Source organism: Bos indicus, chromosome 13 (genome assembly GCF_029378745.1).
Source record: "Bos indicus isolate NIAB-ARS_2022 breed Sahiwal x Tharparkar chromosome 13, NIAB-ARS_B.indTharparkar_mat_pri_1.0, whole genome shotgun sequence".
NCBI lineage: Eukaryota > Metazoa > Chordata > Mammalia > Artiodactyla > Bovidae > Bos > Bos indicus.
In genome coordinates, this window is record NC_091772.1 from 57,363,126 (window position 1) to 57,431,946 (window position 68,821).

General features: G+C 47.0%; 5 protein-coding genes and 1 long non-coding RNA gene across 12 annotated transcripts in view; 3 read left to right on the forward strand and 3 right to left on the reverse strand.

Annotated features, from left to right (window-relative positions):
* The first annotated feature begins 21,461 nt into the window (after nt 1-21,461).
* Nucleotides 21,462-31,310, forward strand: PRELID3B (PRELI domain containing 3B). Of its 3 annotated transcripts, XR_011570132.1 has the most exons (8): nt 21,466-21,617; nt 21,940-22,008; nt 25,642-25,810; nt 26,927-27,016; nt 27,571-27,641; nt 27,754-27,856; nt 28,649-28,776; nt 29,346-31,310. XR_011570132.1 is itself a non-coding variant. In XM_070801371.1 (7 exons), the coding sequence occupies exons 1-7, from the start codon at nt 21,586-21,588 to the stop codon at nt 29,463-29,465; spliced, it is 654 nt and encodes a 217-aa protein (XP_070657472.1). In that variant the 5' UTR covers nt 21,470-21,585; the 3' UTR covers nt 29,466-31,310. The 3 variants fall into 3 exon arrangements, 2 of the variants coding, with proteins under 2 accessions (XP_070657473.1, XP_070657472.1); XM_070801371.1 differs by lacking the exon at nt 28,649-28,776 and having other exon boundaries at nt 21,470-21,617; XM_070801372.1 differs by lacking the exons at nt 21,940-22,008; nt 28,649-28,776 and having other exon boundaries at nt 21,462-21,617.
* A 556-nt stretch (nt 31,311-31,866) lies between these two features.
* Nucleotides 31,867-35,426, forward strand: ATP5F1E (ATP synthase F1 subunit epsilon). Its single transcript, XM_019972108.2, has 3 exons — nt 31,867-32,025; nt 33,726-33,852; nt 35,269-35,426. The coding sequence occupies exons 1-2, from the start codon at nt 31,994-31,996 to the stop codon at nt 33,847-33,849; spliced, it is 156 nt and encodes a 51-aa protein (XP_019827667.1). The 5' UTR covers nt 31,867-31,993; the 3' UTR covers nt 33,850-33,852; nt 35,269-35,426.
* A 4,096-nt stretch (nt 35,427-39,522) lies between these two features.
* Nucleotides 39,523-44,768, reverse strand: TUBB1 (tubulin beta 1 class VI). Its single transcript, XM_019972110.2, has 4 exons — nt 44,578-44,768; nt 41,655-41,763; nt 40,882-40,992; nt 39,523-40,745 (listed from the first exon to the last, which is right to left on the reverse strand). Exons 1-4 carry the CDS (start codon nt 44,632-44,634, stop codon nt 39,670-39,672), a joined length of 1,353 nt encoding a protein of 450 aa, XP_019827669.1. The 5' UTR covers nt 44,635-44,768; the 3' UTR covers nt 39,523-39,669.
* Nucleotides 44,769-47,264: 2,496 nt separating this feature from the next.
* On the reverse strand, nt 47,265-52,222 carry LOC139186538 (uncharacterized). 4 transcript variants are annotated; one of them, XR_011570134.1, is made up of 4 exons: nt 52,007-52,222; nt 51,397-51,589; nt 50,027-50,167; nt 47,265-49,720 (listed from the first exon to the last, which is right to left on the reverse strand). It is a non-coding gene; the product is annotated as an uncharacterized lncRNA (long non-coding RNA). The 4 variants fall into 4 exon arrangements; XR_011570135.1 differs by lacking the exons at nt 51,397-51,589; nt 52,007-52,222 and adding an exon at nt 50,857-50,988; XR_011570136.1 differs by lacking the exons at nt 51,397-51,589; nt 52,007-52,222 and adding an exon at nt 50,663-50,799.
* Nucleotides 52,223-55,223: 3,001 nt separating this feature from the next.
* CTSZ (cathepsin Z) lies at nt 55,224-64,785 on the forward strand. Its single transcript, XM_019972113.2, has 6 exons — nt 55,224-55,489; nt 55,946-56,109; nt 60,197-60,376; nt 62,107-62,257; nt 62,854-63,016; nt 64,231-64,785. The coding sequence occupies exons 1-6, from the start codon at nt 55,344-55,346 to the stop codon at nt 64,339-64,341; spliced, it is 915 nt and encodes a 304-aa protein (XP_019827672.2). The 5' UTR covers nt 55,224-55,343; the 3' UTR covers nt 64,342-64,785.
* A 1-nt stretch (nt 64,786) lies between these two features.
* Nucleotides 64,787-68,821, reverse strand: part of NELFCD (negative elongation factor complex member C/D) — a 10,825-nt gene continuing 6,790 nt past the window's right edge. The window contains exons 8-15 of one of the 2 annotated variants that reach the window (XM_019972112.2): nt 68,149-68,314; nt 67,729-67,863; nt 67,183-67,322; nt 66,419-66,533; nt 66,000-66,095; nt 65,786-65,926; nt 65,402-65,531; nt 64,787-65,313 (exon numbers count right to left, since the gene is read on the reverse strand). In XM_019972112.2, coding sequence (XP_019827671.1) covers nt 65,279-65,313; nt 65,402-65,531; nt 65,786-65,926; nt 66,000-66,095; nt 66,419-66,533; nt 67,183-67,322; nt 67,729-67,863; nt 68,149-68,314 — 958 coding nt within the window. In that variant the 3' untranslated portion in view covers nt 64,787-65,278. Of the gene's footprint in view, nt 65,314-65,401; nt 65,547-65,785; nt 65,927-65,999; nt 66,096-66,418; nt 66,534-67,182; nt 67,323-67,728; nt 67,864-68,148; nt 68,315-68,821 lie in introns of both variants that reach the window. The other variant, XM_070801373.1, reaches the window with a different exon arrangement.

Genomic DNA, 68,821 nt, shown 5'->3' on the forward strand with positions numbered 1-68,821 from the left:
TTTTATGAATAGAACATGTTTATTCTGTAGGTAAATCCTATTTTTGCATTTAGTACCACAGGCTTGTGAATCACTAAAAGAAAACAAAAAACCTAATTCTCACAGGTGATTGCTTTTATTATTAATGTCACAGAATAGATTTTTAAATTTAGAACCACTGATATGGTCTGACTCGTTATTTGTGATTTATTAAATGCCAGCTTTGTGTCAAAAATATTGTTTTTGTGATTAAACGCTTGTACAGAATCATTCACTAAAGAACTTAACCACCTCATGATAGAGAATTCACAAAGACTTTCCAGGGAGGGGGGTAATTTGAAACAATTACTAATACATTTCTATTTACCATCAAAAGAGGAAAATCAAATTGATTTTGGTCCTTCTTCAGGTTGAATCTGGCAGAGTAGGTAGATGAAAGTGAAGTGAAAGTATCAGTCGCTCAGTCCTGTCTGAGGCCTTGCGACCCCATGGACCCTATAGCCTGTCAGACTCCTCTGTCCATGGGATTCTCCAGGCAAGAATACTGGAGGGGGTTGCCATGCCCTCCTCCAGGGGATCATCCCAACCCAAGGATCGAACCTGGGTCTCCTGCATTGTAGGCGGACTCCTTACCATCTGAGCCACCCGGGAAGCTTATAGGTAGATACCAAGTAAGCAGCCTGGACTATTCAAGTCTGGGTGTCTTATGTAACCCTAAAACAGACTCAGGTCCTTTCCTCTTTGGGGTTAACTTCAGCAATTAAGGCTTGTCATCCACACTCACTGATAACCCCATCCTGAATTCTCTCTCTTAAGGACCCAACAGAGGCATGCTATTTGTCCTAAAGCAGAAGCCAGTCATTCCACCCAAGCAGGTGACCCCAGGGGAAGGGGGAGTGAGAACAGAGTCAGGTATCTCTCTCTTCAAGACTCTCCAATCACCTTCACTTGTACAGAACACAGTAAGTTCACTCCAACTCTTTTTGTTAAGTTTCTGAATACTTAAAGCATTTCTGAATCTACTTTGATGGGTAACTTTTGCTTGTCTGGAGGTCAAGCACAAATTACTTTCACGAAGCCACAAAACCTTGCATCGTCCATTTAGTTTTTGTTGTTGTTTTTCTTTTCCCCCATAGAATCATTTTGATTCACAGTGAATTTTCACTATTTTTAAAGCCCGGCTTCGGGCCTGACGTCAGGATTCCTGACCTGCGTTCATCCCCCGCGGTGCCAGAGCCCTTTTCATCCTCGCCCTCCTCCACACTCCCCCTACTCTCGGTGACTCACGCTGCCATCACGCAGCATCACTCAGCGCCCACGCGGACGCGGGGCCTTGCTCCGTCCCGCGCAGAGCTGCGCGCCTGTCTCCCGTCTCCTGGGAGGTTAGGATCTGCTCAAGCAATTTCAGAGGCCGTGCAGGGAGAGGAAGATAAAGCAGCCAAGCAACACTTCAGATAAATTACCCACCGAAAAGAAAACACTGTGAAATTACAGAAGGCGTCAGTGTTTGCGGTTGGGGAGTTAGGATGGCTGTGAGAGGAATATAGAAATGAGTATTCTCATCTTGCAAGGACGCGCCAGGGGAGGATGGGGGCAGAAAACAGGACAGGTTTAGGCTTCCGGTTTCCAACTTCCTTCTCAGTCTCTCCTCTTTTCCCAGTCCCCAGTTTGGGGCCGGGGGTTGGGCTATAGCATTTGAGGGTCATATTTCCAGTTGGATTTTCTGTGTGGCTTTGTTTATCCTGCTGGAAGGAAAACCTAGATTCTGCATCTGTTTTGAGGGAGTCAGATGCAGTACATAAGATAATATGTACTTATGCATATTGTAGGCAATCATTCTAAAGGGATCTTCCTCCATTTGGGCCATTTAGTGTAAAAGGGAAGTCTGCTCACATTGTTTTACCTTGGAAAAACTGTCAGCTTCTGACCTCCATCTGAAAATGGGCTTGAGAGTCTGTGCTCAGTTCACTCATTCTCACAGTTCATCTCCACATTAGGATAGTTTCTGCAAAATAATATCAACCACTAGTTTTCTGTCCACCCCACAGTACACACAAAAAAACATTTTCTCCTTTTTATGCCACCCACTGTTAGTGTTCTGTAAATGACCTGGGTGGAGATTAAACAGCTGTATACGTATGTAAAATAATACATATGTAAAAACACTTAAAAGCACTTTACTCTTTGTAAGTTTATACCTCAACCAAAAATTAAGTAAAAACACCCATTTTTTTCCCTCTCTGCACAGCAGCCGTTTTCTTTCTCAATGTTAGTAATTCTATTGCTAAAATAATATTTTCAAATAATTAAAAAAGAATTTTTAAAATCCACCAGTATCTCCTGACTATAATAGAAATGTTTGTTTTTCAGTATCTGCTCTCATTTTGGACCTATAGTTGTGACTGGGAAGTAGATGTTATTTTGTATTCTGTTTTTGTTTCCTCTGTAATATTACATCAAATATTTTCCTGTCTTTCATGACCCTCATAATTTTCCATTTTAATGGCTGCAAACTCTTCTGCTAAGTGATTACAACATCATTTGCTTATCCACTTCTCTTGTTTTGGACATCTAGGTGACTCCAGATTATTCATTAAAACAAATTACCCTCCTGTAAACACATGCATGCATGCATGCATGCATACATCCTCCCAATGGATGGAATATTAAGTGAAGCCCCTGTTCTTTTCAGAGGGTGCAAAAACGGAATGCAAATGTGAAATCCCCTCTAAGGAACCCTGAGTGTGGTCTGCACCTTGAAGCCAGAACTGCTAATTAATTACAGTGTGGTCGTGTCTGTTGAGAACTGCAGCATGGGGCAAAACTATCCCTGAACTCAGCTCCAGCTGGACACGGAATGGCCGATTGGGTATACTTGGTCCACCCCAGTGTGGACAGCACGAGTCAGCGCCCTGTAACTACTCAAGCCTGGCGGCTAAATGAATTAATGCATTTATCTGACCTCACTATCCCAACAAGCTTGTTGAGATAGGCATCATTACTCAACAGATAAGATAAGGAAACTGAGTCTCGTGGACAGAGGTACAAATTGTCACAAGAACACAGGGCTTTTAGCTGACGCGCACGATTGCATCGCTCAAACCCTTGGAAGAAATGGAGCATCAGAGAGAAATTAAACAGCTTTCCCAGGGTCACTCAGCCTTCAAGTATTAGAATCAGAAATCAGACCTAGAATTTCCAGCTCAAAATTCTGCATTCTCTTCTGATACTATGCTTTTTCTCAGATGTGGGATCATGGAGTTAGAAGGTAGAAGCATTTTTATTATTCTATTTTTAATATTGCAAATATTCCTTTTATTTCTGTTCAAAAGTATCACCTGTAACATATACAGTTTTCAGTATACTAGCAATAGGTATCACCTTTTTAAATATTTTTGCTAATATAAACTGTTTAAATAGCACCTATTGTACATTATTTAACATTTAATTCACATGGAAGCCCAGCACTTTTTCATATATCTGTTCTTCTGTACATTGTCTCCCTATGAACTTTGTCTTTTTGTTTATTGGACTCATCATTTCACTGATGTGTATTGAAGTGGCTTCTGTAGGTATTAACCCTTTGTCATATTTGTCTCCTACATTTTTTCCCAAATAGTTGTTTCCTTTTTTATTTGGTTAATTTTTATTTTATAAAAGTGGTCTAGCAGACTTTGTTGGTGGTCCAGTGATTGGGACTTTGCGCTTCCACTGCAGAGGGCATAGGTTCAATCTCTGGTTAGAGAGAATTATCATTCTTAGGAAATTTATTATTTTCCGGAACAGATTGCTCTATCTTCCATCATATCCCTTTATGTGCTGTGCAGTGCTAAGTCACTTCAGTCGTGTCTGACTCTTTGCGACCCTTTGGACTGTAGCCCATCAGACTCCTCTGTCCATGGGATTTTTCAGGCAAGAATACTGGAGTGGATTGCCATTTCCTCCTCCAGGGGATCTTCCTGACCCAAGGATTGAACCCACGTCTCCTGAACCCACGTCTCCTGTGTTGCAAGTGGATTCTTTACCCATTGAGCCATCAGGGAAACCCTTATCTCCCTTTATACTTTCCAGTACATTATTATTTTCATACATCTATCCCTTATTAAATGTATCCCTGAGTAATAGACTTGTAATTAATTTTCTTTTTATAATTTATTTCTTGTTATAATTAAAGAGCTGTTAATGCTACTACACAAGAATATTATTGACTTTACACATTTCTTCTACATCTGGCAACTTTTTGCAGATTTATTTACATTTCTAGTCACCTGAAATTGAATATTTTGTTTTTATGGGCCCAATATGTATTATTCTTATGTTTTAATTTTATTGAAGAGAATAAAACAATATTAAACCAAGGCAGCACCTTAATTTAATTCTGCTTTTAAAGAACTATCTCTAGGATTGTCCATTGATTTAACATGGTGGCTCAGCTGGTAAAGACTCTGCCTGCAATGCAGGAGACCTGAGTTCGATCCCTGGGTTGGGAAGATCCTCTGGAGAAGGCAAAGGCTACCCACTCCAGTATTCTGGCCTGGAGAATTCCATGGACTGTATAGTCCATGGGGTTGCAAAGAGTCGAACACGACTGGAAGACTTTCACTTCACTTCACTTGATTTAAAAAAAAAAAAAAAGTTTCATAATATGTTTAGTCCTTTTAACAAAATATGTGCTTGGAATGTGTATTGGATTTTTTCAGATTATTTTTTAACTTCTATGGAAATGACCATATGTGAATTTTCATTTAACTCACTGATGTCTTCGATTTTGCAATTGAACCATCCTTGAATTCCAGGAGTACATTTTACTTTCTAATGCAATCCCCTTTTAAAGGGCTTTGTTTTTGACTTCCTCATCTATATTTATGACATTGGCTATTTGTTTGGAGTGCTTATCCTTATCAGTATTGTACTAAGTATTTCTAGTCAAGAGCACACTTAGTAACATAGTGTTATCTATTTTCTAAACATTTTAAAAATTCAGTCATATTCAGAGACTTTTTTATGAAATTGTAATTCTTCTTTGATGACTTCTGTGGTTTTCTCTTCTCTTATCAATCTGTAGAGGTTATCTTTGTCTTGCATCAACTTTAGAAATTTTTATTGTATATGGAATTTCTTTGAAAACTACAAATACAATAGCATACTTTCAATATTTATTTCTTATGGTTTTTATTTCAATAGTTTCTTTTTCCTTTCTAATTTCTACTTTTCAGAGATTTTTCCATTTTCCTTAATTAGAGTTATCAGAATTTTTTTTTAGAATTTTTTTTTTTATATTATTAGACTTTCAAGGAATCAGCTCTTGTATCTGTTCACTCTGTCTTTTGCTTTCCAATTTATGACTTTATCTTTCATTTCTTTCATTGTGTGTTTTCTTCTCTGAGATATTAAGCTGAATAATTTATTTGCTTTATCTTTTTAATTTTAAAAGATAAACATTTAAAACAATAAAACATTTAAAACTATTATTGATGTTTTCTCTAAGCACTGATCTTGGTATGCAGGATATTATCACTATATTTTCTAAATTGTCTTTTATTGAGTTCTTGATTTTCCCATTGTCCCAGTTGTTCTTTAAGAGATTATTTTAAAATATCAAAGTAATTTACGATTTTGTTTTTTTTATTCTTAGGGCTTCTGATTTTAAGTTTTAGTTGTATTTTGGTTAGAATGTAGCCTATAAAACCTCTGGTGAATTTTATTCATTTAATTTTATGTAAACCACCAAGAGGTAAGATTGATAAGTGTTCTTTGAGTAATTCTTTAAAGAATTATATCTTATTTATATACGACAGAAGTTTGCTTACTTATTATAGTTTTGGTTATAAGGAATTTAATTCTTCCCTATAACTGAATTTTTGTTTCTACATGAAATTCTTACACTTCTTGCTTTGTGTGTTTTGTTGCTATGTTAGTTGGTGCATATGAATTCATAATAATTATACCTTTAAGTATGTACTATGTTTATCTCTGTATAACCACCCACTTATTTCACTTAATATATCTTATCTTAAATTATTTGAAATTATTATTCCAAGCTTTACTGTACTTATTATCATTGCTATATCTTTGCAGACACTTTTAATTTTAGGTTGTCTGCATTATTTTTTATATGTATGCTATTTGTGAGCAGGACAATGCCAAACTATTTTTTAGAATTCCTTCTGAGCATCTTTGCCTTTTAGTGAGGGTTCCACTTGATGTTTTTCTTTTTCTTTTAGTTTCATACTTTTTCCTTCTAGAAAAGTTTTTAAACCTTTAATTGAATTTGATTCATCTGAGTGATCATTTTCATAGCTAATATTTTTCTTTGTTTTAAGTCACTTTATAAACATTTTGAAGGAACTGAAGGAGAGAAAATCCCTAGTGTTCCTTATATCATCATTTCAAAAGAGCACAGCATTGACTAATGAAATGTAGACATCTCCAAGTTTCCAAACTCCCCACCACCACAAGTAGCTCTCTTTTTGTACTGAGTTGTGCTTTCTTAAATTCTATAATTGCTCATTTGTCTTCAAATGCTGATTCTTATTTCTTATGTTTTGATTTTGAGATGTATTATTCTGGTCCGATGGTTTTAGCTATCATCTTCAAATTTTAAATATGTCATTCGAGTTCCTTTCTGTACTAAAAATACTGTATATAAACCTCATTTTACTTTCTTCTTAACTCTTCTACACAACAGTTTCCTTTTTTTGTTTTTAAATTTCAGTATAAACCATAAAATTTTATTGTTTCATGAAAAACTTTGAGAAAAAAATGTCTCAAAAGCCAATTCCTTCTTTTTTAATGAATGCTTTATGAAATATTCTTTCTTTAGTGGTCACTATTATTCTTGTTCCAATTATAGTAATATTGTTCACATGGACCATTAAAATACCACCTCCATTTTTTCCTAGTACCTTCCCACCTATTCTTATGGAAAATTTGTCCTGAGTAAATGATAAACATAATTTAAACTCTTCTCCTTATGGCACTAATTTTTTTAAATCTTCCACTTACCTGTAACAACTATAATAAATAGCAATATTAACTTAGCTCTTTTTAAAACCCAGTTTTGTAACTGGTGGTTTTGACGCATTATTTATCTAATAGTTATGTACGTATGCGATAGAAAAATTGAGGGACACAGAGGGACACAGAGGAAATAGAGTGTAACCAGGATAAAGACCATAAGATTAACAAATAAGCGTCTGTATTAATATTAGAATTTCCAGCATTGGTGCACCCCCTACTGACTGAAGTTCAAATAATTAATTTTAAAATATCACTTAGTGCATGTCATAAAAAAAAATCAATAGTTACTTAGGAGGAGTTTATCAATTTTCTTCCTAAGAAACTTTGCGGTATCTTTACTGTTGGTAGAGTAACACCACAACTCAATAACATGGAACTCAAAGTCACTCATCATCTGAAAGAAATTTATTTATAAATTAACAGACATTTCAGATCAGATCAGATCAGATCAGTCGCTCGGTCGTGTCCGACTCTTTGCGACCCCATGAATCGCAGCACACCAGGCCTCCCTGTCCATCACCAACTCCCGCAGTTCACTCAGACTCACGTCCATCGAGTCAGTGATGCCATCCAGCCATCTCATCCTCTGTTGTCCCCTTCTCCTCTTGCCCCTAATCCCTCCCAACATCAGAGTCTTTTCCAATGAGTCAACTCTTGGCATGAGGTGGCCAAAGTACTAGAGTTTCAGCTTTAGCATCTTTCCTTCCAAAGAAATCCCAGGGCTGATCTCTTTCAGAATGAACTTGTTGGATCTCCTTGCAGTCCAAGGGACTCTGAAGAGTCTTCTCTAACACCACAGTTCAAAGGCATCAATTCTTCGGCTCTTAGCCTTCTTCACAGTCCAACTCTCACATCCGTACATGACCACAGGAAAAACCATAGCCTTGACTAGACGAAACTTTGTTGGCAAAGTAATGTCTCTGCTTTTGAATATGCTATCTAGGTTGGTCATAATTTCCTTCCAAGGAGTAACTGTCTTTTAATTTCATGGCTGCAATCACCATCTGCAGTGATTTTGGAGCCCCCAAAAAATAAAGTCTGACACGGTTTCCACTGTTTCCCCGTCTATTTCCCATGAAGTGATGGGACTGGATGCCATGATCTTCATTTTCTGAATGTTGAGCTTTAAGCCAGCTTTTTCACTCTCCATTTTCACTTTCATCAAGAGGCTTTTTAGTTCTTCTTCACTTCTGCCATAAGGGTGGTGTTATCTGCATATCTGAGGTTATTGATATTTCTTCTGGTAATCTTGATTCCAGCTTGTGTTTCTTCCAGTCCAGCGTTTCTCATGATGTACTCTGCATATAAATTAAATAAACAGGGTGACAATATACAGCCTTGACGTACTCCTTTTCCTATTTGGAACCAGTCTGTTGTTCCATGTCCAGTTCTAACTGTTGCTTCCTGACCTGCAAATAAATTTCTCAAGAGGCAGATCAGGTGGTCTGGTATTCCCATCTCTTTCAGAATTTTCCACAGTTTATTGTGATCCACACAGTCAAAGGCTTTGGCACAGTCAATAAAGCAGAAATAGATGTTTTTCTGGAACTCTGTTGCTTTTTCAATGATCCAGCGGATGTTGGCAATTTGATCTCTGGTTCCTCTGCCTTTTTAAAACCAGCTTGAACATCAGGAAGTTCGCGGTTCACATATTGCTGAAGCCTGGCTTGGAGAATTTTGAGCATTACTTTACTAGCATGTGAGATGAGTGCAATTGTGCAGTAGTTTAAGCATTCTTTGGCATTGCCTTTCTTTGGGATTGGAATGAAAACTGACCTTTTCCAGTCCTGTGGCCACTGCTGAGTTTTCCAAATTTGCTGGCATATTGAGTGCGGCACTTTCACAGCATCATCTTCCAGGATTTGGAATAGCTCAACTGGAATTCTGTCACCTCCACTAGCTTTGTTCGTAGTGATGCTTTCATTTATTAAGCACCTAATAGGAACTTGGGAGGACAGAAAGATGACTAACATAAAAAAAGAAAAAACGCTGGAAAGAAAAGGATGACCGACAGGGAATCCCTACATCTTAAGTTCTCGCAGGTAAGAGAATACTGGAATGAGTAGTCATTTCCTTCTCCAGGGGAATCTTCCTGAACCAGGGACTGAACTCAGGTCTTCTGCATTATAGGCAGATTCTTTACCACCTGAGCCACCAGGGAAACCCATGAGAGAGATAGGCAACTGCATAAGAGCTTCTGAACGTCACCCCTTCCTACCCCTCCACATGCCCCATGTGCGCCAGGACAGAGCCCATGACAGTCTCAAATTAACCATGCACTGAATTTTCACACACCCCTGACACCTCTTTTTTCTCCCTAGAATTCCACCCCTTCTCCTTCTTCCCTCCCCTTGAAAAGCTTGTGTTCTTTCCCAATCCAACCACGGAATAATTGCATGAACATTTAAGTTTTTCCAAATTTACATTATCACAAATAATTCTGTGATCTAGATAGATCTTTGTGCAGTCTTGGAATACTTCATCACAGTAGGTTCCTGCATTAGGAATCACGAAGAACAAAGAAGAACGTTTAAGTCTCTGAAGAGATGTTGCCAAATTGCTCTCCAGAGAGACTGTACCAATTTATACATTCAACAGAAGCAGATAAAAGTGCCTGCTTTGCTTCACACTCATTCACTTTCATGCATTGGAGAAGGAACTGGCAACCCACTCCAGTGTTCTTGCCTGGGGAATCCCAGGGACGGGGGCGCCTGGTGGGCTGCCGTCTATGGGGTCGCACAGAGTCAGACACGACTGAAGCAACTTAGCAGCAGCAGCAGCAGCATCACCTCTGAATAAGAGCTATATTTTCATCATTGTTCATTTCATAGGCAAAAATCATAATAATAATAAAATTGTATACTGTCTTGGTTGCTATTTCTTCGATCACCAGTACAGTTGAGCATTTCTTCACATCTCATCACTATTTTATTTTTCTACCAAGTGTCTGTTTGTGGTGTTTTTATTTTCCAAAAGATTTTAGTGGAGCTTTAATAGTTTATGTGAGTTTTTTGCATATTAAGAAAATTAATACTTAACCCACCATATTTGTAGTAAATATTTCCATACAATATTTTCCTTTCAGTTTTGTTTTTGATGATTTCTACTTTTATGAGTCTGTGCTGTTTGTACAGTTGAATAATTAGATTTTTAACATTTATCTCTTTAGTTAATTAAGAACTGATTTAGGTGTGTAGCCTGAGATAATATAACTTATTTTTCTGAATACTTAATTAACTGTCCCAGCACCATTTATGTACTAAGCTGTCCTTTCCCCTTGGGTTTGAAATGCTGATTTTAATCAAATGTTAGTACTTGCCAGCAGTTCAGTGGTTAGGACTCCATGCTTCTACTGCAAGAGGCACGGGTTCAATCCCTGGATCTCTGGTCAAGGAATTAAGATCTCACGTGCCACAGAGTTCAGCAAAAAAAAAAAAAAAAAAAAAAATCAAATGTTAAAATATCATATATACTAAGGTTAATTTCAAAGCTCTCCATTACTTCCCACCCATTTTTGCCCAGTATCATACTGTTTTGGCTTCTGTAACTAGATAAGATGTTGTACATCAAATTTTCCTGTTTGTATTTTCAAAATTTTCTTGGCAATTTTCAACTCTTTCTTCTTCCAAATGAGCATTAGAATCACTCTGTCAGGTTTCAAAAGCTTCCTGTTGGGCTTTTGATTGGAATTTCATTAAACTAATTTTGGGAGAATTGACTGTATCAAAACATTCAATCTTCCTGCCCAGAAGCATGGTAGCTGTTCCTCTATGCAAGTTTCCTATTATATTATTCTGAAAAACTTCATGATTCTCTCTATATACATCCTATACATCTCATTAGGATTTCTTCCTAGGTATTTCATATTTGGTGTTATTTTGAATGGAAATTTTTCATTATTCCTTATACGTAATCATTACTGGTATAAAAGAAAGCTATTAATTTTTCTATTTTTTTTGATTAGTTATAAGTTAAATGTAAACAATTCCATATTAGCTTTTCAAATAAATCACAGTTACCTAAAGTACAATTTTAGGGGACCTACAACCAATTCTATGTGCTGATTGACACTGGTAAAAATGTAAACATCTGTATGTATTTGTACTGAGCACCAGGTCGGCTGATGGGAATAACTAAAGCTATATGAGGATCTTGCCTTATTCAGAGTTAGTCAATAAAGAAATGAGAAATCACTGAAATGACTTCATACAGCAGGCTTTTTCTGCATTATTCTTTAGTGAACAGACACGTCAGGAAAGGAAGAAGCCTGGACATGCCGATATGGTCTTACTCGAGTGCATTCCAAAGATTCTCAACACAGGGGCTCTGGTGCCTCTGTTTCCCCGTCTGTTAGGTGTCTGATGCATCTGGAAGGAAGATCTATGTAAATGTAAGATTCCATCATGATTTATCAGTCTGCAGGCACTCATAAACATTTTAATCTTAACGTCAAGACACAATCCGTAAAAGGGCATGTTTTCTGCTGGAGTTGATGGTTCCTTCCTGCACCCCACCCAGCCCTTCAGAAACTGAGTTTCCCCTCTTCCCTGGTGGTTACAGTATGTGCATTTCTCAGACATTTCTTTGATGAAAACTGGAAGTGGATGGAGTTGAGTAGGTTTTGGTGCAGTTTGACATTAAACTACCTCACAGCACACGAGTAAAGTAATTCACAGGGGCCAGCTGATTATTTTCTAATCAATCATTTGGGCACTTTTTCTGAGTGGCCTGGCACTGACTTAATAAGGACACATGGCTCAGCATTTTTCACCAACAGCTGTTCTCAAAAGACAGCAGATTGGGCTCCAGGCACATGCTTCCCTCCAGGCCTGCTTTGAGCACTGCCCCTGCTCCTCTCTGCTCCAGCCTCCAAGATCATGCTCCCGCAACTGACCCATCATAGAGCACTGGGGAGCACTGCTCAGACTCAGGCACCTGCTGGTTCTCTCCCAGTTCCCTTGTGTTCTTTCCAGCTTTTTGCCTTCATACTGTGCCTTGCAAGTTCCAAATTCTTGTAATTACCCAACTTCATAAAGCTGTCAACACTGTTACTGACATCCATTAATACAAGGGGCTTCCCTGGTGGCTCAGAGAGTAAAGCGTCTGGCTGCAATGTGGGAGACCCAAGTTCAATTCCCCAGGAAGGAAATGGCAACCCACTCCAGTACTCTTGCCTGGAAAATTCCAAGGACAGGGGAGACATTAATACATGAGGCATAGTGTCACCAAGGCAAGGGCTTGGCTTGCTTTCCATTAATTCTTCTATTCATTCAACCAATGCTTATTCAGCAGCTACTGTGTGCCTAGCACTGTGGGTAGGCACTGGGGACTTGGCTGTCAACAAGACAGACCACCTCTCTGGACTGTTCCATCTGTCCAAGTGGGTCCCTTGGAACTAAGAAGATCAAAACCCTGGTTCTTATAGGCTGCCAAGTCCCTCTGAGCCTAAATGCTGAGGTCTGGTTTGCCTCATAATCTAGAATACTATGAGTTTATCCTCCATAGAAAGATCTCTTGGCAAATTTCCCACATCATGCCGGAGCATCCAGATGTGAATAGACCCATTTTCTCAGTGGAGAAGCTCACATGAAGATAGGAAGGATACACTGTTTTGCTTTGTTTGGGAGGAGGCATGAGAACACAGTGTGGGAAGGGAAGCTGACATCTCGGTGCACTGTCTCTTCCTAGAGGTTTTCCAACCTGATGCCGGGGGCAGCAGGCTGAGCCCACACACTGCCAGGGAGGATGACCACCCAGTATCCTGGTTTCCATCTTGGCTGCCAATAATCCAACTTTGTTTTCCTTTCACTAACCAATTGAATCACCTAGTTTAAGGATCGTGTCAACATGAAAGCAACTGACTCCCACAGGTACCGGTTAGTATTCCTGATTCAGGGCCTTGGAAAAGAATCATCAAATAACTCCTCCTGGACCCATATTCCAGAACCTTCTACCCACATGCTGTGAAGCACCTCAGTGTGGCCCACAGTATCATGTGGTCCTTCTGTACTAGGGAGTTGAGTCTTGATGATAAAGTTATGTTTTTGTTTTTTTTTTTCAAAAGACCCAGGGACTTCCCTAGAGGTCCAGTGGTTAAGAATCCAACTTGCAATGCAGGGGATGCAGGTTCAATCCCTGGTCAGGGAACAAAGATCCACATGCTATAGAGTGACTGAGCCTGCACACCACAACTAGAGAGTCCATGTGAGACAACAAAAGATGCCACATGACATGAGGAAGATCTCATATGCCACAACTAGGACCCAACACAGTCAAATAAATAAATCTTGAAAAAAAGATCCACATCAGTCATTTCAAGATGTTTCATGACAATCCACTGACTTTCCTCTCATACTTCTGTGCTTGTTTTTCACACAATTTCTTGAGCATACATAAGATGTCACCTTTCTGCAGAAGGGACCTCTCAGGAAGACCATAAGAGCTGGCTCTACCCAAAATTCTGTGAATAGAATCCAGCCAATATTTATTGGACTTCCACTTATGTTCAGAACATTATAACACACCCACCTCCTCACCAAATGAACAGCAGTCACCAAGCAGGTCAGATTCTGGGATTTCACACCATCCAGCTCTGGGTGGCTGATCTTGCCACCTCCAACCTGGGAAACAAGGCAAGTACGTTGCACAAGTTCTGTGTTGAGTCGCCCCCTTGCCCTGCCCCCTTGGTCCCCACAACACAATCCGGTGAGAGGACAAGGCTGGCCAGTGGAAGGCACGTGTGATGGAAAAGGCACTGCCAACTCTTTTCTGGCTGTAAAGCAGGGAAAAGTCCCTACCTCCTTTCTTTACAAGATGTCACACTGACCAATGAGAGGATGTATGGGATGGCTCGAGCTGCCTTGGAGAAAGGCAAGGTATTTATTCAACCTAGAATTCTGCCCAAACACTCGTTACTGAATGGGTTGGACCCCAAAGGGTTGAAAGAGGTGTCAGCTTGATCCTTTGAAACTGTAGTCAGCTGGATCTCTTTCAGGAAGAGTATCGTGGCAGTAATTGCTTGCTCCCTCGGTGTTCATGCTGTCAACCACTGAAATGTTAGATCCAAAAGGTCATCCAGATAAAGTCAAGAGAGAATAGGCCACACAAAAAGAAGCTCTCTGAATCCCGGGGCCAGTATGTGGCTGCATTTGTAATTCCGTTTCCAAGGTCCCCTGTGGATGAGGAAAGGGAGTCCTGAACAAGGACCCTCTGCTTCTGACTTGCTTGGTCCATATGCCTCCAGCAAAGGTGAAGTGAAGTGTTAGTCGTTCAGTGGTATCCAACTCTGTAGCCTGCCAGGCTCCTCTGTCCATGGAATTCTCTAGGCAAGGGTACTGGAGTGGATCGCCATTCCCTTCCCAATCCAAAGATCGAACCCAGGTCTTCCACACTGCAGGGGAGTTCTTTACTGTCTGAGCCACCAGGGAAGCCCACCAGCAAAGAGGAAGAACTAATTTGCCTCCAGCAAAATGGAAGAGACTGCCAAGTTCGACAGCCAGCAAAGAAAACGCTCAGTCCTCTTTTTATTTTTTTAAATTGAGGTATAGCTGACCCCTTTTTTGTAAATCTAGTGACTCTTCTCACTAAGAGGTTGGATCTCAGTGCAGACTGTCACCCCCCACTCTTTAAAAGAATTTATTTATTTATTTTTGGCTGCACTGGATCTTCATTGCTTCTCACAGGCTTTCTCTAGTTGTAGCAAGCGTGGGCTACTCTCTGGTTGCAGTGCTCAGGTTTCTCATTGCAGTGGCTTCTCTTGCTGCAGAGTTTGGGCTCTAGGGCACACAGGCTCAGTAGCTATGGTGCACGGCCTTAGTTGCTCTGCAGCATTTGAGATCTTCCTGAAGCAGGGATCGAACCTGTGTCCCCTGTACTGGCAGGCAGGTTCTTAACCACTGGACCACCAGGAAAGTCCCACCCCCACCTCTTGATGGCACAGAGCTGAGTTATGTTGGCCATGGTCTTGCCATGTTGACCATGATCACCAAACAGCAGGTCATGGTCTGGGTGACTTCAAATAAGAATGTCCTTTATAAGAGACAAGAAAAATGGATAACACAGACCCTACCTACATGGAGGTAGACACTGCTATGAAACTTCTCTGGTCTTCAGACACTTGGCAATCAGTCAGGGCACCTCCTTCCACCTCTCCATCTCCTGATATGGTCGCAGGAACCAAAGTCCATTAAATGACCATGAAAGAAAGGTTGTTACAACTGTTTATCTCAGAGACATATATGATGGTGACATTTTTATTATCACAGGAAGGATTTCTGGCCAGGTCTATATGTCTTTGTGTGAGTGTAAGGGAGTCTTTTCAGAGTTAAAGCTTTCAGCATAGAAAGGGAGTGAAGCTAATTTCGACATGGACTGCCCAGTTATGGGAAGATGGCTCATAAGACAAATTGATTTAGCTTGAAGAAATTATCCTTAATTTCTCAGGATGAGGAATTACTGGAATAGTCGAAGTCCTCCCAGGAGAAGGGATTCATTTCTTACGATAGGAACTTAGGGATAACTTGGTTAGGTACTTAGGTAAACAGAGAGTGGTGGCCAGGGGGAGGGAGAATCATATAGATAGGAAGCTCTGGACCCAAAATCTGCAATTACTAATGGGAGCAAAATTGAATTGGACTCAAGATACTTGTTGAATGAAAAGTAATGACAGATTCCTGAGATGAGGAAATGCCCTTCGTAGAGTCAAGCAGGTGGTCTCTGGGGTCTCCACAGGCCTCTGGGTCCCTCCCACTTTCTGGCCTCTCCTTCCTGGCCAGTGAAATCCCCAGGGAGCAGAGGCCATGGGATGGTGAAGTCCTGGGCTTGTTGTGCAGGTTGCTTCTCTCCCGCTTATTCCCTGGCCACACAGACCCTTCCTCTCCATTTGTAAAGGTGGTGGAAAGGTAAGAGTATGGCCTAGACATGCCTCAAACCCCTTCCCTTCCTTCCATCTCTGCTCCTACTCTTTCTCACCCAAACTACTGAATGCTTCTGCATTTTCCTCCTAAACCATCTCCCTGAGTGACCCCGAGAAGTCTCAGCTCTTGAGGTTTAAGGAAGCCCTCATTCTCAGCATCCATCTGGTATCCAGTCAACCCACTGAGTCCACTTACAGTCAACACCAATGCTTCATAGTAAAGAATGAACAGCAAAAACGTGTGGCTAGGACTTCATCCTGGAAAATGAGACAGACACACACAGGCACATGTATACATATGCATATATGAAGTGATACATATATATTTAACACATGTTTATATATTGTATGAGACACATACATGCATGATTTAGGTTAAAATTGTAACTCTGTGCAAATTCTTCTACATAAGATGAATCAAGGGCTGGTTTTTGTCATCATTTTCCCCACCAAACTGGAAAAAGTGCTACACAATATGTTTGAATTTCACAGCCCAATTACAGGGATGAAGATGTTTGCAGAAATATTCAAAGACTTGATTAGTTTTCCCATGGGTCCCTCCTACTCCTTAGCTATTCAAAGCATTGCCTTATGACACACTTTTACTTTAGGAACCATCTCTCATCAATTTTCTCTTCTCAGTTGTGAGCTGCCTTGATTCTACAGGAAGTCATCTACCAGTGGGTTCACCTGTGATGGAGGAGGTCTTGAGGGTCACCTGCACAAACCTGATAAAATCCTGCATCTTTCCTCAGAATTGCCACTTTACTGTCCAGCCATGAGTGGTGTGCCTTCAGCCATGGACAAGTACTGAGAGACTAAGCAGAAGACAGCTGGGCTCAACAGAGTCTAGGCTAGTGTTTTCAGAGGGTGCTAAGTTTCTAAGTGTTTGGCTCAGGAGCAAATACGTTCATGTTTGGATGATTCTTGCTACCCAGTATGGCCACTTTAAAGTAAGGACTTGAAAAATGAAAAGCTGGACAAGGAGGCCCTCTCGTCCCTCTAACACAGAGGTTGCTATGGTCTGAATGTTTGTGTCCCATTCCTCCACCCCCCCAAAAAAAATTCATGTTGAAACCCCAATGTGCTGACATTAGAAGGTGGAGCCTTTAGGAGGTCCCCAAATGAATGAGATTGATACAAAAGAGGCACGAGAGAGCACCCTTGCCCCCGTATACGCCAAGAGGCTGCAACAAGAACTCAGCAACCCAACCTTGCAGGCATCCTGATCTTAGACTTCCATGGCGCCTCCAGAGCTGCGAGAAATACATTTCTGTGGTTTATAAGCCAAGCAGCCTATGGTATTTTGTTATATCAGCCTGAACTAATATACACCACCTTGTACTTTACATTGCAGTTGTGGACACATATACACACACACACACACACACACACACACACACCGTGATCTTAAGGTCTATATTAAATGCCAACAGCACAGAAGAAGAAACAAAGCATTGGGCAGTGCAGAGGAGAGGCAGACGGGGTGTGGACAGGGCACATTTGCAGCATCAAGACGGGAGCAAGACTCTTTAAAGCAAATAAGGGGAAAGTGCTTTCTGGGCAGAGAACACTGAGTACATAGTTCAAGGGTGTGGCCTGTGTGGCCTATTGAGGGACAGCTAGTAATCGCTATGGGGCTCAAGCGACCTGGCGGCTGGAAGGACACAGATGGATGGAGTCCAAGGAAGTAGACTAAGAGTCTGTTAGACGCAGCTCAGCAGGACACTACTGACACTTACACTGGCACTTTTTAGACTTGGGGAGGGTGGTGCTGTCTCTGTCCTGTGTCCTGCAGGGTGTTAGCAGCATCCCAGATGCCAGGAGCACCCCCCTCCCTCACTGTAACAACCAAAAAGGTCTCCAGACATTGTTACGTGTCTCCTGGAGAAAATCACCGCTGACCATGAACCGCTGCTGTAGCATCAGCTCCATGAGTGTGGGGAGGACCTAGAATAGGTGACCTGTGGTTATTCATTGAATAAAAAAATGAAAGGAGCACAGGCAAAAGGTTGGGAAGAAAATGTCTGAATGCAGAGAAATTAAGAGTATTAATGAGATTATCATGGTGCTAGTGCTAAAGAACCTGCCTGCCAATGCAGGAGATACATAGAGATGCAGGTTCAGTCTCTGGGTCAGGAAGATCCCCTGGAGGAAGGCATGGCAATCCAATCCAGTACTCTTGCCTGGAAAATGCCATAACCAGAGGAGCCTGGCAGGCTACAGTCCATGCGTCACAAAGAGTCAGACACGACTGAAGGGACTTAGCACAGCACGTATGCAATGAGATGACAAGACATTTTCAAGAGGAGGGGACACAAGTTGAAGAAGCTCTCAGTAAATTCAGAGACAGACATCACGGCTGAGAGGGTCAGAGGTCAAGGTGAGTTTGGAGTTTGAAGAGAACGGGTGAGAGTTGAAGAGCAGTTAAGAAGTTAGGGGGACTTCCCTGCCTTCCAGTAGTGGGGACTTCGCCATCCAGCACAGGGGGTGTAGGTTTGATCACTGGTTGGGGAGCTAAGATCCCATGTGCCTCTGGGCCATACAACTAATATGTAAAACAGAAACAATGTTGTAACAAGGTCCACATCAAAAAAAAAAATCTTTTATAAAAAAGCAGCTTGGAAACTGACCCCAATGTGAGACACACCCACTCCTGGACTCTGTGAAAGATGGTGGGGAGCCCACAGACTTACTGTTTGGCTTTAATAGTTATGTGTTACATGAAAACCAGGAGAAAAAAGAAAACAATTTTCTAGTGATGGTAGTTACATAAAGTTTCATTTAAAGTGTATTTGTAAGAATGCTGGTATAAGAAACTTAATAATGGAACAGATGGTACGAAGACAGGGCACGTTGTGAAGATGGCATGAGAATGACTGAAGTCTGGGAATAAAAGGCGCTGGTGCCCAGCTGAAGTTGAGGCACGTGACTCCACCCACTTTTCCTGCGAGGTCTGTCTCTGAGCCCTACCTACAAAAGAACGAAGAGGGCTCTGCTGCCACCGGGGCTGGCTGCCGGCTGCCTCACTTCCCAGCCCCTGATCTGAGCCCAGGATGACAAGGCTCCACCCACCATCTCACAAGAAGAGCTATCTTCACAACCACGGGCCACTGTTCTGAACACCTAAGCCCTGCACCCCCGCTTTAAATGCCCTCTACTTTTTAAAAAAATTATTGAAATATAACTGATTTACAATGTTGTGTTAGTTTCTGGCATACAGCAGGGATTCAGCTGTACCTATATTCTTTTTCAGATTTTTTTTCCATTATAATTTATTATAAGAGGTTGACTATAGTTCCTGTGCTATACAAAAGCACCTTGTTGTTGATCTTCTAGCTATTTTCTGACTTGTGTTTTGGCTCAGCCAGGTGTGAAGCTTCTGGTTGGAAGGAATCCACCACCCCACCCCGGGCACAGGGAAGGGCACGAGGCTCTGGGCATTGTCACTCCAGTAATTAAGTGCCATAAGAGCAAGTCACCTACCGAACCTCCAGTCAAATTAATGACCTACTAATGACTTCCCTGTTTCTGTGAGAGGCACGGTAAGTGACACAAGGCTTTCTTGTTGTTCAGTCATCGTGACGTGTCCAACTCTTTGCGACCCCATGGACTGCAGCACACCAGGCTCCTCTGTCCACTGTCTCCCAGAGTTGGGTCAAATTCATCATGTCCATTGAGTCGGTTTCCTCTGTGTGTTTCTGAGCGAGTCTCCAGCAGATAACCTATGTAAAGGTCCAGCTCTCCAAGTCCAAGTCCAAGGCAGTGTTACTTCCACACAGAAGAGACCCTTGGACCTAGACTTCTAGTCTTCCTTTCGCACTCCCACCCCCATCACTCCAGCTTTAGTGAGTAAAATCGATAGACTGATAGAGGGATAGGAGGGTAGGCATCATTTAATTTTCACGACTCAAGGGGTAGAATAACCTTCTCTAAAATAAACAGAATAGGGATCCTGGATGGTGAACAGCTTCAGGGATCTCCAGGAATAGCAGAGACAGACTGTTCTGTGCTGATGGGTCCCAAACCAGTATTTTAAACACCCAGCGACATTAACTTTGCATCTTAATGGAGGCTGAGGCACTCTGAGCAGCCAATAAAGTGTTACCTCACCAAGACTTCCCTCTAAGTACTGTAGGTTTTGTTTTTAAAGTCCTGGGTACCACAAATTACACTTAGCAACTACCCAACCATATTATTTCCTTCCTGTCTAATGTAATTTTTCTGTTTCTTTATATAAAGGACCTCGGCTATTTTAAAAAATTATCCTCACTCCTAAATTAACCTGACTTTTGTTTTCAGCAATCGAATGAGCTAAGAACAAGAATGAGGCAGTGTTTCTAGCTTCTAAGAAACTAGATGTAAAAAATTTCCTACAGAGCCATCATTTAAAACGGCAAATTGTTCTATTAAGGGGTACAGGTTGTGGAGTGTGGTGGGGACCAGGAAGAAAGGACAAGCCACTGAAGGAGGCTCCTCTATGGATGAAACCGCATGGCATTCCTTCCCACCAGCTCACATCTTACTCAATCATTTATACAACAATGATTATGTAAGTGCAGTGGGATTGCTGGACAAGTCTGGCAAGGCCCTCCCCATTAGGAGCTCACAGTCTAGTGGAAGCCAAACAGGTAAACTAGACGATTCCAGTAATTCATTCATTCCACAAAGAATTTTCATTTTTTAATAGATAACCATTGAGTCTTTACCAAGAATCATTATTGAGCAAGACAGGCAAGATCCTTGCCCTCAAGGGCTTATGTTTGCGTGGAAGTTAAACAAACGATCATCTCAAAGACTGAGAAGTGCTAAGAAAAATACAACAGGCTATGTAACAGAGGATCTAAGGCTAGAGGAACTGCCAAGCTGATGGAGGGCGATGAAGTATAAGGGCTCTCTGGGCGGGGGAATGGGATGACACTTGAGCTGAGATCCATCCTTTAAGCCAGGGCCAGGAGGCTTTCCATCTCTTCCATGAGCACTCGAGCTTCCTAATCTCCTAACCTAACACCCTCCTTCCACTGGACACTAAATGTGCTGCCTGATGTTAGCGTCTCCGGGTCTACCTTGCGTATCTGCTCCCCGCCCAGGGGCAAAATCTCCGGAAGGCAGGTGAAATGGGATAGGAGATAGGAGGAAGCTCTTAATATGTGACCATGAACATTTGCTCAAACACACAGGCGCAGTCGGCGTAAGCGGCCGGACTGAACCAGTCAACAGGCCTCAGAACCCCAGGCAAGCACGGGCTGGGATGGGAAGAGGTGAGGCGACCTGCCTGTGAGCCGAAGAACCGGCTGGGCCGGGCCCAACTCTGCCCTGACGACAGCGCTCCTGCCTACGCCCTCGAGGGGGCGGGCCGTAAGCCCTGTGCCGCGCCTGCGCAGTACAACGCCCGCGCCTGCGGCCCCGAGCGCGGCCCTCGAACTGCGCCGGCGCGGTGCGACAGGCGCTAAGGGGCGGGGCTCCGTTGCGCCGCGCGCAAGGCTGGGGCAAAACCCGGGCCGGGATAGGGCGTGGGGCAGCGCGTCGGGACGTCCCTCGCGTCGGGCCCGACGGCGCGTGCGCACTGGATGGCCGGCTGGGCGGCTGAGGGGCGGGGCGGGGGCAAGAGTGGCCTCTTTGCCTCATTTGTGCCCTAACGCCGCCCGGACACCGTGCTGGCCGCCGACACCATGAAGATCTGGACTTCGGAGCACGTCTTTGAGTAAGTTTGGGGGTAGGAGCAGGTCGGCGGGGGTCACGGGGCAACTGGGGGTAGGAGGGTAGGTTGGGCCCGGAGTCGCGGCGAGGCTCCGGCGCACTTCAGGAAGCTTCTGGGCGTCGGGCCTAGTGTGGGGAGCTGGGCCCGAGCGCCTCGGAGCCCGGGGCGTGGGGTCCAAGGTCACGACCCTGGGGACACCCCAGAAATGGGCTCCCAGGGGACACGGCCGGACGGGAGGGGACTGGGGATGGGGCCCTTGCGGCCTTCCTCTGGGGGACGCCCCCTCGGGTGGCAGGGGCGGCGCCGAACACGAGGTCCTTGACAGCCCCGTAGGCCCGAGGATCCTGGAGAAAGGCGTGGACTGTCGAGATTCTGGTCGCCCCGCCACCTTCAGGTAGAGTTTCTTAACCTCGGAATGTGAATTTAGGGTGAGCTCAGGCGACCAGGAAGTGGAACTTCTTCCAGCAGCTTCGTGCCTTGAGGAATTGCAATTTATGGCCTTGGAATTGGAGTCCAAGGTACAGCCCTGACTCTGACAAGCTGTGTGACCTTGGGTTACCCATTTCCGTCGTCTGAGACATGGAAGATGACGGTGTTGTCAGGGCCTGACAGCACTGAGATGTCTCTGAGGCCATGTTTATTAACATCTCCTGGTTAGGGGGAAATGTTTACTAAGGAAAAAGGTCTTAAACCAGTTGGATGTTGAGAATTAAATTATTTGCTGCTTCTATGATTCATTGTGCAGAAGAACCATGCCTTGAATCCCCTGTATCGTTTTTGCCTGAACAAATTGTTGATCGATTATCTCATCACTGTTTATTGACTAATAATTTTTCCTCTCACCGGTTTGAAATGCTGCCTTCATCCTAAAACACTGCTGTAATTTATATTTTAATCCATGTCTGAGCTGTCTGCCCTATTTGACTGATCTTGCTATTGTTGCCACACTGTTTTAATTTTTATAGCTTTGGTAGTATGTTTTAGTGTAACCATTTGGTTTAAAAACAAAACGACTTTTCTGAAGGCAGTGTTAAAACATGTTGTAGACTGTTTACATTCTTATCAAATCAGACACATGCAGGAGTTCGCTGGATCCTAGAAAGCAGAGAATGTTAGAATCAGAGGGAAAGTTTCTTTTCTCCCTAATGTTTACTATTTTTTAGGGGGGAGACCCTAAATTTGTAGTCTTTTTAATATTCTTTAACCAGGTCACATTCTTCTACTCTGTTTGAACCATTAGGATCATGGGTGGTTTCTTCTTTGCAGTTTTCTTCTGGGTTTAAATGCTTAAGTTCTTTCCACTGTGTCTTATAACTTTCTTCCTTAACACTCTTCTCCCTAGGTTGTTCCCCACCCCTCCTCTTCACTCATTCTGCCCTTTTCTTTAATGTTTCCCTCTCTTTTTCCCCTTCAGTGTAAATGCTCAGTGAAATTCTGCTATTGGCCTTCTTGCATTTCATCAGAGATTCTTAATTTTTCTCTTGTTGCAGACTTCTCTGAAATTTGATGAAGGCTCTGAGACTCTGCTCCCAGAACATAGACATACTCACATAAATGCTCTGTATGTTCCGGGAGAAGCCCTGATTCTCCCCAGATAATCTGACTTCTTGATCAAGGTCCCAGCTGATACATACACATTTCCAGCAGCCAAATCTGTACCTAGGGCTCCAGCCTCTCTTGACCTTCAAATCCTTATTTTCAGGTTTCAGCAGCGTGTCTCTGCTCCAGTGTTCTGCGGGCTTTTCAAACTCAGCATCCTGAAAATGAAGTTGTTTATCTCCGCTCTCAAATTTTACACTTTTCCTATGTTTCCCATCTTAAGGATGTTACTAACCAACATCTAAGTCATCTTAGATGACTTTCTGTGTCTTTCCCATCTTTGAGTTGCCAGACTTCCTTCTGAGGCCTAGCATGTAGTTGGTATCTAGTTGAAGTCATTCATTGATTCTTACACCAAATATGAAAGCCCACTAGGCACCAGGCGCTGTTCTTTGGATCGATTCCACTTTGGTAAATAATCAAGACATCATTGCTGCCTCAGTGAACAGTGTTCCCACATTTTATAGGTGAAACAATTGGACAGTTCACCAGGCCAGCACCAGTTCCACTTATTGACTGCCCTTTGGCACAATCTTTGAATGTCTTGCAGTGTGAAGTCTTTTCACATGATTACATTAATTCAGTTAAAATGAATTTCTGGAAGATTGTTTATTGTCATATATATCCTTTGTGATTTTTGAGCTAGACGTGTTTTATAAAGCTAAGTCAACATCAGTGTTTTCAGGTTGGCCCAGAGAGGAGAGAAGTACTGAATTACAAATAACATACAACCATCCTGAAATCTTGCAATTGCTAATTTTTTTTAGAGGAGGTGAGGAAGAGAATAAGTTCCAGGAAGCCAGCTATCCAGAGTCTCTGACTAGATGGAGACAGGGATGGGCTCACTCATCTGATTCTCATTTTAGTTAGTTGCCTTGGTAACAGTCAGAGTGCTTGTCCCCTATCACTTCTTTTTGTGGGGATTGTTTAGATTTGTGAAATAGATTTGCTTGTATACCTGCACTTAATGCTGAATAAGGCTTGAGATTAAAAATACAATGGGATTCATTTCTGAATAGTATAGCAAAAATGAAAGCTTTAAGAGTAATGGTGGAATGGGAGGGAGGTTCAAGAGAGAGGAGCAGGTCTCTCCTCTCTCATATATCTGCAGGTATACCTATGGCTGATGTATGGCAGAAACCAGCACAATATTGTAAAGCAATTATCCTTCAATTAAAAGTAAATTAAAAAAAAAAAAAGGTTTTGGTTGTCCAGGGTTTTGCGAAGCGAGTGGGGTTGAGATTTTTCTTCTGTCCACAAAAAGTTATTAGGCTTAGTTCTCTGAAAAGTTAAAATAGATTAGTACCTACTTGTTTTGCTTTTAGAAAAATAAAAAGCCGTGCTGTGTCGTTTATCAGTAAGTGAAGTTTGAAACACCATCTCCAGATCTTGTCTTTCTTTCAGTGAAGATGTAGAATCAGTCACTTTTAATGCTCATTGTAATTAGTCAGAGGCTCACTTGAAAGGGGTATCTTTTGTATATTGTTCAGGTAAACTGTGAAGAGAACAAATGCACATTATGTTGTAAATCACCCAAGTACACGTGTTTTTCCAGTAATATAAAGATGCTGCAAGTTCCATGATGCTGTTGCCATCTTAATCCTTCATAAGCAAAGGCTGATGAAGAGAGACTATTAGAAAATGGCACATTGCTGCTGCTGCTGCTAAGTTGCTTCAGTCGTGTCCGACTCTGTGCAACCCCATAGACAGCAGCCCACCAGGCTCCCCCGTCCCTGGGATTCTCCAGGCAAGAACACTGGAGTGGGTTGCCAGTTCTTTCTCCAATGCATGAAAGTGAAAAGTGAAAGTGAAGTCGCTCAGTCGTGTCCGACTCTTAACGACCCCATGGACTGTAGCCCAACAGGCTCCTCCATCCATGGGATTTCCAGGCAAGAGTACTGGAGTGGGGTGCCATTGCCTTCTCCAAAATGGCACATTAGGAGTATCTTAAAAAAAAAACAGTATATTGAGTGACCTTTTCAAAACAGATGTCAGAACCACTCCTTGGAGGAAAGTAAAGAATAAAAAGATTGGCTGGAGGGGTCACAATTATTTATTACATTATTAGAGGCAAGTACATGTTTAATATGAATCAGTGATTCTTAGAAACAAAATTTATGTGTGAGAGGATACTGGTGAGTGGAAAATATGACTCAGGAAACTACTGGAGTGTTCTATAGGTTATTTTAACCTTGCAGGCATCAGCTGTGACACATAGCCTGTGTACTGAAAAAAAGACTGAAATCTGTACACGTCCATAATGTAGACTGAGTCCCCTGAAATCATCTTCCAGTCAGCATTTCAGAAAATAATCTTCCCTAGGTAAATTAAGTAAACTTTAAGTGTAAAGAATAATTTGATGAGTTATATAAATGGTTTAATTTATATGCATGTTGTTAAAGGTTTGATTTTTGATTCGTGTCTGCAGCCATCCATGGGAAACCGTTACAACAGCTGCAATGCAGAAATACCCAAATCCTATGAATCCGAGTGTGGTTGGAGTTGATGTACTGGACAGACACATAGATCCCTCTGGAAAGTTGCACAGCCATAGACTTCTCAGCACAGAGTGGGGACTGCCTTCCATTGTGAAGTCTGTAAGTGTGCCTTTGTTCCTGAAGCAGTGTGACTGCTGGAGAGAAGTTTTCTAGATCACATTATAATTTCAAATAGGTGGTGGGAGCCAATTTGGAATGTCATTTTTGCATCAGTTCAAATTGTATTATAATAAACTTGAGTTATGAGTGTATAATGAATTAGAAATATTATTACAGTCTTCATGAAGTCACCTGATAAAACCTTCTGAAGGAAGCCAGCTAATGCTCTGTGATCTGAAAGTTTTATTCTGCTTTTCCTACCTTGCCAACAGCTTGAGCTATGGCAGCTGGGATTTGGTGCTGGTGGTTAGTGGGCAGCTGCTGGGGTCATTGGTGCTGCGACGTTAAGTGAGGCATAATCTCAGTTTGCCGTGGCCATGTTTGTTCCAAGATCTGGTGCTTCTGCCTGTACATTGGAAAATGTAATTCTGTGCTCTTTCAAGGGAGCAGGTTTTAGGGATCCAGTCTATCATGATGGGAGAGAATCCTAGTATAAGTGGACCAAGTTATCTGTAGAAACCCTCTTCATAGAAGGTGGGCCCATGCAGAAAACGGAAGTACATGTTTTTCACCAGGAATGTGCTAACTGCTTCCTTTGTTCTAACTGCTGCACTAGATGATGAGGACAAAGAAGTGAGCAGGGTTGGGATGGGCTTGGGGTCAGCGTGAGAGTGCCCCTGCATGTGCTGTGTTACCTTCATTGTGAAGTGGCTGGTCTTCTGCCTGGAGAGCAGAGCCACCGCATCCTCCCCCTTGGACTGCACCAGGGAAGCCCTGACAGACACTCTGAAGCTCTCCTTTCTCTCCATCTATGTTTCCCGAATGTCAGGCTCACCGCTCCACGGCAACCTTGGCAGTTTCCGCATCCTGCCTTGTCCTGCATACGTTTTCAGCTGGCTGGTGGCTAAATTGTCTCTGCGGAAGGTTTTTGTGTCTAGGAGTCTCATCTTCTCCCTTAAGTGGTCCTCCTTTCTGATCTTTGTCTCATTCCTTGTGTTTTTTATGAAAACACATTTTTGGTTCAAAATACTAACACATCTTTACCTACAAATAAAACATTGATAACACTAGTTAAGAAATCCTCCTCTGATCACTAATTCCAAATGTTTTACTTAGATTATTGGTGCGGCAAGAACCAAAACATATGTGCAAGAACATTCTGTAGTGGATCCTGTAGAGAAAACAATGGAACTTAAATCTACAAATGTAAGTAACTACCTGGCTTAGTTTTTTCTTCTTTTGTGGTGGTGGTGGTGGTGGTTTAGTCACTAAGTCGTGTCCAACTCTTGTGACCCCATGGACCGTAGCCTGCCGGCTCCTCTGTCCATGGGATTCTCCAGGCAAGAATACTGGAGTGGGTTGCCACTCCCTCCTCCGTTCCCTCTTGTAGTTGATACACAAGTGGACGTACACTCTTCAGCCTGGTCTAAGAAATTCCTACTCAGATGCTGGACCGTCTCTGCCTGTTTGCAGCCTCAGTACTCTAATGAGCCTGCCTGTTACTTCTAGGAGATAGCATTCAATAAAATGAATTTGGAATCACTGTGTATTATTACTATTATGGTGCTTTTGTCAAATTTATTACTTTTTTAATAAAAAGTAAGCAATGAATATTGAAAAGTTCTATTTACATAGTAATATCAAAGTGGTTTATATGCTATTTTGCATATTTACCCAGCAAGATTTTGGTTTGTGAGTTAATTTAGGAAATGTTTTTAATCTTGATTCCCGACATTATTTGACTTTTTTTAATTCTGTAGATTTCATTTACAAATATGGTTTCAGTAGATGAGAGACTTATATACAAACCACATCCTCAAGACCCAGAAAAGTAAGTGAAAAGTATTTTAACAAGCTTATTTTACAATATATTTTTATTTTTCTTAAGTATGAAAAATGAAAATTAGGTCATCCTGAAGCTGTGCGAATGTGTTTTGTTCTAGAACTATTTTGACTCAAGAAGCCATAATTACTGTGAAAGGAGTCAGTCTTGGCAGTTACCTTGAAGGGCTGATGGCAAGTACGATATCATCAAATGCTAATAAAGTAAGTAAGGCTGCTCTCACTTAACGTGGGGGGGTGGGGTACAGGCTTGTGGGATCTTAGTTCCCCAGGTCCCCTGCAGTGGAAGCACAGAGTCTTAACCGCTGGGTCACCTGGGAAGTCCCTCCCGCTTGCTCTTCTTCCTGGGTCATTTCTTAGAAGAGCTGTCCTTGTGAGCTGTCTGAGCCACTGCAACATGACGCCATGTGGGCTGTTACTGGGTCTAGTGTGTCTGAGTTCACATTCCACCTGTAATTTCCACCTGTAACTCTGACCAGCTTTTCATCTTGGGCAGTTAACTAAGTGAGCCTTTCTCTACCTCAGTTTCCTATCTGTGAAGTGAAGATTAATTACCCACCTTACAGGGTTGGGTATGAAGAGTAAATGAGGTATCATGGGAAATCTGTGGCTGGGGGCCCAGCATTTGGGGGCAGGGGAAGGTGAAGATGTGTGTCACTGTTGAAAGCATAGATTCTCAGCCTGTTTCTCATTATCATCTCCCTTCACCCCCAGATCCACTGTAGATATTTTCTCCTAACTATCCCCACCCTGAGAAATTATTTAATGCCAAACATTATGTCTACAGATTCAGAGATATATGGGTCTGCGTCTGTGCTTTATATATTAAAAGAATGAGATTTTTCCCTACTACCCCCCAACTAATTTTTGCCCCATTGAAAATGTATGATTTAAAATAAAGTAAGTTTAGAGAAAGAGATGCCTAATGCACTGTTTTATAACATGTAATATCATTCAGCAGTCAAAAGATATTCATAGATGCCTTCTCTATGTCAGGCAGAGTGCTAGGCTAGACTGGGGAGACAGCGGGGAGCAAAACAAACGTGGTGCCTGCCCTCGTGGAACTAAGAGGAAGGCGACATTAATCATACAACACGGCATTAGGAAAGGAAAAGTACAGAAAGGTACGAGAGTGCTTCATGAGTGCTGAGTAAGTGGTGTTGCTGCTGAGTTCTGAGCGAGGGGTGGGTAGGCCGTGAGGGGTCTGCTAGGGAGTGGTCCAGGTGGATCAGCTGCACATGCAAAGGCCCCAAGGCCAGAAGCAGTCAGTGCTCCTCATTCTGTCCCTCAGGGAAGTACACAGAGTCCCACGAGAGAGGGGTTGGAGAGCAAGTTAGACCAGAGCCTCGGACAGCATTTTGGTATAAAATATGGACATAAAAAGAGAAATGGAGTTTGACCTCACCATCAGAAGGGGGACCATTCTAATCATAAAGTAAAACATGACTATCATTTAATTGTAGATTCTTTTTAGAACATCTTTTGCAAACAAAAACCAGTTTTAGATCAAGCCAGTTTCTCAAAGCATTTGATATTTGGTAAATAACGTTAAAGAAGAAAATACAAAGAGAAAAACTGTCCTAGTGAGGTTTAGTTACGCTTGTTCCACCCATTGTGACTTCCTGATGTGCTATTCATGCATGCCTTTGCCCTCACTTGGTTATTAGTAAACATACTGGATTTTTTTTTTAAGGGCCGAGAAGCAATGGAGTGGGTAATACATAAATTAAATGCTGAAATTGAGGAACTGACAGCTTCAGCAAGAGGAAGCATACGGACACCAATGGCGGCAGCAGCATTTGTGGAGAAATGATAATGGAAGTTGATAGATGGCACCCAGTTCCCCAGGTCTCTACAAGCTGGCAGTATATTTATTTGTTATTTAAAAAATACAACTCTATTTTAGGTAGAATTTTTTTTTTAAATAAGCTGAAGAAAAGCTATGTGACTTGATCAAACAGAGGTGCAGGGTTTCTAAATAAAAGGGATCAGCTGAAATTAGTATTGTCTGAAATGACTGATTTTGAGGATTCCAGTATTTATGCAAAATTTTAAGCTTTTTGAAAAGTATGCTTGGAAATTGGTATTGGCTGAGGAAACCTCCTTAAGGTAGAATTTTAAAGCTTTTCATGCATTGGAACTCTTACCTGGCTTTGGACCAACCCCAGAACCAAGCAGAGCCCCTTCTGCGTACGCAAGACTGCCCTGCTGCAGTAAACTTGGAGAGCTTCCATGAGGGAACTCACTGTTAAAGGAGGAACTATCGTTTTAAAAAGACATTAATTGTATGAAATAATTTGCTATAAACCACCATTAAAAATCACAATGCTTTAATTTCATACTCAGCATTTTTTGGAGTAAAAATTATCACGAAAGTAATAAATGACTCCAACAAAAGTACATTTTATTGTGTTATAAAGGGTACTGTACTGATTTGCCAAAGTTTTGTAACTTAGTAAAGGTATTACCTTCCTTGGATTTGTACTTTATGATTTAGTATGCTGTATCGTGGGCTGGTTATGTTAACTGAAGAAATAAAGTCATTACCAGAATTTTGCAGCACTCTTAAACTTAAACAGAAGAACAGCTGTTCACATCTTTTAGCATTTCACATTTGCTTAACTTAAATTGCCATGTGTCAAAATCACGGTTCTGTAATTGCTAAAGCATGATATGTCAGGTTATTTGAATATAATTACTTTGTGAAGTAATTATGACCACAAAACATCTTTGTTACATGAAGAGCTGTACATCATTTGAAATTACTCAAATGATGTCTTGATCTGAAGCATAAATCCCAGGGACTTAATGTTTTTAATAACACTGTGTCACTGCGGGGGATGGGGGTGGTGGAGAAGAAAAAAATAATAGGGTGGGAAAAAAAGACATTGGCCTAAAGCACCCTGTGAGCTGTTTTGCAGCTATTTATAGGAAATCCTTGCTTTGGATGAACAGTCCAATATGTGTATTTTGTAACAGGCAATTAATTATCAACCACTAAGTAAGAATATCTATGATCCTTGGAATTGTTGCGTACAGAGTACTGTTATTAAAAGGTGATGAGCTCTTGCCTTTATTTCACAGTACTTAATGTATAAACTTCTAGTCAGTTTTCCTACAAAAGAAACCAGTTAATATAGGTATATAAACCACAAAAATCATATACCAATTTAAAAATCAGTGTTTTTCTACTTAAAATACTGTTTAGCTTGAGGCTTCTTAGGACATTTGTAAAAGCACATTAAAGCCAATAAGGTTTTTTATTATTTTTATAACATTTTTTACAATTAGAATAGCATTTCAACTAAACAAAACATTGCTAAATATTGATATTTAATAAATTACCCTGTATAATTTCTGGAAATTATACTTGTTCTGGAAAGTGTCAGAATAGCCTAATGATAAAAAGATTTCTAAACAATGTTATCCTGACTTTTTTATTCTAATAATCTATAAATTTTCATTTTCCAGTGTAGTTACTTTTAGTAAAGTAGCTGGTAGTTAATGGCTTTTACCTGTTAAGCATTTGAGAGGACTGAAATACTGGTTTTCATGGGTTAGAATTAAGGCTCTCAGACTATGTAGCATATTTTTTAATATTAAAGGTGGATCTTAATTTAAAAACTTCCTGTTAATAAAAACTTCCTTTTAACTATGATGTTTTTCCTGATTATAATTTCTTTCTAATAACTGCAAGGAGTAAAAGTGTTTTATCCTTGTAAGAATTCGCCTAATGCCACGTGCTGGAGCCGGCTCAGCGCCCAAGATCTAGATTCTAGGTTGGATGCGCAGCGCCTCGGCCCTCCCTTCCTCCGATGTCCGGTCTGCTCCCCTGGCCGGGCTCTGCTGCCTGGTCTGGTTACCCACCCTGGGCTGGCCTGAAACCCCAGAACTGTCGAGGGTCGGCTTGCCATGGTTAACTGTTAACTCGGGACGGTAGTGCTGGCGCGTCGTCAAGGTCCGGACCCGGCCGTCGGGTCCCGGGGCGGGAAAGGGGTGGCGCGCCCAGAACACGGGCCTCGACGCAGTTCAAAGTCCCGCGCTACCGGAGCCAGGCGGTCACGCCTCCCCTCTAGCCCCGGCAAGGCTACTACGGAAACCCGCGAGGCACACCTGCACTGGCAACCGCGGCACGGGTCGCGCGCCCCTATTGGCTCACGGCGCGGGGAGCATTCTGCGACGAGGCGGTGAGGCCGTCCGGGAAGGCGGGGCGGGACTGGCAGCCTCGGAGCCCCGCCCCTTCCGCTTCTCAGACCTGACCTTCCGGCAGCCGGGCCGCGCGCCGAGCCGACATTGACAGGTCTTCGCGATTCGGCCCGACGCGCCCCCTCTCGCGACATCATGGTGGCGTACTGGCGACAGGCTGGACTCAGGTAGGGCCAGGCCTCGGGAAAGGCGGACCTCTGGGGCACGGGGAGGTACGGGGCGGCCCGGGGTCGGAGGTCACGCCGGGCGCTTCGCGGATGGGGGTCGGCACGGCGAGTGAGGTCCCAAGATGGCGGCCTGCAGACGCTGGGCCAGGGTCACGGCCGCCGGGGCCCGAGCACCTGCCGGCACCTGCCGAGTGTCACCGAGCACCTGCGTGCTCCCAGGAGCGCCCTCGACAAGTGCCATGTCTTCTCAAGGACGGCGCTTTTCACCCGCGCGGCCTTTGGCCTTTGAATTGGACTCAGTTGAGGTTCTGGAAGTAACAGAGCTCGAGAGAGCGGAGGGGTTCTCTGGGTGTAACCACGGTCACCGTAGCTGTTTCTTTCTAGCATCATTAAAAATTAACTCCTGTTGTCAGGTTTATTGGTAAAACGGGTGAAAGCCCTTGATAAGGTGTAAAGAGCTCTGCCACAGGTGAGTGGTGGCTCCTGGGAAGCCAGAATATGGAACACACTGGAGGCCACGGCTTCTGGTGAGATGGAGAAACCGTGGATCTAGGTGTCACACCTGGTTTCTTTGCCCGTACACCCGATTGAGCTGCTCACCTGGCTCAGGTTAACACACCTTGTTACTTGACTAGATTAAGTAGCACCTCCTAATGGTGACCTGTGGGTATATGACTGGGCAACCCAAGAGTTTGCTGATTTTCAAGGTCGAGGTAGAGTTCTGTAGGATTGGAGGCATGATGGTCCCCCTCAGAGGCAGCACCTACCACGTGATAGGTGGGGCAGACCTGCTCACCTCACTTGGTCTTTCATCCTCCCAGCCACCAGTGGGACAAATATTGTTATCCTTCTGCTTTGTGCTGTTGTTTTTACAGGTGAGCAAATTAGACAAAAAGATGCAAAGGTCACCAATTCCTAGGAGTGGAAGCAAGAATCTGAACTCCTATCTCTGGTCCCCCAAAAAACAAACCTGAAAATATGAGAAAATAGTCAGCAGCAAACTCCCCTTCCTGTTTTCAAAGAGTGTTAAAAGTGAGCTTACATCTCCTGGAAAATAAGGTGTTGATGGGAGTCCCACGTAGCAAACAGGAAGCAGGCTGTCAGATATTTTGCTCGAATTGATGATGTTCTCTAAGGGCTTCTCAGTTTAACTTAGAAACTTTGATTGGGAAGTTATTTTCAATGGCATACCTGTGAATCAGAATCCAGTATTCTGAGGAAAACCTTTAAATAATCAGAAGTAGAGCTCTTTTCATTCAAAATAGGTGTGTTTTTTTCCTCTTTTAATTATGTATGCTTTATCTTGTAAGAATAATAAAAGACAAAATGTTGAAATCAAATGGGAAAAAGTACAGTCATGTTATACCCTTTGTTAACATTTAGGACTGTGCTGTGGGTTTTTCCCTCTAATAAATCTATGCATCTTTTAGTTCAAATTCATATGTATTGAAGAGAAAACAGTGCAAAGAAAAATAAAAAATCTCCCATTCTAATACCAATGAAGGCTTTGATACATTTCTTTCTGGTCTTATTTCTCTTTGTATATATTCCTTTTGCGTCATTCATTTATTTTAAAGTTCAGTTCTACAATAATGTACAGTGAAACCAAAAGTATAGGCAGGAAAACAAAAGCACAGTCACACAACCAGTCTGGCTGGATCATTGATTATTAGCTTTCTTGCTCTCTCATTTCCTCCCAGCTACATCCGATACTCCCAGATCTGTGCAAAAGCAGTCAGAGATGCACTGAAGACTGAATTCAAAGCAAACGCCATGAAGACTTCTGGCAGCACCATAAAAATTGTGAAAGTGAAAAAGGAATAATCTGTAAGTTACTGATACATTTAGAAAAAGAGTTGCACCGTAAGTTTTTAGAAAGCTTTAAAAAATCGAATTTCAGCTCTCAAAAATAGCTGTCCATGTTTGGTCAGTTGGTACGTTTAGAGTTAGTGGGATGATAATTTGAGGCACACAGGTTGTAGAAGTCCCATGGTTTAATCAAAGAATGTCACTGGGAGGCCCTGACAAGCAGAAGTAATTGCCACATTGATTTTTAGTTCATTTAGCGAAGCTTAGGTAAAGAGCCATCGACCATCTTATTTTAATTAAACCTGTTTCATTTGTCTACACAAAATCAAATATTTGGAGGATAAACTCCCAACTTTATAATTGTTATTGGAGTTATGTAACTACTTCAGAAGCTTGAAAAATTACTCTTCTTTAAGAGTTTATTTTCCCCACATCTGCTAGTGTTCTCAAGCATAAGGGCTGCCAGTACAGGCAAGGGTCCTGATTTCTTATCAAGCATTAAAATCATCAAGACCCTGCAGTGAATACTGTTTTGCTAAATTTATTATGCTTTCAGAGTTTGGTTCATTTCACCTCTGATGTTGGCATTGCAAAGTAAGACAGTTTCGTACAGTTGATAAGTTCAAACTACTAAAGTGATTTGATCTCTAAACCACTTTTTTTGACATTATTATTTCAAAGATAAAGTGAGGCAAATTACCAGAGGGATGTTTTTCAGATTTAATTTTCTTGTTTTGCTTTAAAAAAAAATTTTCAGCAGTAGCCAGGAAATGTGATAAATATTAATCCTTTGGCAGCTTGTGGTTATGAGCAGTTTTACTTATTGGAACTGTCTCCCCTAAGCATTCTTCATTTTCATTTTAAATTAGTAAATATTTTATTACAAGTCTGGAGATGCAGTGTTTTGAATTGAGCCCTGTTTCTGTTGGGGCTCTCTGTCTAATCTCATCATTCTGAGGAATGAGACCTTTAGGTTGGGTTGTTTTTGTTTTAACAGTGAGCTAACTGAGAAAAATCACCCCACTTCTGCCTGCAGCATGGCTGATCGAAACCCTGCTTCGATTGCCCTCAACCTTGCGATGTCCTTGGGGCCAGGAAGTAGGGTTTGGCTCCAGTAAACAGCACAGTGACCACTGTCTATACCTTGTACAGGGAATGAGTCCCCACTGCCTCAACGTCTTCTAAAGACAGAGTGTTTCTTAACTGTGGGGAGAGTGTTTGGCTTTATTTAGCAAGGAAGTGCCTCTTTGGCTAGGGCCTCTCAGGTGAACCCACACTTTTTACATCTGAGAGCCAAGGTTTATCACCAGCCAAGTGAACTGAAGCCGCAATCGTATTATACAGCTTGTTGTAAGGAAGTTATTTCCCCTATTTGTGTTGGATTTTTAAGAAAACAAAAGGACTAGCAACTTGGATTTTCTCTTTTCCTTCTAGACCCTGAGTACAGCCTGAATGCTGCATGTTCAAGGTGAAGCTGTGGGCACATATTATAGCAGATTGGAAACCATCTCCCTTCATGGAAAAAAAACAAAATAATACCTGTCTTGTTCATAGATTGACAATGCCAGTGAATTAAAGTACAGTTCACTCTAGCTGTTGATTTTTGATTTCTGTCAGACTTCTTCTTTATGGGAGCCATCTGCACGGCTGCAGGAATATGATAAAAGGAGAACAGAGACTTCTGTCCATCCAGTGGTTAGCACTCCAAGCTGCAGGGGGCATGGGTTCAATCCCTGGTTGGGGAACAAAGATCCCACAGCCGCCAAAAAAAAAAAAAACCCAAAAAGTTAAAGGAAGAAGAGATGTCATATCTAGTGACCAAAGGGATCCAGGAGACATTTTGAAAATGTCTCAAAATAGTGCTCTTTTTCATGACATAAATTGACAGAATTGGGCTCTGTCATCAAAGCTGTCTTACTCCTTATCTTCAAATTGCAGACATCATGTCAGAGCTAGTGGCCAGGGGTGGGGGAGGGGAAGTGGGTTGTCTGCTGGCCTCATCCTCCTTTGCAGGCACCTGTCGTATCCACGTGGTGCCACTTAGCCAGTAGACTAAGTGAGAATGATTATTAAAACATAGATTAGGAAACAAAATACTAAATTGTGGTATTCATTTCTTATCATGCACTTAAAACCTATAGAGGAGTACTTTTAATGTTGAAATTATCAAGCACAAAATATCTTTTACTTTGTCTTATAAATGAACTTTTATTTCCTGGGAGTGTTTCTCATAGGAAACTAGACAAAACCACTCATTAACTTGCTTACAGAGTTGATGGCTGAGCTGACATGAAAATCTAAGGCTCTGGACTGCAGGTCTCAGGCGTGCTTAGGACAGCCGTCCAGTGTACTTTTTGGGGTAATTCATTTACCCTTTAAATACTTAGAGATAAGAATTTTTGCAAGTGCAGTGTTTCTCTTTCTTTGAAACTTGAAAGCACTTGGCTAAATAAAATCCCACTGCAGAGTTAGAACTGCTTGATTGTTAACCACTTCTGGAGGATGGAGAAATACAGCTGGACAGGAAATTTTGAAACACTTCAGCTTCTGCCCCAGGAACGGCTCTCACCTTGATACTTAAGCTCACTATATAATTTATCAGGGCCACTCAGCCACGCTGAGGACGAGCCCAAGAGAACGTTTTTGTTCTTGGCTTCTGGAGAGGACTTCCTGCCCCAGACTCTTGACCTGTATGTAAGTTTTATCTCATTCTCGGCACAGGGCATGCAAAGAGGAGCGGGGGTGCTGAACAGAAGCAGCTTAGGAGCCCCTTGAGCCCTGTGCCTGAGGCTTTTGTCCTGAGCTTTTGAAGTCAGGGCCCCTCAGTTGTCATGCTTCAGTCCCCACAATTAAGGTACCAGGAGGCATCTTTCATTACTGGGACAGAAACAAATGACTCACAAGGCCATGGGGCCTCTGATACCAGACGAATAAAGTAACTGATAGGCAAAGGGCTGAATCATTTCCAGCCAAGTTAATTAGAGATAAGTCATTTTATTCAGGAGGCAGATGGAATAATTAGAGTCGAGACTTAGGGACAGGCCTTGTGATAAGGAAAGGATTAAAGTTAACTGAGTAAAGGACAGATTCACTGCTCAGTAGAGATTCTGTGCGGTTCTTTCTCCATGATTAAAAAAATCCTGAACTGTTACCATGAGGCCTTGCGTCACGCCCCACTGGGTAGCTGGCAGGACCACTGTGTCCAGAATACCAGGGGGCCTGGTCAGATCAAGTTGTGGGTATTTCACTAACCACCTGCGTGACTTGTGAGGGATTCAGTCTCCTCATTCAAACAAGGTTCTTGTGTGTGAAGTGAAGGAATCAAACATGCTCTAAAATCCTGAGTCTACCATCTCGGTCTTGGAGAGACCAATGTTGCTGTAACCACTGTACAGCTAAAGGAAGAGGCCTTTCAAAATTGGGACAGATTTCTTTTGGTTTTAGTGTGTGTTGCTTTTTTTTTTTTTTTAATCTATATCTACTTAGCTCAGCTGATAAAGAAACTGCCTGCAGTGCAGGAGACCCCAGTTCAGTTCCTGGGATGAGAAGATCCCCTGGAGAATAGATAGGCTACTGCACTGCAGTATTCTTAGACTTCCCTGGTGGCTCAGCTGGTAAAGAATCTGCCTGCAATAGGAGAGACCTGGGCTTGATCCCTGGGTTGGGAAGATCCCCTGGAGAAGGGAACAGCTACCCACTCCAGTATTCTGGCCTGGAAAATTCCATAGACATGGGGTCGCAAAGAGTCAGAAGTGAAAGTGAGCAACTTTCACTTCACCAGACAAGAGTAGGATAGTGGGATGCATTTTGAAATATTTTTAACTACTCAACATTAATAAGTCTGGGCAGTTAGGTTCCCAGAAAAGGAATTTACTTAGTCTGAGATAAAGCAATTTAGCCATTTAAAATTGAATTTCTTTGTACTTTAATGATTACTATTGAGCAAACAAAAATCTTTACAGTAATATAAATCAGCAGGGTTTTTGTTGGTGTTTTTTAAACTTTAGATCTGTATCCTTTTCTGCATCTATTTAATTGCCTTTTTAGATTTGAGAAAGTGAAAAAAGTGCCAGAGGAAGCATGCGTATAAATTCTTATGTAATCACAGGTTATGTTTCTTTTTAGCATCTAAAGAAGTTATGAACTCTAAGTAATTCAGGTGCAGTTTCTTATTAAATCTGCTTTCGGTTTTAGTGCTTTTTGAACCACAAGTAGAAAGTGTTTAAAACTTTATTTTTTTTAATTCTGTAGATAAAAGGCATGTCACAATACAAACATCGAGAGAATTTTTCTCTTGGTGCATATTTTGGTTATTTCCTCGTGATACGCACGTGAAGAGAGTGAAGTTTCTCAAAATGAGCTACTATCACCCACCCACTGGCTGCCCTATTACTGCAGGTTACAAAGCAAATAGGAGATGAAAACCCAGTTGCCTGCAAGTAGATAGTTCCTCCCATCACTGGCTGCCCATGGATCCAATTGGATAACTCTGTGGTAATTCTAGAAAGCCATTAAAACCTTTCGTGGATGGGATGGCAGTGCAATATGTCAGAAATAGGTAAACTGTAATTAAGAAGTTATGGATGATTTGATTACGCTCTTGTGTATTTGGTCCGTTGTAATGTGAACAGATTAAAATCGTGTAATGGCTAAAGCTGTGTCATCATGCAAACATTTATGGCAACTTCTGCAAATTAATTTGAACTGTAAAAGTTCCCTAATGAGACAGTGTCCTCCATAACCTCGAAGGACACTACAGCCACCGCTGCTTAATTCCTCCATTTCAGTGGTCGCTGGGCCTGCATGTGCCCTTTCTAAAGAGCAGGGTGGCTGCAAAGCCCCTTCAGGAGGGTTTCTGCATTCAAGTGAAAAGGGCATTTCAAAATAGCCTTTACAAGAAGAACCAAAGATGATGAATGAATTCCCAGAATCAAACATTAATAAGAAACTTTAAAGTATCTACATATATGTTAAGAGCTAGTTATACAGGGCACTTCCTGGTGGACCAGTGGTTAAGACTCTGAGCTCTCAGTGCAAGGCATGCAGGTTCAGTTCCTGGACTGGGAACTAAAGAGCGCACATGCTGCACAGCACAGCCAATTTAAAAATATTTTTAAAAGGTGGCTATTCAGACATAAAGATCAGAAGACTGGAGTTGTCATTTTGTGGGGCTTTTTGCCTGGGTATTTTTTCGGGAAGGACTCCCACTTTCCTTTCCTCCCTTTTCCTTTTTGCAGTTGGTACGCTGAAGTGTACACACAATCTCCACAATTTACTAGTGGTCACTGACTCCTGTTTTCCTGTGTGGCTCCCAAACATCAAGCAGTCACCTGACTTTCCTGGAGGTCAGCAGATGTGAACAAGTGGGCAGCAGGCCATGCATTGAGAGAGAACCTACAGTGAGAGCCTTAACAGTCCCAAGATCCCAACAAGTACAGATCCCCAGGCACTTACCAGGGTAGCTGATGCCTATACAACTTAACCTCGCCTGCAGGGGTTCCCCCACCCCATCCACACAGTCCATCTCCACACATAGCAAACAGCCAAATCAAATCTTTAAACAAAGGGAGCACTTTACAGTTAATTCACCTGCCTATTAAAAAGAATAAAATCAAGCTTGTGCATAGAATACCACACTCTTAAAGACCCTAGTGCCTGTCAGTACTTCCCCCCCACCCCCCCCCCCTCCGAAATCCCCCATCAAAGCTAAGGCTGAGTGGCTGCAGGTGGGTCTCTGTGTCGCAGTACAGAATCGGCCTGCCTTCCCAGGGGTGACTTGCTCATCCTAATAGAAAGTGCTCCGGAAGAGCCAGCCTCAGGCAGGGCCTCTCGTAGTTAATGTTCCTTATCTGCCGGTTCCACTTCTGCTTCCCCCCCGATCTCCTCCTCTTCCACATCTGCTCTGGCATCTTGAAACTGTTGGTATTCGGACACCAAATCCTGGATGTTACTCTCAGCTTCAGTAAACTCGTTGATGTCCATCCCCTCACCGGTGTACCAGTGCACGAAGGCCTTCCTCTTGAACATGGCCGAGAAATGCTCGGAAATCCTGCCGAACAGCTCCTGGATGGCTGTGTTGTTGCCGATGAAGGTGGCCGCCATGCTCAGCCCCCGGGGCGGGATGTCGCACACGGCCACCTTTACGTTGTTGGGGATCCACTCCACGAAGCAGCTGCTGTTCCTGGTCTGCACGTTGAGCAGCTGCTCGTCCACCTCCTTCGTGGACATCCGGCCCCGGAAGATGCAGGCCACGGTGAGGTAGCGGCCGCGGCGGGGGTCGCAGGCAGCCATGGTGTTGCGGGCGTCAAACATCTGCTGGGTGAGCTCGGCCACGGTCAGCGCGCGGTACTGCTGGCTGCCCTGGGCCGTGAGCGGCGCGAAGCCGGGCATGAAGAAGTGCAGGCGCGGGAAGGGCACCATGTTCACGGCCAGCTTACGCAGGTCAGCATTGAGCTGGCCCGGGAAGCGCAGAGAGGTAGTGATGCCGCTCATGGTGAGGGACACCAGGTGGTTGAGGTCCCCGTAGGTGGGCGTGCTGAGCCGCAGCGTGCGGAAGCAGATGTCGTAGAGCGCCTCGTTGTCGATGCAGAAGCAGGCGTCAGAGTTGAGCACAAGCTGGTGCAGCGCCAGCACGGCATTGTAGGGCTCCACCACAGTGTCCGACACCTTTGGTGAGGGCATCACGCTGAACGAGTTCAGGATGCGGTCGGGGTACTCCTCGCGGATCTTGCCCAGCAGCAGTGTGCCCATCCCTGACCCCGTGCCCCCACCCAGCGAATGCACTAGCTGGAAGCCCTGCAGGCAGTCGCAGCCCTCGGCCTCGGTGCGCACTGCGTCCAGCACTCTGTCCACCAGCTCGGCGCCCTCTGTGTAGTAGCCCTTCGCCCAGTTGTTACCGGCCCCAGAGTTACCTGTGGGCACAGGGGACTCGGTCACACCCCTCTTCACCCCCACCCCCCCAGGACCGGGCATGGGGGCTGGGGAGGATGCACACCTCCAGGAGGCACTCTTGCTCTCTCCCCGGTGGAACCTTCCAGAAAAACCTACCGTGGACAAAGCTGTCCGGTTGGAAGAGGGCCCCCACTCGGCTGGATCGGATGCTGTCCATGGTCCCGGGTTCCAGATCCACCAAGACTGCTCGGGGCACATACTTCTTACCTGCATAGAAAGATATGAAGTTAGCAAACTTCTAACTTATTTTTCTGAAGGTTCATGTTTCATCAAAGTAGAACCTGGGTGAGGGGGAAAAGTCCTTCTAGAAAGTGTCTTGGGTAGATAGACTGGCAGTGATAGCTTAGACCCCGACAACAATCACAGAAATCTGTAAAAAGCTTCAGAAATCACTTCTTCCACCATTGTCCATTTTGTTTGTTCTCTTGCCAGTGATGAGGATTTTGTTCCTATTGGAACTGACTCTACTTTGTATTTAAAAACCAGAAAGGGAAAGTTCTCTGGCTGTGCAGTGGTTAGGACTCTGCAGTCTCACTGCCCAGGGCCCAGGTTCAATCCCTGGACCGGAAACTGAGATCCCACAAGCCACATAGCATGGCAAAAAATAATAATAATAATAATAATTAAAAAATAAAAACCAGAAAAGGAAGATAAGGGAAAAAATAAAATAATAAAAACCAGAAAGGAAGGTCAGGGTCTAAACAGTCTGTGTTGGCAGCGTGGCCCTCCAGTGACCAGAGACAGCCTTGCCAGGGCTACCCTTTGTAGCTCTCAGAACATCACCCGCCTGTCCCTCTGGTCTCGCAGGCCCTCCTGTCTCTGCTGTGTCCCCGGGGCTGGTGACCGAGGCCAACAGTGCGGCGTCCTACCATGGGCCTCATTGTAGTACACGCTGATCCTCTCCAGCTGCAGAGCGCTGTCCCCGCAGTAGCTCCCGGCCCAGTCTATCCCATGCTCCTCTCCAATCACCTCCCAGAACTGAAAGCAGAAGGAGAGAAGGTCAGTGTGCAGAGGGATCCTGCTGAAGGCCACGTTGGAGCCGGCAGATTGAGCAGAAAGACAGGAAGCAAGGGCTCTGGGTCCGCTTTCCTCCCTGAGATTTATCACTGGGGCCCTTTTCCCACCTGCCCCCCCTTCCTAAATTTATGCTTTGTCCCTGCTGCTAGCCATGAAGATGAAGACTGCATTTTATATCCACCTGAACTGCTTCAATACAACACATAAAATGTCAAATTGGATTTCGTTTTTGTGAAATTCAGGCCCTTGTATACATTAATGCTGTTCTTTTAGAATTTCACATCAGACAGTGTATCTCTACACTTGCATCCTTACAATGCATCCAGATAGCAGAGTATAGATCCCATTAAGTGAAAATAAACTGAATTCTTATCTGACTGCACAATAACATCTCATTCCACTTTGCGGATTTATTTTCATGCAGTTTTTCCCAAAAGCCCATCACGAGGACACCTATGCATGCTTTTAAACAGCGCGCATTTTGGATGATCAGATATGACCTCAATTCAAAATTATGCATAGCCATTTTCTGGTAACTATTTGAAACATATTATACCTTCAGTCACATACACATATTATTTATATAGATATGTGCCAGGCTTTTATGGATACAGTTACTGAAATGGCCCCTTTTCATTACCCTGGAGAAGCACAAATATACATGAAAATGTATTCGTTTATGTTCAATCCCCAAGGCTGTTTTTCTAACCACATTTATGAATGATAGCTCTGCTTGGCCTTGATCTTATTAATATAAGACTCTGTTTTATAGTAAATTATCAGCAGAAAAAAAAGAAAGTTCTCTGAAACCACAAATTAAATGTCTTGTTTATACTTATGGATGATTCACATTGCTGTATGGCAGAAACCAACACAACACTGTAAAGCAATTATCCTCCAATTAAAAGTTTTTTTAAATACCAAAAAATAAAATCAGGAGTGAGACTAAAAAAAAAATATGGCTTAAAAGTTCTTATGGCCCCAAATAATAAGTTTTTGCTGGGTCTTTAACCATTAGGCAGCCCATTTCTGGACCCAGAGCTGAGACCCTGCCTAGACCCTGCACTCCCTGCCTGGATCCTATCTTCACCTTATCTTCCAAATTCAGAGCAGTAAGGGCCCATGCCTCCCTTCTCTGTGTGTTTTAATTTTGAACGTCTTATCACTCCATCAAGGAAGGATGACATCTTCCTTGTAAGCGGTCATTTTCTTTGCCCCGGGTTTTAAACACCTGTATTAAAAGACTTTCATTTTTTCCATAGCTGCGTTAGTTACAGTAGCCAAAATTTGGAAACAATCCAGCTGCCCATGGACAGATGACTGAATAAACAAATGTGATCTATCTATACAGCTGGATTGTTATTCAGCCTTAAAAAGGAAGGAAATTCTGACATGTGCTACAACAGGGATGGACCCTGAGGACACTATGCTATGTGAAACAGGCCACTCACAAAAGGCCAAATACTGTTATATGTTCATGAAATTCATAGAGACAGAAAGTAGAATAGCAGGTGCCAGGAGCAGGGGAGAGGAATGGGGAGGCAGTGTTTAATGGTGTGCACCAAGTTTCAGTTTTGCAAGAAAAAAGGATTTTAAATTCAGTTTATCAAGAAAAGCATTTTGGAGATTGGAGACATGACAGTGTGAATGTACTTAACACTACTGAAGTAGATACTTAAACATGGTTACAGATGGTAAATTTTACATCATCTTATCACATATAAACTTTCAAGTTGTAATGCAGTAAAGTTTTTAATGTAATTCATACTAGTAGAAGTAATTTCAAAATAGTAAAGAGAATAATCAGACAGCTGTTTCATAGTAGAACCGATCACTTTAAAATTAGAGTTGAAGAGGGCTGCCCTGGCGGTCCAATGGTTAAGAATCCACCTTGAAATGCAAGGAACACCGACTCGATCCCTAGTCTGAGAGGATCCCACATCCCATGGAGCAACTAAGCCTGTGAGCCGCAACTACTGAAGCCCAGGCTCCCAAGAGCCCATCCTCTGAAACGAGAGAAGCCACTGCAATGAGAAGCTTCCCCCATCCAGCCCTACTGCAATGAAGAGTGGCCACTGCTGGACACAACTAGAGAAAACCCATGTGCAGCAGCAAAGACCCACCACAGCCAAAAATAAATAAATAAATCTTTAAAAAAATAAATTTTTAAAACTTAGACTTGGAGGTATTGGGCTCTGGTATCTGTTTTTTAGCATTGGTCAATAGAACCAAGTACTTTTTAGAAAAATGTGATGGAGGAGGAGAAAAACTTATATCACAAAGGATATATTTTAATTATTTCTGCTGCTGAACCCCCAAAATTTTAGGTTTACCACTTTGATTTTTGGTTGCATTCAAAATAAAATAGTAGTTGATCTTTTTAAACTGGAACATAAATACAGGAGGGGAGGGAAAGCTATCTTAGTGATACAGTGGAAAAATTTTCCCAAGAAATTTTGGAAAACTATTTTGAGACAAAATTACTGGTTTTAGATATGAACGCAGAGGTGATCAAAGTAAAAACGATTGACAGGTGTTTTATACACACAGAACTGTCCACAGAATTAACAGGAGTTAGATTTACCCTTTAAGCCTTTTCCTATGCCCTCAGTCTCTTTAACCACTAAAGGCGTCATTTGACATCAGTAAGTCAGACACTGGACAAGTGCATGGATCTGCTGGGCTCAGGTCCTCCCTGCTACCTTAGAGGCTTTTCTGAGCTGGCTATGCTATGGATCATGGACAGGCCAACACTAGTAACTGGACATTCCTTACCTTGGCTCCAATCTGGTTGCCACACTGGCCAATCTGGATGTGTACAATCTCACGCATCCTTGCTCTGCACCCAAGGATCAGACCTGCCTGGAGTGAGTCCCCAGTCTGGGAGAGCTGCTGGTCACTGCCACAAGCCTTACACAACTCTGGTCATCGCAGTGACAGGACCCACTGACCAGGCTGCCTCCCGCAGTGACCCAAGGGTGTGTCCAGCCTGGAGGCCCAGCCCCTGCCCCTCTCTGCTCTGTCATCCTTGTGAAGGGGGAGTTCTTCCTCTCCCAACACGGAATATTGCCCGATCATTTCCTAGAGTTCAAGACCAAAGGCTGCTGTTGTGTGCGCTGCCTACAAGACTGGCACCAGGCCTCGGCATTGCATGGTAGACTCTGGGCACCAGCACTGGCTCTGGGCCCCCAGTTGGTCAGACTCCTAGCTCACTGGGGAGACCAGGACCACCTCCAGAGACCTTTCCCACCCAAGCCAGTTGTATTATTAGAAATCCATTTGTCTAAATGCATCGCATGACAGATGAGTCCACAAATTCCAGAGTATGAAGTGGCTTCACTACAGCCATACATACAACCAATTAGACATCGCCCCATCCTCCCTCTAGACTTGCCATGGCTCCCTCGTCTTCAGCTGTGCTTTTTCTAAAAGCCACTGATGGTGCTGAGGTGGAACATAGATGGACAGTTCTTATTTTTATGTTGCGTATTCTAATGTTAATAGAAAAAAAAAAACTTGCTAAGTCATTCAGTCGTGTCCAATTCTTTGCAACGCTATGGACTGTAGGCCACCAGGATCCTCTGTCCATGACGATTCTCCAGGTAAGAATACTGGAGTGGGTTGCCATGCCCTTCTCCAGGGGATTTTCCCGACCCAGGGATCGAACCTAGTCTCTTATGTCTCCCAAGGTTCTTTACCACTAGCGCCACCTGGGAAGCCCAATAGTAGAATGATAATAAGAGAAAGTTTGCTTTTTCAGCTTGGCCAAATTTGTATGGGTGACATGTTCTTGGGAGTTTGGGAAACCAGAATGGAGACATAAGATCTAAACTCTCCAGCTTGCCATCAAGGCCTTTGCTAACCTGGCTCCAGGCTTCCATCTCAGCATCCCCTCGAGACTTTGGTCTTGCATGGTCAGGGTTCTGGAATATTCCCTCCTCCACACTGGGCCGTGGGGTTTTCAGCCCACGACTGCTGTCTCCCAGCACATTGTTCATACTGGCGGTCACTCGCCCCTCCCTGACATGACAAGGCCCCCTTTAACATAAAAGCCTGTGACTGCCCCACCCACCTTTCTGCCCAGGACACAGCCTGGCTGTCCCTTTGCACCGCCCCCCCAACTCTGCTCTGTTGCCCCTTTGCTCTCATCATGGGGGTCTCAGTGACTTTGGTTCCTTTACCAAACGATGAAGTCCCTCAGACCCAGAGTCCCAGCCACGTTTCCCTGACACCCAGTGAGGGCCAGCCACACAGGAGATGCTCAGCCCCATGTTCCCAGCAAACGAGGCTCACCACCAGCCCCCTGCCTATCACCTCTCACCCTGCAAGCCTCAGCCTGACCATCAGCTCCTAAACCACATGCCTTCCTACACATTGGGAAACCCCAATGTGAGGTCAGTGACATGAGCAGGGAAGTTATCCCCAGTGGACTTTCTGGGAAAAATAGTCTCCTTTCCTCCCAGGAGGAGTTCAACCACAGAGCGAAGAGCTGAGGCAAACGCTGGGAGGGAAACCCACAGGTAGGGAAGAAGGACTTTGTCCCATGGTGCCCGCCGCAGGCCCACTCCTGTCTGTTGTCCGGTGATCTCACACATCACGTGCAGACTAAAAGCTCCATGACCCTCGGTCAGGTCCTGGACCAGGGAAGAGTTGCTGTAAGGGACACGAAGGAGACACCTGTGGACGTTTGAGCACAGACTGTGTAGATAGGATAATAACATTGCAGCCACCTTCTATTTCCTGAACTTGATCTTGGCCTGGGGACTACGCACATGCAAGCCCTTATTTTCAGTAGACACTTTGAGGTATTCAAGGTCACCACGCAACTTTCTCTGAAACAGCAGGGCAACAATGACTGAGTAACACTTGGAGAGAGAGGTTAAGCAAACTGGGACGTGTTAAGAGTTAGTGAATCTTTCCAAACTTAGAAATGAGGACTCTTGAGACATGTCTCTTAGTTTGGAAAGTTCTTCCTGCTCCAAGTTGAATGACCACTTCATTCACACCTGCGTCTGCTCCAGACTTGGCTGCCCCCAAGGTAGAGAGGAGACAGTGTAAACCCAAGAGAAGAAATATGCATGTGCTTAGCAGTATTTTTCACAAAGTAAAAAATATACAGCAGGGAGGGATAAATTCAGAAGTTGAGTCTTCCTTTTTTTTTTTTTGGCTGTGCTGTGTCTTAGTTGCCGCATATGAGATTTATTTCCCTGAGCAGAGAGTGAACTCAGGTCCCCCTGCACTGGGAGAGTGGAGTCTTAGCCACTGGACCACCAGGAAGGTCCCAGGGGGTTGGGATTAACAGATAAACACTACTGTATATAAAGTAAATAACCAAAAGGACCTACTGCACAGCACAGGGAACTCTACCCAATAGTTTGTAATAAACTTTATGGGAAAATAATCTGAAAAAGAATAGATACTTATTAAAAAAATAAAGAATCACTGTGCTAAACACCTGAAACTAACAGAATATAGTTAAATATATATTAAGAAATATATACACACACACACACACAGAATGAGCCTTTCAGCTCCCATGGAGGTCACCCCACTCCCCTTTACTCCTTCCTCTTCCCTCGGTGCTCCCACCTGCCCTCCCCATCCTCCCCCGGCCTGGCAGGCCCCTGCGTCTCTGAGGCTGGAGCAGGAGACAGACCCTGGGGGGTCAGGGACACCCCCCATTCCGGTGGCCCCAGAGCTTTGGTGGCAGTTTCCAACACTCAGCCTTGTTTGCTCATCACTTATATTCCTGCCTTATCTCCCCAACAGCCTGAGAGTTGCTGCATCGCTTCACCTTCGAGTCCCCAAAGTGCCTCAGTCAATGTTTGCTGAGTGCAGACCAACAGCTGGGCGAGGGTGAGCAGCCCCACTCAGAAGGGCAAGCTTCCCCACAGCCAATAATGTGTTTATTCAGCAGTGTGTTCTAACGGGCGGGGTGGGACTCTCTCCTCCTTCCCTAGGAGGTGATCCAGGCTGACCATGTGAACGGTTCCGGGGAACGGGGACGGTACGTGGAGTCAGCACAGACCTACTTTGGAAAGTTACAGGAGGCGGAGGGGGGCAGAGCTGCTGGGAGGGTCTGGGGGTGTCCTCCACCTGCGTTTTCACTCTATGTCGGAGGAATGCAGTCCAGCAAGCTGGGCGCCCCCAGCCTCCACCCTGGAGCACCCTCCTTGGGTCACCTGAGTTTGTCAGAATTCCAGATGAGTGCTTAAAAGGTTTTTCTGTTAATGGTGGCAAAAAGGGGGAAGAAGAGGAACCCTGTTTGCTCTGATTCCGGTGGGGCCAGCGGTGTTTACTCAGCCTGGGTGGCATGAGCTGTCAGGGGTGGGGGCTAGTTGGGGGGGGCGGATGCCAGGCAGGGAGGCTGGGATTGGGGGCCTACCTCCCTCAAACCTGGAAAGCCCAATAGTGGTCCCAAGGCCTAAGTCTGCGGTAAGAACTGAGCAGCCCTCAACCATTGCACAGGCAGTGTTTTTCGAGTCAGCTTCACATGATGGAAGGCAGCGATGCAACTGACTGTGTAGACGCCACTGTCTCCTGGGCCTGCGTCCTGAGTGCCTACTGTGTGTCTGGCCTGAGCTACTGAGGGCTCAGGAGTTAGCATGTTGGGGAGCACCAAGAGGCAGGACACGCAGTGGGGCTGACACCAGCCCGTCTCTGCCCCTTTGTCCTTATTTATGAAGGTACCTGCTCCCCTGGGGAACACGCAGCCCTCTGGCTGCCGGGTCATCGAGAGCCAGTGAGGCGGTGGAGACACAGTGGCTTTCTCAGGCCCCTGGGAGTGACCCCTTCCTGACTCACAGGTGAACAGGCCCCCCTGGGTGACCAAAGGTCTGCACTTCTGCCAGGCAGAAGGTGACCCCTTGCCCTGAAGCACAGCAAGGGATTTAAAGCGACCATCCGTGATGAGTGACAAAGCCATCTTCTCCCCCAAGAAGGGCTGTGACAAAGGCAGGTGACAGTGATAGGCCCTGAACTGAGCTCCGGGGGGGCAGAGGGCAGGCGTCCCCTGCACGCCGGGGGCGACCCCACACACCCGAGGACCCTGGAGATGATTAAGCACCCTCAGGCCAGCCCTTCGTTGTGAGGAACAGCCCTCGACAAGATGCTGTGGCAGAAAGCCCCTTCCTGGATGACACTCGGGTCTATTATGGGAACAGGACCAAGATGATAAGGAAAACCAGTGTCATCAAGAAACCCCACATCAGCTGCTCCCAGACTTCCTGCAGAGGTGACTCCAGTGGTCAGACTGAGCTCTTCGCATCCTCCACTTGGCAAACGAACTTCAAGTAGGAGAAAAACAAAGTTCTCAGAGAATTCATTGATTTCATCCTCCCTGAGCTTCCACTTCTGAGCACATCAAAGTTCCTTGCATAACTTAGAGAAGACTGGTGAATTACAGTGTTTGCTTCTGATTCACAGGCAGAAAAATTTCCAAATGTCTTAGTAAGAAAATGACATCTGAGGGGCCATTAGGAGTGACTCAGCGGATGTGGGCAGATCATCAGATGAACTGAGTTCCACTTGCTTGTACTCTCTTCCTCGTGCATTCTCCTACTGTAAAAGAAAGTTCTGGGAGAATGAATAAGTAACTGCAAGAAGAGAAAAAATAACCAAGAAACTAGTTACTGTTTTTCTTTAAGCCAGGCTGCCCAGCTCCACGGAAGAGTTTGAGACCTTCTCTCCCTTGGGTGCCCCACGCCAATGGCTCCCCATCCCTCTCCAGCCTCAAGTCCAAAGTGGGGATGACATGCCATCTCTTAGGTACATTGAGAATCAGCGTCCTGGGCTGTGGCACCTCTTATTTGCAGGAGGAAACACACACACGCTTCCCGTGAGCCATCATGATTCTGAGGTGTACGGAAACATTAACCTTCTCGTTCATATCTCTCCCATCTCCCAAGGTGTGCAGCTCCTGATAAGCCATGTTCAGTGGCAGAAAGAGAGATAAGCACAACACGGATGAAATCAAACAAAAATATATATTTCCTCAAGCCCAGTGTTTGTCCAAGCAACCTCCGCTGTACAAGCCTCAGAAATCTATTTGTTTAGCCAACAAATGTTGGCTGAATACTCTTTGAGGAACTCAGAAGAGCTTGAAGGACCTCAGAAATGTGGGAAATGTGGTTCCTGCTCTCCAGGGAGGAGAGACTCACGTGCCAAACCTCCCTTCCGTGCCCTTTACCAAGTGCTCTGCCACCACCTCTCTTGCTGCACCCACCTCCAGTCAAAGGTCCGTAGAGTCAAAGCTGTGGTTTTCCAGTAGTCATGTACGGATATCACAGTTGAACCATAAAGAAGGCTGAGTGCCAAAGAGTTGATGCTTTCAAGTTGTGGTGCTGGAGAAGACTCTTCAGAGTCCCTTGGACAGAAAGGAGATCAAACCAGTCAGCCCTAAAGGAAATCAACCCTGAATATTCGTTGGAAGGACTGATGCTGAAGCTCCAATACTTTGGCTACCTGATGCGAAGGGCCAACTCATTGGAAAAACCCCGGATGCTGGAAAAGATTGAGGGCAGGAGGGGAAGGGGGATGTGGACAGAGGATGAGATGGTCAGAAGGCATCACCGACTCAATGGACGTGAATCTGAGCAAGTTCCTGGAGATAGTGAAGGACAGAGGAGCCTGGTGTGCTGCAGTCCATGGGGTCACAAAGAGTCGGACACAACTTAGTGACTGAACAAGTCAGGGGATGATTCTTTCATTTGGCGGAAGAGACTGAAGCTCAGAGAGGGACCTGACTGGTTGACACGTGTCCCAGGATGACACGGCAGAACCAGAGATGGTTCTAAAAAGATGATTCCGGGTGTGGAGAGGCAGGTCGGCCAGACAGCCTTTAGCCAGGCCTCCTCCTCACCTCTGGTCCATAACTGGGTCCTGCCAGCGCTGCCACCCATCTCAGCATCTCTCCAGCAGAATCAGTGACCCACCAGCAGCAGCAGCAGCTCTCCTGCCCACAACCGCAATAGCCTCTAACTGACCACCACCCCCCAGCCTTCCATCCTACCATCCTTCCTCCCAGAGGGAACTCATAGAGCATAAAGACCTCACCACTGCTCCCCAGGAAACCAGCAGCCACCAGGGTAAAACCACCCCTCTCACCGCAGCTGATATATTGTTCCGATTGATGGGGAAACCCCTGGGGTGGGTGGGGAGCAGGGAGGGAGCCAAAGGAGGCGGAGACACAGGCCTGACCCAGGGAGGGAGGGACAAGGGAGGGCTGGGTGGGACCTGGTGGCGGAGGAGGAGCCTTGCACTTGAGGACAGTGGCCTTTGGGAAGCAGGAAGCTGGCCTTAGATCCCAGAGCAGGGCAGCTGAGAGGTGCGTTTACACCCAGGGACCTTGCCCAGCTCCTTCTTCTCCAGCCATCTCTGAGGCCACTTGGTCACACCTACCCAGAGTGTCCGCCTTTCAAGGTCCTTGCACATGCTTGAAAAGTCCAGCACTTTCCATCAGCTGCGTCCTCATCAGTCAACCCCAACTCGCAGGATGGCTAAGAGAACCACCCCGGAGCAAACTCCCAGAGGCCCCGTCTCTGGATCCAGCTCTTTCTACTTGGACACTCTTCCTGTTTCCACATGGCCCCTTACCAGAATGTTCACTCCTGGCAGGTGGGGACTGACACTCCTGTGTCCCCAGGGCTGGGACAATGACGTGGCGCATCCTAGGTTCTCGGAATGCTTGCCAACTTCCCTTCTGGGTCCCAGAAGACTGGATCCAGTGAACGAGGCAGGCCACGCTCCAAGGGCTCCTGGGCAGGCTCCTGGGTGGGCCTGATGGGACCTGCCGAGTGGACGGTGGGAGGCATGCTCTGAAGGTGAGACTGACAGGCCAGTCTCACAAATGTGACCCCCAGGAGGCGACTCCCCTCCCAAGCCAGCCTGTGTGACCAGCAGAGGGTGTGGTGGCAATGGCTTTTGGGGACCACATTCACAGCACAGGGTCAGCGTGAACATCTAACAGAGTGACTGTGTGGACAGAGGAGCAGCTGCCGAGGGACCCATGTTGCCCACGAGCCAGACATGCCTCCCAGCACGCCAGCACCCATCACAATAAAGGCAGTATCCAAGACCTGGCTCAGCCCAGGGAGGTGAGAGAATAGGAAGTGTCTTCCGTCTGCCGGTGGAGGGCAGGCAGCGTGGCATGAGCCAAGAAGGAGGAGAGGGCTCGGAGGCAAGTCCACAGTAAATGAAAACTCACCTGTGTTCTCCTTGTGCAAGTGGGGAGGCTGGGTCGGCCCCAGCCTGGCTGTAAAGTGTGAGAGATTTCTTTATCAGGACGAGGGGACAAGTCAGTCTTATTTTTAGAAATGAATAGGCTTTTGTGTCATGGCCTTGCATCACGTGTTTGCCAGGAAACTTTATGGGGCAATAAAAAAGGAGAACATCCCAGATTCAAACCTGCCACCCATGAACCTCAGTCTGAGTATAAGTCTCTCGTCCTCGCTGGAGCCTCAGTCTCCCCACCTGTAAAATGGGTGACGGCATTGGATTCCCACCTCACAGGCTTGTGCCAAGGATCAAAGGAGAGAAGACTTGCCCAGACAGGAGTTGTCTAGGCTGACTTTGTATCTGCCTTCAGGCACGGCTGAGCGGCAGGGAGGAATCAGTTACTCAGTTACAGGCCGGCTCCCTGAGCCTCTGTCCCAGGCAGATAAGACGAGTCATTATCCACAAAACACCCTCCCAGACATGCAGAGCAGTGGCAGCGTCAGGAAGAGACAGAGCTTTCATATCCGCAGGGTCCCCAAACCTGCAACTCAGGTGTACCTGCTCTGCGGAGAGAGGAGCAGGTGGGCGGGGCAGCCAGTCCAGCAGCTCCTTCCTCTCCGCAGTCCCAGGAGGTTTTGCATTTCATCCGTGCACCTTCAGAGAGCTCCTGGAGTCAAACGCCCTCCGCTCACAGCAGTGGCCAGAGCTAGGGCCCCTCCCTCAACAGACCGCAGCCCTGAGGGACTCCCAAAGTGATGCAGCCAGCTGTCCGCAGAGCTGGGAGCCAGGCAGACGTATATCTGTGGACCAGAGCCAACTTCAGGTGGAAGAAACGGCCCAGAGGCTTGACTCCACGTGGCGTACGCACCACAGGTGCTGAAGAGGCAGAGCGGGTCACAAGAGAACTCACTTGCTTCTTCTTGCCTTGAAAGTTGTGGTTTCAAATGTCTGGCCTCCCTCCCCACTCCACCTGCTAGATTTTCCCATCATCCTCTGAGTCTGCATAGCTTCCAGGGCAGGGAAACCCTGGTACACCACCACCAGTCAGCCTGAGAATGTCACTGTCCCTCCCTTTAACCTGCCTTCTCCAGGGCCCAATGCATGGCCACTGCCCCACTCTGCCCCTTCCGCAGACCCTGGCCTATGGAGGTTGTGTCATCAGGCAGGCCCAGCTCCAGAATGTGCAGCTCAAAATGAAAATGGGGGGCCTTGACAGACCAGCATCTCACCAAGTGCTCAGGGCCCTGTTGAAGTCGGGCGTCACACGCCCACGACACTGGCCCTGACCATCATAATACCAACGCACGTGCACCTCCTACGAGAAGCCCAGGACACCTTCCGAGCATCCAGGTCCCCCAACACTGCAGGAACGGAAGAGCTTATAACCTGGCACATCTCCACCCAGCATCAGGGATGCACCCCAGACCTCATAGCACCCCCCTGAGGTGGGGCTGAGGGGCCATCTGCACCCCACGTTGCAGCTCTTGGGCCCTGACCATCTGGGCACTCGGGTGGTCCCCACAATATTCATCACCCTACAATAGGGGGACCACTGTGGTCATTCTTCAGCAACTATGAGCTTTTATGATTTTTTTTAATGTTTATTTATTTATTTTTGACTGTGCTGGGTCTTCGTGTCAGCTCAGGCTTTTCTCCAGTTGTGGCGAGCGGGGCCTACTCTCCAGCACATGAGCTTCTTCTCACTTCTTCTCTTGTTGAGGAGCACGGGCTCTGGAGCACAGGCTCAGTAGTTGCCGCTCATGGGCTTAGTTGCCCCATGGCATGCAGGATCTTCCTAGGTCAGGGATCAAACCCAGGTCTTCCGCATTGTCAGGCAGATTCTTTAACACTGCACTACCTGAGAAGCTCATATTTTTCTTTAAAGGAGACCCAAAACCCACCTCTTAGGAAGACCCTACCTGGATGGTGGACGTCACCGGGGTCACCCAGGGACAACCCTGCTGGCTTGTTTCCTCCTATGGATGGAGGACCCATTGGCTGGTTCACCTTGGCTCTGGAGGAGAGAGGTGAGAGATGGGGAAACCCCGGCTGGAAACTCCCTTCCCACACCTGCTGCACCTAGGGAAAGGGAAAGGCTTTGGGACCAGGCCCAGGACACATGCTGGGGCAAGCACCAAGGAGCCAGCTTTCCAAGAAGATAAAGGACACCTCAGTGTATCGATAGAGGCCGTGTCTACATGTCACCTCAGAGACAGCCTCTTGGGAACTGGGACCAAGCCCTACTGGGATTCCATGGGCACCTGAGGGCTGCCAAGGGCAGCCAGAGAAATGGCTGGAGGTCCGCAAGGCAGCTACTGTGATTTCTGTGTGCAGGCTTGGTGCCAGCAGAGCAAAAGACAGGGACCAGGGGGAGGTGTCCATGTGGTAAGAGCAGGGTCCCCACATCAGAGCACCCTATACTAACACTGGACCCTAGGACAAAAAGCCTGAACCCTTTTCTCCCAAGACCAGGGAGGCCATTCTGCGGCCAGCTCAGGTGACCACCAGTCACGAGGAGCCGGAGGAGGAGGGAACTCTTGAGTTATGAAACCCAGGCCCCTGGGGTCGCACTTCTGCTTTCGGTTGTTTGAAAATGAAATGCTTTGTTAGCAGAAACCTCCCCAGGCAGCTTTGGAAGTTGGCAGGGAGAAAGAAGATTCAGGCTCCAAGTGAGATTTTCCTTGAGGGGCCTTTTCTAGAAGGATTCAGTCTTCCTTCTCTATGTTGGGGCAACGTCTCTCCAGAAAGAGTCTCGGCCTCAGGGAAAGCTAGGGTGCTCAGGTGCTCGGTCATATCTGACTCTTTTGCAACCCCTGGGACTGTAGCCTGCCAAGCTCCTTTGTCAATGGGATTCTCCAGGGAAGAATACTGGAGTGGGTTGCCATGCCCTCCTCCATCAGGAAGCTAGAATAGGGTGCAGTTCTGCAGAGAGACCCCTGCCCATCATCCCTGGAGGCTGGACCCAGGCGGGATGCGGGGATCCGGGGCATCTCTCCGGACCAAAGGGTCCCAAGACGCCAAGGCTGGGGGCGGGGGGCCCTAAGAATGAATGAGGTCTGATAGATCAGAGGCAAGAGGCAAGTGGCGGGGTCGGGGCGGGGTCCGCCGAGGCCTGGCGCGTGACCCGAGTCCGGACGGGCCGGGCAGCCGGGCGGGGCGGGGCCGGGTCACCGGGGGCAGCAGCGCGCCCCGCCCCGGGGGAGTGTCCCGCCGGGCGCAGACACCTTAAGGGCCTGCGGGCCGGGGAGGAAGCCTGCGGAGGGGTGACCGGCGCGAGATCTGAGTTAGAGTTCAAGTCGGGGTCTGATCGCACCGGCGAGGGAGCCATGGCGTCGTCCGGGCCGCTGGTGCCTCCGCTGCTGCTGCTGCTCGTGCTGCTGGCGGGCGCGGCGCGGGCCGGCCTCCACTTCCGCCCGGGCCGCGGCTGCTACCGGCCTCTTCGGGGAGACCGGCTCACCCAACTGGGGCGCAGGTCGGGGCGGCTGGGGTTGGGGGGGTCTGCCCATCTCCCGGGGCTGTGCGCGCTCTGCTGCCTGGGGAACCCTGCCGCCTCCTTGGGGTGCCAGCAACCAGGGCGCCCTGCTTCCCTTGACCTCTGCGGGTCAGGGCCAGCCCCTAGGCTTTGGAAGCGCCCTCTTTCACTTGTGTGGGGTTGGACGGGCCTCACCCGTGCTGGAAGCAAGCCAACCTCGCCGACTTGCATTTGGGGCGTTGCTGGCCGGAGCAGTCTGGTTCCTGCATTGGGGGTGGGGGTGGGGGGGTGCCCTGCCAGCTGAGTCTGAGAGGGCGGGGATCTCCCGGGGAGAGATGGGTCGCCCCCATTCCCTCTCACCCTCCCACTGGGGAAGATGTTTGGGCCCCCCCACCCCAACCCTGGGAAAGGGGAGAGGTGCCCAGTGCTGATTCTGTTGATGGTGTCTGTTCCTAGGACGTACCCCCGGCCTCATGAGTACCTGTCCCCGTCGGATCTCCCCAAGAGCTGGGACTGGCGCAATGTGAATGGGGTCAACTACGCCAGTGTCACCAGAAACCAGCACATCCCCCAGTACTGTGGCTCCTGCTGGGCGCATGGCAGCACCAGTGCCATGGCGGGTAGGTCAAGGGCCAGCGAGGCCCGTCCAGCTGCCTTCCTGTCAGCATGAGTGGCTGCAGCCCAGGGTCGCGGGGATTCAACCTGGGATGGGGAGGGGGGTGTCTGTGTCAGGCCTTGGGGAGCCGATCTGGGGCCTTGTGCGTGCCCAGCGGTCACAGAACTGAAGCCCAGTGACAAACGGCTCCAGGACCCTTATTTGTCTCAAAGCTTGTGACCTGAGCCACTGGGGCCCAAACCACAGACTCGCCCAACCCCCTGCTGGAGTTGGGCCTGTGAACGTGAAGCTGCTTTTCAGGGTAGTTAATATTTGAAATGAATGCTTGTTCTGGGCTGGGGCTATTGAGAAAGGCCAGCTTTCTTCTCGTCTGGACCTTAGCCACCTGGCCACAGTGAGGGCCGGAAGTCTTGAGGCCTGGAGGAAGGGGACATCAGAGGTTCACATCACTTGAGCAGGCTGCTGGGCCTGCCTGGGAGGGTGGGTTGCAGACTTCACACCAGCCTGGGTCTTCTGGCAACCCAGGGGTTCCACACTGAAATCTGTGAAACTCCTCCCCTGAGGCACTGTGCTAAGCAGACCGACCACAGTGTGGGTGCTGCCGCTGGCCAACATTCCGCGTATCATTGAAGTTCCTGACTGCCCTGTGATTGCTCCCACTTTGTAGATGAGGAAACCAAGGCTCCTGGCTGAGTGGTCAGGAGACTAGGCCTTTGTGTGAGTGTGAGTGACAGCCGGGACCTGAGCCCAGAAGCTGGGCTGCCTTGAGGGTGAGGAGTGGGGTGGAGGGGGTGGGATCTGGACCCCAGGGTCCACCACTGTAGCAGGAGCACCTGGTAGGTCTCCGCGGTGGCCCTGCCCCATCTCTCCTGGGGGCTGGGTGGTACTTCTGACCCTTCAGGAAGGAGGAGGGAAGGGGCTGGTAGGCTGAGCCCCATTTTTACCTGGGGAGGCCCCTGCTGACTGGAATGGAGATGGAGAGGGCCCCTGGAGAATGTGGAGCCAGAGGCTTAACCAAGGAGCCACTGGGAGACGTCTGGGCTGGGCAAGCAGGCAGGGTGTGGGCGGCCTTGAGCTCAAAGCTCATGGCAAAGGCCTGGCAAGAATGGCGCTCACTGGCCTAGAGGAACTGAGAGGGCCTTTGGGGGGGCCTTAGGGTGTGGTAGGGGAAGCTGAAAAGGTCACCAGGGGCCCTGCAGCCAGGGGAGGGGCCTGGCAGAAGCCTGAGGGATCTCAGGAGGGAGTCACAAGCCAAGGTTTGCATCTGTAAAGGAACACAGTGCCTGGAAGGTCTGTCTGGTCCATTGACCTTTCCCTGTTCGGAAGTCAACCCTCCACTGACTGGAGTGGATCCTCCTGGGCAGACAAACAATGGCTTCCCCCTCCCGACCCTTCGAATGTCCTCCCTAGCAGCAGACATCCTCTTCCTCTTTCGCTGAGAAAACAGAAGCCCCCGAAAGGGGACTTCCAGGGTGCCGGCCCAGCTGCTGCCTACCACAGCTGGTCATAGTTCTCCTGCCCTCCCATCCCTGGGTGTCTAGCATCTGAGCCCCTGGCCAAGGCCACCCCTGCCAATGCCCACCCCTGCCCATCGCTGAACCCCACTCCGCCTCCAGCTGCCACCCCATTTCTGGGCTCTCAGAGGTGCCTGCAGCCCCCACTTCTTCTCTTACCTCCTCAAACACCTCCAGCCGCACCTCCAGCTCCTTGCCAAGGTCTCCAGCATGGGGCTGCCATGGTCAGGCCAGGTGGTCACCGCCCGGCCTCGCCCTGCATGATTGTGCTTGATCTGTGACCCCCCCACCCCAATGCTTTCCTGGCTTTCAGTCACAGTGGGCCCCTGATCTCTGCCTCTCTGGCCCCTTCAGACCCTCTTATGGGCTCCTCATCCTCCCAACTTAACTTCTGAACGTTGGGTTCCCAGGACCCTACGGCTGGACTTGGCCTTCACTTCCACCTGATGCTCTCCGTCTCGCTTGGACGCCTGACACCTCAAACCTCACTTGCTCCTCCTTTCCACCACCACCCTCACCCCCAAACCAGTTCCCCAACCTCCTGATCGCTCCAGGAGAACACCTTCCTTCCCTCACTCTGGCTGAAGCCCAGAAGCACGTCGGCCACCTGTTTTTCACCTTCAGACAATCAGGCCATAGGGCTGGGCTCTCCCTTCAAGGTATATCGAGGATTCTGCTGGAACTGGGCCCTGGCCTTGCTGTTGGAGCTGCCTGACCGGTCCACCTGCTGCTCCCCTGCCGCCCCGCCTCAGGCCTCAAATAGCTCTGACCCAGGCTGTCCTGGGCCCCTTTCTGTCCTGCTTGAAACTGTTTTAAGACTTCAGGCAGATTAGCCAAAACCCTGACTTGCCTGCAGACCCTATGTTAGCTGACTCCTTATTTGGTGTTGGGACCCAGCTTGGATGTCAAGAGCTGAAGAACGGGAGGGTGCCCTCAGGCCCGGCCCTTGCCCCCTCCCATGGGTGCCCCCCACTGTCCGTAGGTACCCCCCCTCCTCTCCCCTCTTTTCCTGGCAGCACTGCATCTACTGCTGCCGTGGCCCATCTCCCCGACCACATGGAGCTCACAGGGTGGGAGCTTTGTTTTGCTCACTAAACAGGGCCTGGCGCACATTAGGTGACGAGCTGGCCGTGGATGAGCGGGGCAGATGAGGGGCGGAAAGGGGAAGTGCCAGGTGCAACCCTCCGGGGGTGGGTCAGGTGCAAACTGGTTGGGAAACAGCAGTGGGGGTGAAGGAGGCCCTCATCCCACCTCCAGGCCTTGCCCAGCGTGCAGCCAGGATGGAGAACCTCCACGTTCATGGCAAGGGGGCTTCCAGGGTGAGGCTGCAATCAGTAAAACCTCGGTGAGTTCATTTAGGCAGCTGGTATTTACTGAGCAGGCTTCCCAGGTGATGCAGTGGTAAAGAACCCCCCTGCCAGTGCAGCAGGCACAAGGGACGTAGGTTCGATCCCTGGGTCAGGAAGATCCCCTGGAGTAGGAAATGGCAACCCACTCCAGTATTCTTGCCTGGAGAATCCTGTAGACAGAGGAGCCTGGCAGGCTACAGTCCACGGGGTCGCAGAGTCGGACACGACTAAATGCATTTATTTACTGAGCACCAACGATGTGCCAGGCAGCTTAGGAGCTACGCTATGCCAGCACTGCGGGAAGGAGATGGTCCAGTAACAACGGGGCTAAGGGGTAGGGCTAATGGGCGAAATGATGTCAGCTGGAGGGTCAGCAAGGCTGGGGAGGGATTGTGAGGGTTGAGAGCAGACGGCTATGGGAGGCTGCTGAGAAGGGGCTTGGGGAGACCTGTCGGGGGGAGGGGTTGGCCACGCGAGGCTCTGTAGAGGTGTGTCTGCAGTAGGGCCCTGGGGGAGCGTGGTCCCGGCACTGGGGAAAGAGCTGGGGCACTGCTGGTGACTGGCTGTGGATTCCAGAAGGCCGAGGGCAGGTCACAGGGGCGGATGTAGAGCCCTGTGGGCCCAGAGCCTGGGAGGTGACCCCAGGGATGTAGGGGGGCATGGGACTGTGGGAGGGAAGGAAGGAAGCACCTGGAGGGGGCTGCTGGGGGGTGGAGGACCTGGCTGCTTGCTCACTGTAATCAGGGAAAGAACAGGCTTGGTGAGTTCCTACTTGGAGGTGGGATCTCAAGATGTGGGCCAGCATGGATGGTTGTGGGATCATCACCTCAGGAGGTGGCAAGTGAGGTGGCCGGCCAGGGTAGGACTGGCTGTAGGGTCCCCAGGACCCTGCATGTGCAGGGAAAGGGGTGTGGCCACCCTCAGCTGCCTGTGGGGTGTGTGGGCCTAGGCGCGTGGGGAATGAGAAGGGTCACCCCACCGGCCCCTGGTCTGCACTCTCCAGTGCCCTAGAGGCGGCTGGTCACTAGCAGCCTTCAGGCAGGACTCCCCTGGAGCTGTCCTGGTAGTTGGCAGTAGGGGCCAGCCTCAGGGCTGAGAGGGGCATGAGGAGAGAGCAGAGGCCCCACGGGAGGAGGGGAGCGCCCTGCGGAGCGGGATGCAGGGCCCCCCCACCCAGAACAGCATGAAAGGGGGTGGGTGCCGACCCATGTGGCTGCTGCCCCTGCAGACCGGATCAACATCAAGAGGAAGGGGGCGTGGCCGTCCACACTGTTGTCGGTGCAGCACGTGATCGACTGTGGCGACGCGGGCTCTTGTGAGGGGGGCAACGACCTGCCGGTGTGGGAGTATGCCCACCGGCACGGCATCCCCGACGAGACCTGCAACAACTACCAGGCCAAGGACCAAGGTAGGCGCCGCTCGCCCCCCTGCCCCCAGACACACGCATACGGGCACACGCATGCCTCCCTCTGCCCAGGGCAGGTGTGGTCCGGAGCCCAGGCCCACACACTTCTCAGGTCCTGTGGCCGGCCCCGGGGGAGGATGGGACAGAGCCCCCTGGGTGGGGCTGAGGATCAGGAAATGGGGGCCTGGCGTCCTTGTTGAGAAAGGACTTGGGGCAGGGTTCTCCAGCCTGCGCGCACTGTGGCCAGGCCGGGCCCTGGTGTTTGCATCTAGCATTTTAGTGGTGTCATGGCCTTTGTAAGGGGAACTTGGGTCCAGGGAAGAGTGTTTTCCAGGAGCCGGGTGGGGAGAGCCGGCAGGCAGCAGGAGGGCCTGGCCTGAGAGTCACAACCCTGGGCTGAGGGCACTGTATGGACCAGTGGGCACAAGCTGGCCTGCTTGTGCCTCCAGCCCCTGGAGCTGGCACGTTCCTTTCAACCTGCTCCCCTTCAAAACCAAAGGAGAGAAATAGTCCAAACCCCAGACCCACAGTGGGTAGTTTTAAGTCTCCTGTCTGGGCTCCCTCGTAACCAGAGCACAGAGCTGGGGCCAACTCAAAAGGCCTTCTGAGACAGGAAAGGGGAGGATGACTTTTCTGCTGCCCCCAACCCCATCTATAAAACGTGTGCTCCTGCTCCTGAGCCTTCTGAAGGCGCCATCCCACGCCCACGGGTGCCTCTGCCTTGCCTCCTGGCCATACTCCCAGCCAGAAAGCATCCCCCCAGACTGGTTGAGTGAGTCTTGTTGAAGTGGTAGATGCCACAGGGGTCAGAGGATCAGAGAGAGGTGCCCAGGGTGAAAAGGAGAAGGGGGGCCCCTGAGGGCTCAGAATTGGGGACCCAGGTGGTCTTGGGGCCCCGCTCTGTCCAGAACTGGTCATGTCCGTCCTCAGCCAGGCCCTCGAGCCCACCTAGAACAATAGGGCCAGATGGAATTCACCGGCCCCTGGTTGTTTGCAGTAAGTGGTCTGGTCTTTGTGTTAGCAAATGTGGCCACAGATCCACCATGTTTCAGGGTGTCCTGGGCATTTGGTGTCCAAGGGGTGAATTAAACCAACAGCTTAATCCTCGAAGAGTTTACTGTCCTGGGGGGAGGAATCTGGACAGATATGAAAATTATGGCAGAAATAGGTAACATGAAAGCAGTAAAGAGTGGGGGTGCGGGCTCAAGGCAGGATGGACGAGGTGAGAACACATGAGACAGTATGGAGTCTTCCAGATCTAACAGCTGCACTTTGTTTTGAACCCTAATTCAAAATGCTTACTTTCCCCCCAGATGTGTTGACCTATTCACTAGCCAACAATATAATCTTATTTAAAAGGCTGCTCCCCTTGGAAATCAAAGGAAATTACTAAAAATTATTAAAAATTAAGAATTTAATTACTCTCTATTCTCAGCTATAGAGTATTATGCAAAGGCCTTTCTTCTGGCTTTCAGGAAAAGTCGAGCTTTTGAGCGCCTGCTTTGTGCTAATTAGTGTTGTCTTTTTGCTGAGAGCTGGGGAAGGAATGGTTACCGTGACTCCTGTAGCTGAAGGAAGAGGGTAATTAAACACCTGAGCGCAAGGTGATTTCTGTTATTAGCTAGTGGATGGCGCACTCAGCTAGAAAAGTGAAGACTGGGGTCTGGGTGCGCTGCTTTGTTCGCGTCTTAACGAGGAGAAGGTCTCACGCTGCCTCTCCGTGCGGTCCCCAGAGTGTGACAAGTTTAACCAGTGTGGGACGTGCACTGAATTCAAAGAGTGCCATGTCATCAAGAACTACACCCTCTGGAAGGTCGGTGACTACGGCTCCCTTTCGGGGAGGGAGAAGATGATGGCAGAAATCTACACCAACGGCCCCATCAGGTATGAAGCTGAGACCCCTGCCCTAGGTGGGCACGCAGGCTTCAGGTCGAGGGGACCCAGGTCATTATCACCCCTTTTCTTCTGGCCAACTTGACCCGCAAGGCTAGAAACAGCTGCCACATGAGTTTTCTCAAAATTAAGCTCAGGGCTTTCCCAGTGGCTCAATGGTAACGAGCCTGCCTGCCAATGTAGGAGACACGGGTTTGATCCTTGGGCTGGGAGGATCCCCTGGAGAAGGAAATGGCAACCCATTCCAGTGTTCTTGCCTGGAAAATCCCATGGACAGAGGAGCCTGGCAGCCTACAGTCCACGGGGTCACAAAAGAGCCTGACACAACTTAGCAGCTAATCAAAAGTAAAGCTCAACAGTCTATGTGCCCCTGGTAGGATTATTGGGAAGGAGGCACACGTGTGTGGGAAGGTCCCAGGGCGCAGCCCATGCTGCGGGGCTGCCAGTACAGCAACCATAGCGGGGACGCCAGGTGAGTAACAGCAGAAGTTTGGACAGAACCATCAGGTGTGAATTATGTGATTTGTTCCTAACCGTGGTGAACAGTGGCCGCTGAAAGTGTGCGTTCTCTCCCTGCTTGCTCTCAGCTGTGGCATAATGGCAACCGAAAAGATGTCTAACTACACTGGTGGCATCTACTCCGAATACAACGACCAGGCCTTCATAAACCACATCGTCTCCGTGGCCGGGTGGGGTGTCAGCGATGGCATGGAGTACTGGATTGTCCGGAACTCGTGGGGAGAACCATGGGTAAGACACATCTACTGGGACAGCTCTCACATGGATGGTCTGGGGGGGTTTGTAGCTGAGAACTGCAGCCCTGAGCAGTGGGGCTTCAGGCTCCAGATGTGGGGCTGGGGGGATTCTGTCCTGCGTGGTGGGGGCAGGAGGCTTGTCTTGGGCATCTCAATGTGTTCAGCAGCCTCTTTGCCCCTACCCATTTGATGCCAGATGCTCCTTCTCCCTATTTCCCAGCTGTGACAACCACAACATCCCCAGTCATCTCATGGCAGTGGGGAAGACCCTGGCTGAGGAGCCCGACTTTAAAAGTTTCCATTTAGCTTGCTTTATTCCTTTACAACCATCTCATTCTTTCTCTTGTCATATTTTCTGGTCTCCTAAGTAACAACCGGGGTTTCCTCAAAAATACTTTAAAAAAAAAATTAATTTTGGCTGTGCTGGGTCTCTGTTGCTGCACGGGGTTTCTCTAGTTGCAGTGAGCAGGGGGTGCTCTTCACTGCAGTGACTTTTCTTTTGGAACCGGGTTCTAGGCACTTGGGCTTCAGAGTAGTGGCGCGTGGGCTCCGTAGTTGTAGCTCCCAGGCTCTAGAGCTGACTCAGTAGTCGTGGCACACAGGCCTAGTTGCTTTTCAGCGTGTGCAGTCTTCCCAGACCAGGGATCGAACCTGCATCCTCTTCATTGGCAGGGGATCCGCTCTACCACCAGGGAAGTTCAAAACACTATTTGATTTGGGTTAAAAACCCAGGGGAGTTACAGCAACTGCCAGAATTTTCATTTCTGAAACCTCGTATTAACGATTACAGCTTCAGACACTAACTCATTATGATGAAATCCAGGGAAGATGATTTATGTCAAAGTGATGAAACGTCAGTATTTTTTATTCAATGACTATAAATGGGGGTGTTAATAGGTAGTCCAGACATCTGGTTCACAAGAGTCAATATTTTAGCTACATTAATTAGCTCTTGGTATACAGACCCATGTACCCACTGTGTTAAGGATTAACCAAGTTTAAATATTTCACGAAAGCGCTATCTGAACGGGGTCCTAGGAAAGGGGAGAGGCAGCTGAGCGGGTGGCTTGGACACTGCAGGTGCCCTGAGCACGAGGTGAATTGAACAGGGAGGAGAGGGTCTGTGTGCTCTGAGAGCAGATAGGGGAGGTAGGAGATGCAAGGTGTGCGGGGGTCCCCAGTCCTCACGCACAGTCCCACTCCTCATAGGGCGAGCACGGCTGGATGCGGATCGTGACCAGCACCTACAAAGGTGGGGAGGGCGCCCGTTACAACCTGGCCATCGAGGAGAGCTGCACGTTTGGGGACCCCATTGTTTAAGGCAGAGCAGCTCTTACAGAAAGGATCGCGAGAGCCGGAACCAGAGGGGATCCCATTGTCACAGGCACCGGGGTGGCGCTGCCGTGGTTTGAAGGAACTGGGGGTTGACGTTCACGTGACAGCCAGTGATGGCCCTGAGCACCGAGGACAGGCACGGTGGAAATGCCACACAGGCTGACATGGGGGCGAGCCGGGGAGCCGCCGGCTCCGCGCCTGCACTGGATGGCTTCCTGCCGGGAGAGCAGCCGGGAGAAGCGGGATCCGAGGGGCAGTGAACGATGTGACCTCCGTAGCAGATGACTTGGCAGCTGTGGTCTGGGAGGAAAAACAGCTCGCACTCACCACCAGTTCCTTTGTCACCTTGAAACCAATGGGGCGCACAGGGGGGAGATGGTAATTTCGAGTTGCCCAAGTGATGAATAAAATGCACACTTCACACCAGAACTGAATCTGAATGCTTTATTTACACATAAGAACAACATGATATCGGGATCCACGCCTTCCCACCACAGAAAAGCTTTTATATGTTCTTGGAAAATAAAAGTAATCACAATAATATGAACTAACCAATCAAATCGTGTGCAAAAACAAAAGTCAACTTTGAAAACAGTTCATCTGAGTGTCTCAGTCTCTGAATTCTACCAGGGCTGACGGCTGGCTACATCCTAAGGGGTCTTGGGAGCCCAGTCCACTACCAGGGGAAGTGACTACTGTAGACGGGATCCAGGGGGCAGTCCTGGACTTACAAGGAGAGGGCCCACTCCCAAGTTTTCCCCTTACACTGCTAACATTTTCCTTTACACAGAAATCCTTCACCTCCTCCCATCAGAGCCCATTTCCCAGACGCTGACGGGGCCTCTTCAACAACGGCTTCTGCAAAGGGTTATTCCACAGGGGTCTCCCGGAGGGGCCGGCTCCACTCTGGGGATGCTCTGAGTCAGTTCACCAGGATGAAGTTAGACTTGCAGTGAGCTGTAAGAACAGAAGGGACCTGGGTTAGAAACAAGAGGGAAATGACGACATGAAAACTGCAGTCCAGAGATGCTCACGCCAGCCTTACCTATGAACTCCGTCACGGGGTCATGTTCACCTTCGGTTTTAATGGTGCCAGCAATGCTATCGTTTTCCAGGATGGGGAGGAAAAGCTGCACGAAGTCAGAGGTGTAGGGGGGCGCGATGACATCCAGCACCTGTGGGAGCACAGCCTATGAGCTGGTCAGAGGGCAGCAGCGTGGAGGGACCCCACCCGTCCCCACGCCCACCCCTTCTTCCTGGAGGCCATCCCAACTCCAACATGAAGACGGGCAGGGCTCATAAAGGTCTAACAGCTCCTGCAGATAGGAGGTGCCTGACAGACCAGTATCCACATCACTGTCATCACCGTGACTATTGCTGGGTGCAAGGTGACAACATCAAGCCCAGAGGGCACTGCCAGGGCACTGACCTCGGTCACAAAGTGGCGAATGAGGGAAATGTCAGTGTCCAACTTCTCCAGACACTTGCGGATGTAACTGACCACGGGAAGCACATAGCCCCGGCTCAGCAGGTGCACCATCCTGTCCAGGAGGGTCTTCTTCAACTCAAGCTGCGGGTGTGGGGTGACAAGTTTGAGAAGGGCCGTCTCCCCACTGCCCAGCTCACCCTAGGCCACCACTCACCTGCTCCATCACGTCCAGCTGCGAGTGCTCTGTCTCGAAGAGCTTCACCAGCAGCTGCAGGACCTGGGGGTGCAGGAGCTGATGGCAAGTGCTGATCTAGAGAGGCCAGAGGGAGCCACCTTGAGCCACATGGCTGCGGCTCCGGGCTCCCCATAGGCCTCAGGGAAGCGCCACCAAACACAACTCGTGGCGGAAAACAGTGGTTCCTGGGGCCAGTCAACTTCTGTCCCGTTCCTCATCCTCTCAGGAACACTTGATAGAAACTGAGAAGTCTACAGAGTCAACAAAACTAATTCCTTAAACGGAAACTCCTCATTTGGAGTAGAAATAACTAGCTTTGAAAAGACTGTCCTCTGAAGGCAGGGAAGACACGTGGGAGGGGAGGACGCAGAGCTCTGCGAGCGCCTCGCAGCCCCTACCTCATCCAGCAGCGCCAGGTGCACTGGCGTGTGGTCAGTCTGCAGCTGGAAGTACCTCGGCTCCGACACAGTCCAGTCCACCCACTTCAGCACCCCCATGGCCACCACTGGAAACCTACGGGGAAACAAGGCAGGATGCAAACACCGAAACCAAACACCTCAGTCTAGCCTATCACTTCACTCTTCGACATGCTCTGCCAGGGAGACGCCGTAAGTGCAAACAGGCTGATGAGAGTGGGGCACCAGAACCCGAAACCCATGCTCTACTGACTTTAGACCAACGTCGCTGGTTTAGAAGAAGAAAGCCATTAATGCAGCACTCTGAGAGCTTGGTGGACTGGGCTGAAGCAAGCTCTTAGTCTCTAGTACAAATTAACAGACAAAAATTCACATGCCTAAGAGGACAGCTATGCGTAAGCTTTCCTAGTGAGTGCTCACAGAACTGGCATAACACACATCTATCCAGGCAAAATTCTGTTGGTCTAACTTTTACTTTGAATAGACCCTCTTCTTCAAAGCAATTTTTAAATTCTGGTTGGTCTTCCTTCTTCTTAGTCTAATTTGTGAACAGATTTCTGGCAGGTAAATATCTGAAAATTACTCATACTGCTAAAACAAAATTCTCTCTATATATTTACAGAAGAGAAAACAAATGAAATGAATAAGTACCTCTGAATCTTTTGTGATATATTTTGAGCTGTTAATATGAAAATTCAAACCAGCTCCTCCCCAGATAATTACATCTAGAACCTTCATCTGCTCACCGGATGCACTGATAAAGGGTGCTCAGCTCAGCCACGAGCTCCGACGCCCCCTTGTTCTCGTTGCAACACAGGTTGTGAACAGTCTCAACAGCTTTTGACGTGGACTTCAGCTCGTCTTTATTGATGCTGACACGCTTGTTCTGAAAACACAGCAAGCTGGTGAATCCTGATGGCATCCGTGTCCTTGAAGTCAGGGTAACCCAGCCTCCACCCTTCCCTCTGCAAACCCCTGTTTCTGAAGTCAAGTGTCCCTGTCACACAGCGAACACACACTGCAGACCAGGGGGACCTCTGTCTGTCAGTGTCCTAGGGAATCAGTTTCATTTCTTTAGTCACACTTCAGATTACAGTTTGAATTAGTATCATAGATGCGATGCACATTTCCTTAAGACACTGAGCACGTTGGCTATTTTATGCAGAAACACCAGAAAAGACATTTCAGACAGTAGTTGGGCCTGTGACTCTACAGCCAAAATTCACACATAACACCAAACAGAGGTGGTTCATGTCTCCCTAAAGCCCGTGCGCTCTCAGCATAGACGCTACCTTCTTCCAGGTCTCCACCACGCTCGCTGCATATGCCAAAATGTGGATATACTTGTGCTTGTGGTCCTGGTTGATCCTGGCCCCGGGTTTAAAGAGTGACTGCATGAACAGGTCCAGGAAGGCGGGTACCCGGATCTGAAAAGAAACACAACTCAGTGAAAACGAAAGCAGGAACGAGATGGGGGTGAGTCCACACACACCCATGCAGGAGTGCCAGCTCAGGTCCTTCGCTGAGAGTGCTCCAGGGGGCTTGAGGACCGAGGACGTGATAAGCACCAGGCAAAGGACAGGAACATCTCAACAGGCACGTGCACTCCCTAACTTGAAAGAACTAAGAGGAGCACCAACGTTCCAGAAGAATATACTTCCAGTTGGCATTGAGGGTGTCCCACCTTATGGTTAAAATGAAAGGCCACTCACGAGTTCAACAGGGGGCGGGTCCATGCTCGTAAACATCTTGAACAGGACTGTGATGTCGGCCGGGTTCAGGGCTCCCTTGGACAGCATGGCCCCAAGGGCCTGGCACGCCCGGGGGTAGGAGGCAGCTGTGCCCAGTGCCAGTGTGATTTGACTGGCGTCGTGGCCTCTTGATGAAACAATATCACATATCCCGTCATCGATAAGGTGGCTCCCTGCCCGGCCCTCTCCTACCTTCTCTCCCTCCCGCCTTTCACATTTATGCTTTGAATTGTTGGAATCTCTTTGTTTTTTCATATTTCTCTCGTCCACTGGTATTTTTTTACCTACTGACCCATGAAAACATTTGGAGCTAACTGGGAAAGAAGGATCCAGTGCAGCTTACGGGCTTCCTAAAAGGAACCATGCACTTTTCAGTATCTTAAGACTCCATGAGTAGAAAATAAAGCTAATTAGTAAAAATAAAATTTTATTAGCTAATAAAGCTAATCATTCTGTTCTGTAAAAGATGGACCACAACCTAACAAGCGGACCACTGAAGAACTGTTTCAAGACTACTGTCATCTGCTACTGATGAGTCCCAATATATTGGGAATAAATAAATTCATAAATACAGTGAATTAAACTGTACGTAAATCCTTTACAAAATATTCATCAAAGCAAAACTTTAGAACAC

Coding starts and splice junctions, on each gene's coding strand:
- PRELID3B (XM_070801371.1), top strand. CDS start 21,586: ATGAAGATCTGGACTTCGGAGCACGTCTTTGA. Junction 21,618..21,939: donor ACTTCGGAGCACGTCTTTGA/GTAAGTTTGGGG, acceptor GGTCCTTGACAG/CCCCGTAGGCCCGAGGATCC. Junction 25,811..26,926: donor TGCCTTCCATTGTGAAGTCT/GTAAGTGTGCCT, acceptor TGTTTTACTTAG/ATTATTGGTGCGGCAAGAAC.
- ATP5F1E (XM_019972108.2), top strand. CDS start 31,994: ATGGTGGCGTACTGGCGACAGGCTGGACTCAG. Junction 32,026..33,725: donor TGGCGACAGGCTGGACTCAG/GTAGGGCCAGGC, acceptor ATTTCCTCCCAG/CTACATCCGATACTCCCAGA.
- TUBB1 (XM_019972110.2), bottom strand. CDS start 44,634: ATGCGTGAGATTGTACACATCCAGATTGGCCAGTGTGGCAACCAGATT. Junction 41,764..44,577: donor GCAACCAGATTGGAGCCAAG/GTAAGGAATGTC, acceptor TTCTGCTTTCAG/TTCTGGGAGGTGATTGGAGA. Junction 40,993..41,654: donor GTACTACAATGAGGCCCATG/GTAGGACGCCGC, acceptor CTTTCTATGCAG/GTAAGAAGTATGTGCCCCGA.
- CTSZ (XM_019972113.2), top strand. CDS start 55,344: ATGGCGTCGTCCGGGCCGCTGGTGCCTCCGCTGCTGCTGCTGCTCGTG. Junction 55,490..55,945: donor CTCACCCAACTGGGGCGCAG/GTCGGGGCGGCT, acceptor GTCTGTTCCTAG/GACGTACCCCCGGCCTCATG. Junction 63,017..64,230: donor ACTCGTGGGGAGAACCATGG/GTAAGACACATC, acceptor CACTCCTCATAG/GGCGAGCACGGCTGGATGCG.